Raw genomic sequence first — 72,089 nt, 5'->3', positions numbered from 1 at the left:
GCCCCGTGCAGCTTTTCACTGTCTGCATAGCAGACAGTGAAAAGCGCGACGGGTGCAACTGCACCGTCGCACGGCTGCAACACCGCCGGCTCCATTAGGAGCCGGCTCCTATGTTGCGGCCGCATCCCTGCTGGGCCGGCGGGCGTAAACTAGGTTTGCGCCCGCCGGCCCAGCGGGATGTTATAATGGGCACCGCGGGAGTGCAGCCGCCATGGCGGTTACAGCTTGGCGGGCAGCAGAAGCCGCCCGCCAATGTTGTAATGACCCCCTAGATGTCCATGGTTGGCACTTTGATATTTTTGACAGTACTATTAACTTAAAAAATGTGTAACTCTGGCTCTACTAACTGAATTGTTGCCATTTTGCTATCAAAGAATGTATTAAAATGTACTATATTTTTTAAGTTGATAGGATTTTTATTTTGTTGTGTTTTCACTTCATAACAGGTTGTGGACTGCATAAATTCTTTACACATTGCCTCTAAGTTAAGCCTGACAACTTTTGTGCCAAGCTATCAGGCAGTTACATTCAGGTTAATTTAGTAAATTTTGAGGTTGACCCTGACAGGGACTGTGGCTGTTGCATGTACATGGGTAACACCCCATTTAATCAGCAACCCAATTCCTCCCAATCTGTTATTAATTTTTTATGCTGTTTGCTTTTAGATGAATTTATGTGGTAAAAATAATCAAAGAAAAATGGCTCAGCCTCTGAATACATACATAACTGCAGACTACACAATTGACTACAATTATGTGGAGGCCATTTATATAGCCCACCCAAAAATAACACATGCATAGCTATCTTGAAATGCTATAAAACATATACAGTTGGTGCTTTGTTCTTTTTGGAGCTATATTTAATTCACACTTTAAAAATTCATACCTCTGGTGGGATTTTCTGTGTTTTATGTTTTGACTTTATTACTGTTTACGTAATGCATACATACTTTTCATGTCACCTCTAAGCTAAGCCTAACTGCTTTGTAATAAGCTACTAGAGAATTATGTGCAAGTACATTTATTGACTTTTGTGGTTCACCCTGGCAAGCATTGTGATTATTATTTGAAATGCTATAATGTTTTGCATTGCTCATAACCCTCCTCACAGTATTTGAAGAGAAGCCTGAGGTCTTATCCTCCAGGCATCTGGGTTTCTGTTGCAACAGAGGGGCAGAAACACATTTGATCATGCTTATAGAAGAATTACAAACTATAGTAATTGATGATCATTTGGCAGCTGTGATCCTGTTGCATCTCTTTAGGGCATTTCATATGGCGAACTGTTGTTTCCTAGAACATTACTTCCTGCTGTGGTTTCTTTCTTTTTCTGAGGCTGGCTATCAAACAGTTAATCTGGTACCATATAGATCTAAAAGCAAACTGATTCCCCTCTGGGTGATTAAAGTTATCATGACAATGAAATTGAGCATGCATGTGTGCCCACTGTCAGAGATCTTTTGCTCCTTTGCAAGTCAAACACATTCATTTGTGGATGATAACCAGCTTTCCATCCAGCTACGTAACCACTGTTCAAGTTCTCTGTCAAATCTTCATAATTGTGGATTGGCAGTCCAGCACTGCATGGGACACAGCTATTTTAAAGGTAGGGCAATCACCAGAAATAAAGAGCGACAGGATTGGTCCGTCCGGCCCACCAGTATGGGTGCATCATCAGCGCTTCTCCATGAGGTTAAATAACTGGCCATTATGGTGGAATGACCTTGTAAATTATTGCACTACATATAGCACCTGTGTCTAGGTTTAGCATGAGATGGACTCTACGTCGCCTAAGAACTATGTGTTCTGGTTGCAGTGCCTGTACTCTGTCTAGACTGGAAACTGCCAAGAATTTTTTTTTCTTATCAATTACTCAACATACATTCCTTTACAGACTTTTTAACAAGGTATAAATACTGTTTATAGATTGTGTAGTTATAGATAAATTGGACCGATTATGTTTTACTTATAGGCCAATTGGGAAGATACACTTTGGAATACCCCAGTAGAAAGGATAAAACTAAAAGTGATGAAACAACTGAATGTATATTGAGGAATTGAAAACAACAATTGATTTATGGGCGGCATGTAACACATCGAAATGGAATGGTCGTTTGGAATTACTAATGAGCTATGCCTCACTGTATACGTATTATCATAGAATACTTTATAATTATGAACTTTACCATTGATGGAATGAATAAAACTTAATATGACACTCTGCTGTTGGAAGTAGGATGTGTGCGTAAGCTACTGTCCTGGAGTACAATGACATTTGCCCTCTACTTTGAATTAATTACAATATTGGGGTTTTAGGATTGATGATTGGGAAAAGTAGAATTGTCACACTCATTATGTTAGTGGTCCATCAGTTATAACATTGTTTTTTAATGCTTTGCATGCAATGAACTATTATTGTTTTTAATTGTTTATATGAGCACTGCGAGGCCTTTGGGCAGCTATGCGCCATATAAATTCACGTAACATAACATAACATATATGACTTTGCACCCTTGAAAATGTTTTTGGGAGCGAAATGCGTTGGTTGGAAGGTTGACTTTTTATCAAGTGAACGGAGGATTGATAAAGGGCTTGAAGTCTAAAATGATGCAAGTGACGGATTTTCTTCTTTGGTGATTTAGGACAACAGTTATAAGAATTACAATTTTGAATTGGAATGTTTGTGTTATACTGAATAGTTAATATAAACATTAGAATGCTGTCCCAGCCATAGGAATTGATTTGAAGTGTTTTAGCATTGCAAGAAACAGGGGTTGTCGACACTTTAACTCCAGGGAAATAGCACCTAACTCTTGATACAGTGGTGGCATTAGTAAGGGTCGTGCGCTGAAATAATGCCTGTAAATACTTGTATTAGCACTTTGAGACACACACACACACAAGTCTGTCCATAAGCAAAATCAAATAAACATATTACAAAAAAAGTTGAACTTGAGAGTCATGGAAATTAACCCGCACACGGTCATCAGTGCATGGTACTTAGTATAAAGGACATGAGTGTACTGTGCAGACCAGTATAAAGATACATCACAAGAGCCAAGTTAGAGTCCCAATCCTGAAACATCTAATATCACATCGATGAGTCACCCACAAAGTAAACACAATACATAGTTACCATTTTAGGTACCCCCGATGTGTCCCAAAGCTTCCCTCCATGCATCTATCCATTTTTACCTTTTGTTGTGGAGGGATTTCCTGGTAACTCCGTAGCCCCATTCCTCCCCCTGTCGCTGAATATGAGGGAACATGCACTACTGTTTATGCTTTGTGTGTGGGGAGCGTCTGCTGAAAATACTCCACTAATTGTCTCTCTGAAAGAAGTTGAATGTTTTTTGTGTGTTCAGTGTGTGAGGGAAGCTTGCACCTCTAGCGCCTGAAGATTGCACCGCTGCCCCCATCTCTCTTGAAAATGTTCTTTCTGACCACTGCAGGCAAAACTCTGTTTTGAGCTGTGACAGACAGTTGATAAACAGGTTTTAGTATATAAAAATTAAAACGATTGCCAAGGTCAATGCTCATTTGTGCTAATATAGAAAAACAATGATATTTTTGAAGCCTGAAAACATCTGGCAAGAGTCAGCTGCTGTTCTCATACTCTTCTCAATTACCAACTTCAAATGTTACAAGTAAAATCCCCAGGCTCTATAATTCACTACTGTGCACTGCATCCGTATTCATACTGCTGTACTGTTAGTTGCTATAAACAGTTATAGTCATCTTGGAATCATCTGGTCATGCTGAAGAAAGATGTGTGACAAATCAATTGACCCAGAGCTTGCCGGTTTTGAGATACAGCAAAGACTGATGATCTCAGGGTTCAGTGGGGCTGTGATATGTGGGACGAAACAAAGCCGTTATTTACTTTCTTATAAGGCCGCCTGCCACATTCTCCATGGAGAATGTCTTGTCTAATCTGGTTCAAAATTTGAACACCAAGGGTCACTTAAGAGACAACAATCATAAATCCTCTAAATTGAAAAAATAGACTTAAAAAACTGAACTTTTGGCTAGAAAGAGGCATAGCCATGTTTGCTGTGATATTTCCTCATGTGATGTCATATGAATTATCCATTATGACACATCATTGTACTTTCGCTGACATGCTACAAGCAATTACATTTTTGCTGCTACCTTGTAAGAACTCTTGCTTGAATGCAGCTGAGAATGTAGTTCTTATAAAGGGCTCCTAATGCCGATGTGCGCCAAAACTCTTGTTTCCGCCCAAAGGCCCGCTTGCTCAAGCCTGGAGCTATTTGTCAGAACGAAAAGGCCTGGAAGTATTGGAATACAAATTAACGTCTGTGCAGTAGCTCTTCTATAGAACATTCCACGGGAGTTCTATATGAGATTACTTGCAATTCCCAGGTGATAGATGCAACATCTTAGTATCACAATACTCACATTATTGGTAATTCCAAGTGCAGCAGTAAAGGACTTCAGTTATCGCAGTGTCTGCGATGGAGGCAAGAGACATGTAAACAAAATTGTGTCCTTAAGCACCACCAAAGGATGATTATGATTTAGTGGATTACGTCTTGAAATTAGGCTCTGCATGATTCCAGGTGGCCTGGTATTTCCACACCCGGTTTTACAATGAGAGACCCTGACCCACATTTTCTGACCAGTAATTAAGTCCGGAAAAGTCACATGGGGGCTTGGCTGCGGCAGCCCAGCCCCATTAGAACACGGAGATCTCCGTTGAAGACAATGAAGTGACTTGTAGTTCATAATGGCTAGTGACTTGTGGCTTGTGGCTAATAACGGCTGGTATAAGCCTTCTGTTCCAGCATTCCAGTGTTTGTTTTTCTGTTTATCCCTTTGTAATTTAGAACATTCTACCCTCAGTGGTTGGACTATTTTAATAGCCTTAGAGCCCTTCGACTTCGGGCTATACCTGTTGTTAAAGGCCCCTCACCCTTATTATTGGCCGTGCCTCCTGCTTGGACTTATAACTCAGAGTTATGGAACTTTACATTGCCATCTGCAATAAACTATAAGGCTATATTACATGTTTTTTTTCTAACAGGGGAGCAAACAAAAAGGCCTCTTCTTCCCTCCCTCCCTTTCTCCGGTGCCGCACATGTTAAGCATGTAACAAACCCAACCACTTCGCAAGGGTTTGCAGAAATGGTGAACACAGACGATGAGGCTGAACACTTCCAACAAGGGCAATCCGTCACTTGGCTGTCAGTGAACATTCCCCACCAGCCAGCAGGAGCAGAGATAGGTGGAAGAAAGGTGAGGCAGGGGAAAAAGGCCCCGAAGAGGTAGAAGTATTCCTCATATCCTTCATGGCCCCAGGCAGCAAGGGTCATCGGTTCCAACCCCTCTGCAAAGTGATCATCACTGGCACGACTGTGCCAGCCCTAGTCAACACAGGGGCCTCAGTCAATGTGATGACTCATCAGCAATACCTACTGCTACACCATGCCCCCCCTCAGCCCATCGTGCCCCAGAATATATGCACACAGAGTCAAAGTGTAATTTGCCCTGATGGGCACCATGGAAGCAGGGAGACAGGGAAGTCAGGACATGATTCCTTGTGACAACAGAGGGGAAGGCATGCTGCTTATGTGCCACACGGCTGAAGATATGGGCTCATCTTCTTCACAGAGATGTCCATGGCCAACAGGTAGACAACATATTGGAACAGTTCCCAGAGTTATTCCAAGGGCTCAGGTGCAGAAAAGGGGCTCCAGATAAACTGCACATAGACTAGGTAATTCAAGCTACTCCACCGAGGCACTGGATGTTTCCATTCCACTAACACCAGCAGGTAGAAGCAGAACTGGAAAAACTAGAGAAAATTAACATAATAGAAAAAGTCTCTGGGGATACCCCATGGGTATCATCATTAGGGATCCCAGAAAAGCCTAAGAAGCCAGCAGCAATTTAACTCTGCATCAACATGAGATTGCCTAACCGAGCAATCGGGAGAGAACGTCATATCATCCCAACAATGGACAACATCATCAGTGACCTTAATGAGGCAAAGTGGTTCTCTAAACTAGACCTAAATGCAGGATACCACCATCTATTACTCCATTCAGACAGTTGATATATTGTCACCTTTTCAACACACTTAGGACTGTGATGATACAAGAGGCTAAACTTTGGGATATCTTCAGCCACAGAAGCATTCCAGAAGGCAATCAGAGAGACCCTGTCTGGACTCGAAGGGATCCTAAACATAAGTGATGACATTTTAACATACTCCACTACCCTGGCTGACCATCACAGGTGCCTCAAGGCCACTCTCCAGAGGTTGAAAGAGAGTAGTCTGACACTCCATCGGGGGTTTACAAGTCGACCTCAAGAAATCAGCAGCAACCCAGAAGCTCCAGCCCCATTGAATGAGACAGAAGTCTACAGCCTCCTGGGATTGGCAACCTATTGTGACAGGGTCCTTCAGTTTTGGCTAGCCTGTTGGAGCCACTCAGGACACTCACAAAAACTGCAGTAAGGTGGGTGTGAGCCCGATAGAACAGTGGGCACTCAACAAGATAAAGAACGCCTTCTTGGTGGTTACCACAATGGCACATTTAAACCCGGACAAGGCAACTGAGCAGGAGGTGAATGCGAGGCCTGTGGGTTTAGGGGGCACTCCTCACATAGGAACAAAAGCCAGGAGCATGGACTCCACTAGCATTCGCGAGTCGTGCACTAACAGCCATAGTGTGTCACTATTTTCATCTCCACATCTATGGGTGAGAATTCAAGATGATAACAGATCAAAAGCCTCTTTGTGGCCCCCCAGAATCATGCATTGTACTTTAGCGCTGCTACACACAGATTCAGCATGACATACCAACCCAGAGCTGGAAACCTGGGTGACTTCCTCTTGGAGCACCTGCCTGGACAGACTGAGGAGTCAAGTAGAGACAGTGAGGGGATGGAGGAGTTTGCATTCATGGTGACCATGACTGCATGTCCTAGAGCGATGACACTCAATGACATCAGTCAGGTGACATTGGAGGATGGCAGTTTCCAACGAGTGGAACAGGCCATCAGTGGAAATTCTCTGAGGCCCTTTCTAAAAGATGCGAACCAGTGTCACCCATAGGAGAAATCGAGAGATGATTTAGATTCCATGGCAGAATAAATAATAATGAGGGGTCACTACATTGTAGTCCCCAAGCCACTGGAGAGCAGAGTTACTGACTTGGCACATGAAGGTCACCAAGGCATGGATGAGAAGTAAAGTGTAGTTTCCAGGCATGAATGGGAAGGTGAAGGAAACTGTACGCCTCTGTCAGATATACCATATCATGGGGAGCCCTGCTGCACCTGCCCCAATGGCAATTCATGGAGATGCTGAATAAAGCTCTACACATGGTAGGTGACCAGAATAACAACAGTGAATGGAAACTACTGTTTTTTAAGACCATAACGTAACACCCCTCTCTGCACTACACAGACACCCCAATGTGCCTCGTGTACCAGAGGCCATTGAACTGCAGAATCTAACTAGGCCAAGTAGTCAGCCGGAACCCCTCGATGAGGTGGGTGTTTTTCAGAGATAGCAGAGGACAAATGAAAGAACCAATCAAGCCCAAAGAGCAGGATATAAGACGCCTGATGGTGGTGGACTGTGTCCTGTGAGAGATCGCCACCCAAGGTGGAAGTTCCGCACCCCGTTCGAGAGGGGCATGTGGGCAGTAACCTTGGTGAACAGAACTATAATCACAACTTGTAGAGGACAGGAGGTGACAACAAGAAACATTTGCCCACTATGGCAGTCAACAAAAGGGTGGAGGAGAATGATGACCAGTTGGGCACTCAGGACATAGTAATACCCGTAGGTGAGAATGGAGCAACAGCATCTGGTTGACTGGAGGCCCCAACATAGTGGAATCCAGGTGAGTCATCTACCCTCACCAGTGAAGTCAGCCCTGGGACTGGAGGAGTGGAGGAGTCCATGACTTCCTAGAGAGGGAGGAGCCATCAGTACAAGCTGAGCCCAAACCTATCACCCAGCTAGAGACTTTGGTCCTCATTACAACCCTGGCGGTCAAAGACCGGCAAGGCTGTTTTGGAGGTTGTACCGCCAACAGGCTGGCGGTACAAACTTGCATATTATGACCGCTGCGGAAGCGCCGCAGTCGCACCGTCGGTCCCGGCGATTTTCCACCACGGTGGTCCAGGCGGTATTAATCCTCCAGGGCAGCGCTGCTTGCAGCACTGCCAGGGGATTACGAGTCCCCTTCCCGCCAGCCTTTCCATGGCGGTTGAAACCGCCATGGAAAGGCTGGTGGAAAGGGGAGTCGCGGGGCCCCCTGGCACAGCCCCACACCGCTTTTCCAGACAGTGAAAAGCGCGATGGGTGCAACTGCACCCGTTGCACGGCCGCAACACCGCTGGCTCCATTTGGAGCTGGCTCGCATGTTGCGGCTCACATCTCCGCTGGCCCAGCGGGGATGTCAGAATGGGCACTGCGGGAGTGCGGCTGCATTGGTGGCCGCACGGCTGTTACAACTTGGCGGGTGGCAGTTGCCACCCGCCAATGTTGTAATGAGGCCCTTTGTGTTTTTGTGTGTGCCAAGGTGGGGTTAGCCACAGACATCTACCATTGTATAGAATGTAGTGAGCCACCCAGGCTCACAGCAAGATCAGTAGCACAGACACGCAACACCTCAGCCAGGCCAGGCCGAGCTGATATAATAAAGGGAGACATTCGTTAGAGGCTTAGTCCCAAAGTGGAATTAACTGTGTGGTGTCAATGTTTCCCGGGTGGCACAGGTGTGGTCCCGCTTGGCCCAGCGCTCAGCAACAGGGGCCACACATCATGAATAGGGCAGTTGTTTTGGATTACAAATGTCTAAGGAGTCCTGGGATATCTCAGGGATTCACCCCTGCAGATGCACAGTTGCACATGGAATCTTGCAAATGTGTAGCACCACATACCATATCAGCCTGTCTTGGTGGGCTGGCTGAAGAAACAGGACAGCAGCATGTCACTAGCCTGCCACCTCATAATCAGGAAGTAGCGCTACAACTGAGAGTGGCAGGGCAGTGGTGATGTTTAAAGAAACTGGTGCCTTGGCCTAAGTGTAACTTGGGCCCTCAGTGTTTCAACTGGTCATTAGTAACAGTCTCCTCCAGCACTTTCTCAGTGTGTTAACTGTTAAAAACAACAATGTTTTTCCATAATGAACAGTGCAAATATTTGGTAACATTTGTCCCCTTATTTGAGATTTAATAAGTAACTGATTATTAAGACTTTGTCTCTGACTTCTACATTTCTGGCTAATGAGGTAGCCACACATATATGAACTTCTGATCTCTTGAGGAGTGCAGTTGAGCTAATAGTTATACATTTGTTTAGGGAGCTGTTGGTTAGATTGCAGCTGAGATTAAATAAAGTGGTTTATGGGATAGATAGGCACATTCAGAGATGTAGGTCTCCCACCAGAATCTACTACGTATAAATGTTGTCTCTAGGAAAACAACTGGTGTAAGACTGGATAATTGCAGTGTTCTCCTAGGAGCACTTAGGACGCCAGTGAACAGACTGCAAAGAAAAGAGTAGAGAACCCCCTTTATCCAGATGAGCTTGGGAAAGATGGAATTGGGTGGCAGTCCTCAGATGAACATCATTGAGTGAAGAAAACAAGTGACCCTTTTCTGAAGTTACCACATTTTTTGGTTCTCATAAAAGTAATTACAGACTTGACTACTTTAGTGCCCAATAATCTGCAGTACCAGGCAGCTGTTCTGAAATACGACACATGATACATGACACATTGCATCTTCATGGTAAATACATTTTTGTGCACCCTCCTGCATTTAATACTGTGACCAAGCTTTTGCTTTACAAGCAGGACGTTAATAGGCCAAGTGACCCAGAGATTACTACTAACCATGCCATTATTCGTTGCAAGACATTTTGAGCAGTTTTTCATACAGTCAAGCGGAAATGTTTTGGAAATGACTTTCTTTTGAGCAAATTTGCCTTTCCAAGAAAATTATGTGTGGGTAAGCTTTAATAGAACGATCTAATCCCCTTCTGCAACATGGCATATTTCCAAATTATATGGTGTTGTTGGTTTAACTGGGTGCATCTTTCCAGAAGCAGTCTATGCAGCACAAAATCCTTCTTAATTTGGAGTTGTCTGTTTTGATCAGCACTTAACATAGGTAAAGTTCTGGTGAGCACAAATGTTGTGCCTTTTGTGGACCTCAGCACGTGGGATACTGGTGTGGCCCAGATGTACTTTTGGACTGACATTGAATTTGTGCTTCACTACACTTTTTGCATATGTGTCTGTTGATTATAGACAAAGATATTTTGTAAATGTTTGCTTGTAGGCTTTGTAAGGCATCATCGGTGAGTCTACCTTTTTGAGAAAAACGCAGGTTCCTGTTTTTTTAAATGTCTATCAAAACGTTGTTTCTAGGATTCCCTGAATACTGGGTTGTCCTAGCTAAATATGACAGATATGCCACATGGCTACATTTCTGTTAGTTGTAACATATCTTGAACAATACAAGAGGTGTAATGTTTTTTCTTAAAAGAGTACAAAATATGAATTAGGATCTAATGTTATGTTTCGTCATGTTTAGTAGGACCTTGAGTATGTAGTTTATTAGTCTGATTATCTGCAGACTTCTTTGGTCATTATAGCTATGTTTTGATCTTTTTAGAAAGTACAGGAGGTAGGATATATTCCTTCTCTTCGTATTGGAAATAAGATTGCACATTAACTGCAGCAGTTTTCTGTTTTATGCTGCTCCTCTCACAGAATGTTGACATGAACCATTGTTTGCAATACACTTTAGGTGTTTGTGCATATCTGGATAGAAAGCATGGAGCTTTGGATTATTATGCTGTTTTGCGTTACTCAGATTTTTAGGTTTTGCTTGGCTCTGTTACTGTCTGCTGCCTTCTGTGATCAAAGAACAGCTTTGATTACACTCGCCCACTAACAAACCCTGTTTTTTAGAATGCATTGTTTTTAGGCCTGGCATGAGTGTAGCTGTGTAAAAGGTTCTATCTGATCGGATAAGAGCTGTAATCAATGGTACCAGGAGATGGGCACGGGCTCCTTCATGTTCATCTTTGTCTTTACTAACATTGTTGACACAGACTGAACGAGAGTAGACAGGGGCTTTGCATGATCTAACTCCATAGCTAATACAGGCAGAAGGGGTTTCACATTATGAACTCTCTGACAAATATCAGAGGAAGGCATTTTACATTGAACTGCTTCTCAAAAGCTGTACGAAGTGGCTTTACATGGTAAAATATGAAAGGGATTTAGTAAATTATTCCCTTTTTATGTTTGTCCATTGTAAAAGTTTGGTCTCTGTAGAATGAGAGTTCATATTCACGTAAATGTATACAGTGGATGTGCCTAAATTATTTGATGTCTGTCTCTACACAGAGGAGAAAACTTTAACATGTTTTTGTTCAAGTTAAAAGAAGCAAGCTTACTTTAAGCATTGTTATGTGTTGAGCTGTAGGATGTAGGCCTCTCATTTTACATGGTGAATGACATAACAAGGCCATTAGGAATAAACGTAATGATCATTAAAGGCCTCATAATTTCCAACAGACTTGTACAAGACCATTGCTGGTTTTCACTATTATAGCATCTTGGTATGCAAATCACCTCATAGATAATATGAGCAAACTCCATTTATAGGGTTATTTGTCTTCTTAATCTACAAAACATCCTATGAGAGGAGTTCCAATTTGTAATGCAATATTAAGTTTCCTAACTATTGTGTAGTATTTAATTGTATTTGCATTAAAAAACTTTTCTGTTTTAATGTGAAATCATACATTGATTTATTGAGTGTTAATGATGTGTGTTTCGGTGTTCAGAGTTTCTAGCTGGAAGCACCGCCCTGAGTCAGCCTTGGACTGCTCTGACTAGTTACCCTGGAAGCAAGGGCTATAAAGGGTACTTGGTCCCCAGTATATGTCTCTGGGCAGGAGTTCCAAGGACACCAGAGGTGAAAGGCATTCATTGACACAGCTGGGACCATTAACCTTTGACTGCACTGGGGTTTCCTGGACCAGATCTACATTTTACCTTTTGAACTTCTTGCTAAACACCATATTTAGGGTTTTACCCTCTGAAAAATGCACTAAGGAGGGATTTTACACCATGAACTTTCTGGCAAAAACAGCTGCATTTGTTTTTACATTGTAAACTCTCTATCACATAAATTTGGGATTGGTTTTACATCGTGAATGCAGTAAAAGGTGCCATAGGAAGAAGCTTTACATTTTGAGTTATGTGCGAAATACAATAGGAGCAGGTTTTACATCGTAAGCTCTCTGAAAAATTCAGTAAGCAAAGGTTTAGTGCGTAGGTGCTTTCTATGTGTGGCCACAGTAAATGCTTAATGTTGCCAGTGGGGCAAATTTATGTTTATGTCAAGGTTTGCGTATGGTCTGACTAAAATGGTTGGTGGGTCTTCCCTAGGTAAAGATTACATGCTCACATTTATGTTTATGTTAAAGTCAATACATTTACCTTATTGATTTGTAAATGTGGGAACAAAGGCAGTACGCGTCCCTCTCATGTAATACTGTTAATGACCTGATAAACTCTGTAGGACTAATCCTGCTGGTATTCGTTGCAACAGAAGTATAAAGAGAAACAGCAGATTTTTAGAGTTAGAGTCAGTTTGTGTGCATGTTGCCACCTTGTAACACACAGATAAATGGAACAGACTAGATTTACTGGGTTAGTTGCCCCCTCTGATATGTCTTTAAGGTACATTACTTGCTCCCTGACATTCTCTGAAATTCTCTTGGAGGCATTCAATTTGCAATTCCACTTTAAATCTTGAAAATATTTGTATTTTCTGCATAATATGTAGCTGTGTGTTCATTACAACTTCTCCTTTTCTAATGAAGCATTCATTGGCCTTTTTTATTTTAATGCATTGCTGAGTTTTGATTTTGTAGCCCACATTATCTTGCTGAGTTAGCCTCTAAGTGCTTTGCTTCATTGCCTGAGTTTTAAGTATTAAAATGGGCACTTGGTCCCCAGTTTGAGGAACTTTGTCCTTAAGTCCAGAACACCAAAGGAGAAAGTCTCCCCACTGACAAACTTGGGCCCAGTATTGCTGACTGGCCTGGTACATCCAAATCAGATCTCTCAAATATAAAAGCAAGAGCTTTGCTTTGTGAACTCTCTTACACGTTTAATAGGAAGGAAGTTTACTTTTCGGGCTTCTTGTCAGACACCAGAGGGAGGAGTTGTAAATTGTGAACTATGCTGCAAAAAAATAGGAAGGAGTATTACAATTAGGATATTCTGACTATTGCATTAAGGATGGGGATGTCAGTTGTGACATATGCAATTGGAAGGAGTTTACAATGTGAAGTCTCCGACAACCTCAGTAAGAAGGGATTTTACATGGAATATAATAGAAGTGTTGACTACATTGTGAACTCTATCAAATGCAACAGAAAGTGATTCCATAAGGTTGAGTTTCTGATAACTAAAATAGCAAGGGTTTAGAATTATGAACTCTGGAACAAACAGCATTACATTTTTAAACACCTGTTAGATAAAATAGGAAGGATATACTCTCTAAAGAATGCAAAAAGTAGAGGTTCAATGAATAAGCCCATTTTTTAGTTTGTCACATGAAGATTTGATCATTTGAGAAAGCGAATTAAGGGTAATGTCAGTGTATACTTTGAATCTTCCGAAATGTGTCATGGGTTTTTTCAGTCAGAGAACACATGGCCATGTTTATTGGTTTTCACGTTAAGGTCAACAGGTTTGCTTAATTCATTCTTAAATCTGGTGAATAAGACTACATCCCTATTGTTTTACATCATGAATGTCTTGACAATGTCTGTAGGCTTTCCAAGAGACCTATGGAGGAGGATTGCTGCGTAGATCTGGTTCTACTTCACAGCTGTCTGCAAAATGTATTTCAACCAGGTATTTAAAATATACACTGAGTGGCCTTCTACTCCTCCCAGAGAAGCATTTTCCACTCATATAATATTTTTAGCTGTGTAGTGTATCATTTTGCTTTCTATGGAATGCTTCCATTGCAATCGATGAGGGATTATTTTGCATCTCCATAGTTCTCTACATCTTTACACATTAAAGTCTTTGGGACAGATTAAGACTTTGGCTGATGTGCTACTTTGTCAAAATGTGATGGATATCCCATCCGCCATATTACAAGTACATTATATCCTATGGCATTTTTATATTGGTGGAATATCAGTCACATCTGAGACGGAGTAAACAGCCCTCCGATGTCTAAATCAGACCCTTAATCTCTTAGATGCACTATATGCAGAAAGCTATTGCTTTTAGTTTTGTTAAGGTTGTTGGTCAGAGATTGGTCAATGTGAGACACCTCCCGCTCACCTGATGTTCCTGCTCCATGAGAAGATAAAGAGAAGACCAGCGGTGCACTGTGTAGAAGGGTGAATAAGTAAAAACAGAAATGAGACTACGGTACATGTTTGCACAGGTGGTTGGAAATGGAACCTGCATAGCCAAGACTAGCATCTTTAGCCATTTTACTGGTTCCTGGGAACTTGCAGTCTGAAATAACACTATGACGGAGACTGCTGGGCAACAGTGATGTTGTCTGAGAGGTCAAATGCCAAAACAGCAAGGTGATGGATGGAACGCTTGAATTGATCTCAGCCACTGGCAATTGCTCAGGCCACATCCCAATGCATCATTTTTGCCCACCATGCAACCTCAGTTTGCATCCAGCCAAATGCAAATCAATTTTGACCCTGATCCTCATGGAAACAGTCCAACCTGAAATGTTAACATAATACTCATTTAATTTGTCGAAAAGAGATTTGGGAGGGAGTTATTTCCTCAGTAGTTCCAGGGACATCGGTCAATGTACTCTTTATTTAATAGATCGTCCTCTCTGGATTTACAGAGGTAGGGAAAGTATTCTTGATAATTCATAATATCGACTGAGTTGCAATAAGCAATGGATAATCACAGCCACACACTACAGCAAGACCTTAATGTTTGCATTAATGCTTGACCAAACAGCACCCAGCTGTTCAGGAAAAGGTTTCTACAAGAGCAGTAGATATGGAAGATTATGAGATGGAGGGCATCTAGTTTGTTGTTAAAGGCTGGAGGCACAGTAGTCCTCAAATAGTTCCACAAAATTTAATGATTCATTATTTCATCATTAAAATACAGCCTACGAGTTTTGTTGCCAAGCAACTTTTTCATGGAGACCCAATGGTGTATCACATTTCATTTATTTAACCTACACCCATTGTTAGCCACATCTCCTTGCGGGTAAAGTGGTGCTACTTTACACACATGCCGATGTAGCTAAGAATGGATATTGTTACACTTGTGATGTTCTAACCATAAATATGGGGATTTACTTTCTGCAAATTTTTCATACCCCACTAGATGGAACCTTAATTTCTTACCATGTGGACGAATTAACTGAATCAATGAAATTATGATAAACTATTGGGTCGTCTTGAAGAAGTTATTTACAGAATGAAATGCATTGGCTGTTCCACAGAGATTAAATAATAAATAAATATGTTTTTTGGAAATATTTGAAGTCTACTGTGCCTGAGCCTTTAGTGACAAATTGGGTGCCCTTCAGCTCAGAATCTCCTGAGTTCCAATCATGGCTGAGGATGCGTTCTTAATTTGTTGTTCGTCTAAATTGATTCAAAGATGTTATCATAAGATGGATAGAATGATATGACCATAAACAGGGTTCAATTGAGAGATTATTTGTGCAGGGATCAGAGTAGGACCTTAACTCAGCAACTAACAGAGCTATGAAAGGGAAATACTATGCCATTAGGTGAATTATCATTAAACTCCCAGTTCAATTGATGTTGGGATCAGTCATAGAAAGGCAACGGACAAAAAATGTATAATATGAACTAATTCTCAAACACATACATCTTCTTTGAACTATATATTTTTTTTACCAAAGAACCACAGCAACAGTCAAATGATTTGTGATAGTAGAAGGAAGCCTCTTTATCCAGTTCTCACCACCATTATCAAGGTATCAGTTTAATTTGATTTCACTATATCTGAGACCGTATTTGTACAATCAATTAAAATTTGGAAAGATAGCATAGGTTACATTAATATTGGTATACTACTTGAAATTTCTGCTGGATGTAGTAAATCACAGAGAATACCACAAATGTTATGTTATCCCATTTCTACCAATCATTTGGGTGACATGAATAATCACCAGTATGAAGGCCCTGATCCAGAAAACACTGCATCAAAAAACTGAACTCCCAAGACCAATAATGATCCTGAATAAATAAACAATCAAAATCCTCACTGTTGTAATAAGTATCATAACATCTGGTTGGCATTCAGTGAAAGTTGGGGTTTAAAGTCTGGTTTATTTCATCCGAGCATTACAAGGTGTATTTGTGTGCCTTGTTGACAGCTTGGCAATAGGTATTCACAATGCCTTTCAATATTGGCCACTTATGATTCTTATCTCTATCATACCACTTAAACAATGAGGATCAAATATGTTCGCAGTACTGTTTCTCTGTTGCGTCTGTCTGTAATTTCATTTAAATGAATTCATATATTCCTCTTTGTGAAAAAAGTGATAAAATGATATATTTGCCTTAATTCACCTTAAAATGCTTCTGCACGATTGCAATTATTTGCCACTCTGGTCGGATAAATTTAGTGCAAATTTGACTCCCCTTGATGAATAGCATAAGACCAAAAAGTTATTAGATGAAGAATCTAGGGGTCAGTAGGTGCTGTGTTCAGGAGCACCAACCGACCCCTGCCCCCACCGGCTCTTCAACCATGGAACAGACAAGATCAGCCTCCAGCTCACCACCATCCTCAACACCTCGCTAATCACAGCCACCTTTTCCAAAGCATGGAAATACATGGAGGTCAGACCCCTACTCAAAAAATCCTTGGCAGACCCCAACGAGCTCCAGAACTACTGCCCTATATCCTTGCTCCTGTTCCCTGCCAAAGTCCTGGAGAAGGTCATCAACCTCCAAATCACTGATCACCTGGACAGAAACAACCTAGTAAAACCATCCCAATCAGGCTTCAGAGCCAACCACAGCACCAAGACAGCTCTGATTGCAGCAACAAATGACATCTGCACCCTACTGGGCAGAAAAGAATCAGCCACCCTGATCCCACTACACCTCCCTACAGATTTCAACACAGTTTCCCACTGCACACTCGTTGACAGGTTATTCCACCACCAAACTCATGCAAAGGTTCCAGCCACTGGACTGATCCTCAACCTGCCCAAGAGAAACCACATCACCCAGAACCTCGAGGACCTCCACTTGCTCCCAATCCAGAATAGTTGCCAGTTCAGACTCCTGACCCATGCCTATAAAGCCCTCCACAACCAAGGACCTGCGTACTTGAACCATTGCCTGCACTACCACCAACCTCCCAGGAACCTCAGCTCTGCATGCCATGCCCTCTCACAGATACCTCACAGATGTCGCTGCCGCTCCAGAGAATAATCCTTCTCCTATCTCGCTGCCAAAGCCTGGAACTCCCTCCCCCTCCGCCTCCGCACTGCACCCTCACTGACCCATTTCAGGAAAGGGCTCAAGACCTGGCTCTTCGACTAATATTTGCAGCAAACACTTGGATACCCTCTTGGGTGATAAGCTGCGCACTACAAGTGTCAACTGATTGATTGATTGAATGTTTTAGCTCTGTGAATAGTGATACAAGAGGTGGATCTTTAATTAATTTTACCAATGACCATCATTTTAAATATTTAAATGGTCAAAATAATAGACTGCGCTATACACCTTTGAATACGTTATAACACTCTAGTGCGCTACTAAACAATGCTTTTCATGATTTTCATAAAATATGTATTAAATATGTGTTTTTTAAAAAGCCCACTGCGAATCATGGGCATTAATACTAGAGCCGTTAATATCTCAAGAAACATCGACAAAATACATGGGTAAAAAGTTCACAAACTCCCTTCAAAGTGACAATCTTTTCAAATAAACTACAACATTAAAGGCTAAGGGGCCAAGGGTTTATTTATAACCATCTTAAACAAGTATTTGCAATGCACTTGGTCTCATGTTTGCTTGAGTTAAAGGTATTAGCATTGTAAACTCCAGACTTTTCTTGAAACAGAAACTGAAAACGAAAAATAGAACAGTTTCACATAACAGGACTTTTCTTGCCACATAAAGTGAAAATGAAAAGTAAAACAGTTTCACAGAAGCAAGCCGACGGTCGCCATGAGTGCAAATCAAACACACAAAAGGAAACAGAAGTTCGCTCGCAGTGAAACGTATCGGTAAAAGTGCAATTATCCATGTAACCGGCAAAAGTGCAATTATCCATGTAACTGGCAAAAGTGCAAATATCCCTGTAACAGGGCCAATGTCATGCAAAGCGCTCAACTACTGCCCAGCACGATTGTGCTGCCTACAAAATAAAGAGAAAAAGTAGTCCAGAAACCATACAGAAAACATAGAGCCTCGTATGTTTTCAATAGTTTGTCGGTGCACTCGAGGAGGGCTAAACACCAGAAAAGGCATGACGTATGCATGCCTTTCACTAATTAAATCAAGCAAATTTTATAAGTCATTCAAAGTGATGGGCGTGACATGGGCATGGTTAAAAGCCCACAGAGAGATTACACCAGGGACTGAGCACTTTGACAGAACTACTGTGCAGAGTGCAGGTCTAGACACAATTACTTAATTGCAGAACTAATTGCCATGCAGCACCTGATCAACGGATATTTGTGTTCTCTGTGGCAATATTTTGCTATGGTGACCTTCAAATACCTGTGAAGATGTTGCTGCTTTCTATACTCTATCCTACGTTTAAGCTCTTGACAAAAATATTTTAAATGAGCTAAAACACTGAACTGTTATTAATAATGCATTGTCCATCAATTCAAATGGGCTTTCAGATAGAATTGTGACAGGTGGAATGATTGTCCATCTTCTTGTGAAACAAACACTAACCCAAAGACCCTGACCACTCTACTGTACTTTCATTGATTTTCCAAAGGCTTTTGAGGGATAGACTGAGCGTTATTATGGAACAAGCTAGTTTTACTCTGTAGGAAAGTACCATCTTGCCTGGCATGTTACCCCCATTTTTCACTGTATATATGTTGTTTTAGTTGTATGTGTCACTGGGACCCTGGTAACCCAGGGCCCCAGTGCTCATAAGTGTGCCTGAATGTGTTTCCTGTGTAGTGACTAACTGTCTCACTGAGGCTCTGCTAATCAGAACCTCAGTGGTTATGCTCTCTCATTTCTTTCCAAATTGTCACTAACAGGCTAGTGACCATTTTTACCAATTTACATTGGCTTACTGGAACACCCTTATAATTCCCTAGTATATGGTACTGAGGTACCCAGGGTATTGGGGTTCCAGGAGATCCCTATGGGCTGCAGCATTTCTTTTGCCACCCATAGGGAGCTCTGACAATTCTTACACAGGCCTGCCACTGCAGCCTGAGTAAAATAACGTCCACGTTATTTCACAGCCAATTTTCACTGCACTTAAGTAACTTATAAGTCACCTATATGTCTAACCTTTACCTAGTAAAGGTTAGGTGCAAAGTTACTTAGTGTGAGGGTACCCTGGCACTAGCCAAGGTGCCCCCACATTGTTCAGGGCCAATTCCCCGGACTTTGGGAGTGCGGGGACACCATTACACGCGTGCACTACATATAGGTCACTACCTATATGTAGCTTCACAATGGTAACTCCGAATATGGCCATGTAACATGTCTATGATCATGGAATTGCCCCCTCTATGCCATCCTGGCATAGTTGGCACAACCCCATGATCCCAGTGGTCTGTAGCACAGACCCTAGTACTGCCAAACTGCCCTTCCTGGGGTTTCACTGCAGCTGCTGCTGCTGCCAACCCCTCAGACAGGCATCTGCCCTCCTGGGGTCCAGCCAGGCCTGGCCCAGGATGGCAGAACAAAGAACTTCCTCTAAGAGAGGGTGTGACACCCTCTCCCTTTGGAAAATGGTGTGAAGGCAGGGGAGGAGTAGCCTCCCCCAGCCTCTGGAAATGCTTTCTTGGGCACAGATGTGCCCAATTCTGCATAAGCCAGTCTACACCGGTTCAGGGGACCCCTTAGCCCTGCTCTGGCGCGAAACTGGACAAAGAAAAGGGGAGTGACCACTCCCCTGACCTACACCTCCCCTGGGAGGTGTCCAGAGCTCCTCCAGAGTGGCCAGCGCCACCAGGTGACGTCAGAGACTCCTTGTGATAGGCTCCTTCAGGTGTTGCTAGCCTATCCTCTCTCCTAAGTAGCCAAACCCTCTTTTCTGGGTATTTAGGGTCTCTGTCTCTGGGGAAACTTTAGATAACGAATGCAAGAGCTCATCCGAGTTCCTCTGCATCTCTCTCTTCACCTTCTGCCAAGGAATCGACTGCTGACCGCGCTGGAAGCCTGCAAAACTGCAACATAGTAGCAAAGACGACTACTGCAACTCTGTAACGCTGATCCTGCCGCCTTCTCGACTGTTTTCCTGGTGGTGCATGCTGTGGGGGTAGTCTGCCTCCTCTCTGCACTAGAAGCTCCGAAGAAATCTCCCGTGGGTCGACGGAATCTTCCCCCTGCAACCGCAGGCACCAAAAAGCTGCATTACCGGTCCCTTGGGTCTCCTCTCAGCATGACGAGCGAGGTCCCTCGAATCCAGCAACTCTGTCCAAGTGGCCCCCCCAGTCCAGTGACTCTTCAGTACAAGTTTGGTGGAGGTAAGTCCTTGCCTCACCTCACTAGACTGCATTGCTGGGAACCGCGACTTTTGCAGCTACTCCGGCCTCCGTGCACTTCCGGCAGAAATCCTTTGTGCACCGTCCAGCCTGGGTCCACGGCACTCTAACCTGCATTGCACGACCTCCTAAGTTGTTCTCCGGCGACGTGGGACTTCTTTGTGCGACTTCGGGTGAGCACCGTTTCACGCATCCTTGTAGTGCCTGTTTCTGGCACTTTTCCGGGTGCTACCTGCTGCTAAGAGGGCTCCTTGTTTTGCTCGACGTCCCTTCTACCTCCTGGTCCAATTTGCGACCTCCTGGTCCCTCCTGGGCCACAGCAGCATCCAAAAATGCTAATCGCACGATTTGCAACTAGCAAGGCTTGTTGGCGGTCTATCGGCGAGAAAACACTTTTGCACGACTCTACAAGGCGAGAGGGATCCGTCCTCCAAAGAGGAAGTCTCTATCTCTTTGCGTTCCTGCAGAAACTGCAGCTTCTTCTGTCCAGTAGAAGCTCCTTTGTACCCGCAGCTGGCATTTCCTGGGCATCTGCCCATCTCCGACTTGCTTGTGACTTTTGGACTTGGTCCCCTTGTTCCACAGGTACCCTAGATTGGAAATCCACAGTTGTTGCATTGTTGGTTTGTGTCTTTCCTACATTATTCCTCTAACACGACTTCTTTGTCCTTAGGGGAACTTTAGTGCACTTTGCACTCACTTTTCAGGGTCTTGGGGAGGGTTATTTTTCTAACTCTCACTATTTTCTAATAGTCCCAGCGACCCTCTACAAGGTCACATAGGTTTGGGGTCCATTCGTGGTTCGCATTCCACTTTTGGAGTATATGGTTTGTGTTGCCCCTATCGATATGTTTCCCCATTGCATCCTATGGTAACTATACATTGTTTGCACTGTTTTCTAAGACTATACTGCATATTTTTGCTATTGTGTATATATATCTTGTGTATATTTCCTATCCTCTCACTGAGGGTACACTCTAAGATACTTTGGCATATTGTCATAAAAATAAAGTACCTTTATTTTTAGTATAACTGTGTATTGTGTTTTCTTATGATATTGTGCAAGTGACACTTGTGGTACTGTAGTAGCTTCACACGTCTCCTAGTTCAGCCTAAGCTGCTCTGCTAAGCTACCATTATCTATCAGCCTAAGCTGCTAGACACCCTATACACTAATATACTGGGCCTGGTGCAAGGTGCATGTACCCCTTGGTACTCACTACAAGCCAGTCCAGCCTCCTACATGGGTTTGCAGCGGTGGGATAAGTGCTTTGAGACTACTTACCACTCTTGTCATTGTACTTTTCATAAGAGAAAAATATACAAAACAAGTTCAGTGTATATACACATAGCCAAAAAGTTTTGCATTTCCTCTTTTCACTCTTTTCTAAGTGCTGAAAAGTACTTCTAACTTTCTAAAAAGTTCTAAAAAGTTTAAAAAGTTTTTTTTCCAGTCTTTCTAAAAGCTCTGACAAACTTTTTTCTCTTTTTCTATCACTTTAACTCTCTCTAAAAATGTCTGGCACAGGCCAAAATGTTGATCTGTCCAAACTTGCATATGATCACCTTAGCTGGAAAGGAGCAAGGAGTCTCTGCATAGAGAGAGGTTTGAGTGTAGGGAAGAATCCTTCCTTGGAATTGTTACTTAACACGCTTAGAGAACAAGATAAGGCAAGAAGTGCCCCATCTGTTGAAAAAGTAGCTAATGGTTCCCAATCTGATCCAGGGACTCCCCCAGGAAAAGATTCAGGAAAGAAACTTCCTAGCCTGCCCATTACTAGACAGTCTAGCATAGTTGGTAATGATGAAGAGCCACACCATACAAATAGTGTTGTCTCACATCATAGCAAAAGCATTTATTCACACCACAGTGGTACTGATGTTTCTGTTAGCCAAGCTGTTAGGGTGCCCTCTGTAAGGGACAGGTCTCCTTCTGTCCATTCTCACCATACTTCTGTTTCAAGGCATGTCCCTCCCACCCACCCTGATGACAGATTGTTAGAAAGGGAGCTCAATAGATTGAGAGTGGAACAAACCAGACTGAAGCTCAAGAAGCAACAGCTGGATTTGGATAGACAGACTTTAGAAGTAGAGAAGGAGAGACAGAAACTGGGTTTAGAAACCCATGGTGGCAGCAGCAGTATTCCCCATAGTCATCCTGCAAAAGAGCATGATTCCAGGAATCTGCACAAGATAGTTCCCCCTTATAAGGAGGGGGATGACATTAACAAGTGGTTTGCTGCACTTGAGAGGGCCTGTGCTGTACAGGATGTCCCTCAAAGGCAGTGGGCTGCTATCCTATGGCTATCATTTAGTGGAAAAGGTAGGGATAGGCTCCTTACTGTTAAAGAAAATGAAGCTAATGATTACAAAGTTCTTAAGAATGCACTCCTGGATGGTTATGGCTTAACCACTGAACAATACAGGATAAAGTTCAGAGAGACCAAAAAGGAGTCTTCACAAGACTGGGTTGATTTCATTGACCATTCAGTGAAGGCCTTGGAGGGGTGGTTACATGGCAGTAAAGTTACTGATTATGACAGCCTGTATAACTTGATCCTGAGAGAGCATATCCTTAATAATTGTGTGTCTGATTTGTTGCACCAGTACTTGGTGGACTCTGATCTGACCTCTCCCCAAGAATTGGGAAAGAAGGCAGACAAATGGGTCAGAACAAGGGTGAACAGAAAAGTTCATACAGGGGGTGACAAAGATGGCAACAAAAAGAAGGATGGTAAGTCTTCTGACAAGGGTGGGGACAAATCTAAAAATGAGTCTTCATTAGGCCCACAAAAACACTCTGGTGGGGGTGGTGGGCCCAAATCCTCCTTTAATCAAAACAAAGAAAATAAACCATGGTGCTATTTATGTAAAGTAAAAGGCCATTGGACAACAGATCCCAGTTGTCCAAAGAAAAGCACCAAGCCTCCTACCACTACAACCCCTACTGCTACCCCTAGTGTCCCTACTAATAGCAGTGGTGGTGGGAGCAAACCTACTAATAGCCAATCCAAGGGAGTAGCTGGGCTCACTATTGGTAACTTAGTTGGGGTTGTCCTTGTTAGGGAGGCCACAGAGGCTGTGTTAGTCTCTGAGGGGGCTATTGATTTAGCCACCTTAGTTGCTTGTCCCCTTAATATGGATAAGTACAAGCAGCTACCCCTAATAAATGGTGTTGAGGTTCAGGCCTACAGGGACACTGGAGCCAGTGTGACTATGGTCATAGAGAAACTGGTCCACCCTGAACAACACCTACTTGGTCACCAGTACCAAGTAACCGATGCTCACAACAACACACTTAGCCACCTCATGGCTGTTGTTAATCTCAACTGGGGGGGGGTTACTGGTCCAAAGAAAGTTGTGGTAGCTTCAGATTTACCTGTAGACTGTCTATTAGGGAATGATTTGGAGACATCAGCTTGGTCAGATGTGGAGTTGGAGGCCCATGCAGCAATGCTGGGCATCCCAGGGCATATTTTTGCTTTGACAAGGGCTCAGGCCAAAAAGCAAAAAGGACAGGGAAGCTTGGATCCTGGAACAATGGACCAAGTGCTCCCTAAAGCTAGGGCTAGTAGAAGCAAACCAATTCCTACTATCCCTCCCTCTACAGTGGATTCAACTTCTGAGGAAGAAGAATTCCCTCCCTGTGCAGAACCTACACCAGAGGAGCTTCAAGCAGACACTGCTGAGCTTTTGGGTGAAGGGGGGCCTGCCAGGGAGGAGCTGAGTGTGGCACAGCAAACCTGTCCCACATTAGAGGGTCTCAGACAGCAAGCTGTCAAACAGGCTAATGGGGATGTCAGTGACTCTCACAGAGTTTACTGGGAGGACAACCTCTTGTACACTGAGCATAGGGATCCTAAACCTGGAGCTGCCAGGAGATTAGTGATTCCTCAGGAGTACAGAAAGTTCCTCCTAACTCTTGCCCACGACATTCCCCTAGCTGGGCACCTGGGTCAAATGAAAACTTGGGACAGACTGGTTCCATTGTTTCATTGGCCTAGGATGTCTGAGGACACAAAAGATTTTTGTAAGTCCTGTGAAACCTGTCAAGCCAGTGGCAAGACAGGTGGAACTCCAAAGGCACCCCTTATTCCACTGCCTGTGGTTGGGGTACCCTTTGAAAGGGTAGGGGTTGACATAGTTGGCCCCCTTGACCCTCCTACTGCTTCAGGCAATAGGTTTATCTTGGTGGTAGTGGACCATGCCACAAGATACCCTGAAGCAATTCCTTTAAGGACCACTACAGCACCTGCAGTGGCAAAGGCCCTCCTGGGAATATTTTCCAGAGTGGGCTTCCCAAAGGAAGTAGTATCAGACAGGGGAAGCAATTTCATGTCTGCATACTTAAAGGCCATGTGGAAGGAGTGTGGTGTAACTTACAAGTTCACAACACCCTATCATCCACAAACAAATGGACTGGTTGAGAGATTTAATAAAACTCTCAAAGGCATGATTATGGGTCTCCCTGAAAAACTCCGCAGGCGATGGGATATCCTTCTACCATGCCTCCTTTTTGCCTACAGGGAGGTACCCCAGAAAGGAGTGGGCTTCAGCCGCTTTGAACTTCTTTTTGGACACCCTGTTAGGGGTCCACTCACACTTGTAAAGGAGGGTTGGGAACAACCTTTAAAAGCTCCTAAGCAGGATATTGTGGATTATGTACTTGGCCTCAGATCAAGGATGGCTGAGTACATGAAAAAGGCCAGCAAAAACCTTCAGGCCAGCCAAGAGCTCCAGAAGCAATGGCATGATCAGAAGGCTGTTTTGGTTCAGTACCAACCAGGGCAGAAAGTGTGGCTCTTGGAGCCTGTGGCCCCAAGAGCACTCCAAGATAAATGGAGTGGACCCCACACAATTGTTGAAAAGAAGGGAGAAGTCACCTATTTAGTTGACTTAGGCACTGCCAGGAGTCCCCTTAGGGTGCTCCATGTCAACCGCCTGAAACCCTACTATGACAGGGCTGATCTCACCCTGCTCATGGCAACTGATGAGGGACAGGAAGAAGACAGTGATCCTCTACCTGATCTCTTCTCTTCCACAGAACAAGATGCTCTTGTGGAAGGTGTAGTTTTGGCTGATTGTCTTACTGCTGAGCAGAAAGACCATTGCATAAATCTCCTAGATCAATTCTCTGAACTCTTCTCTACTGTGCCAGGTACCACTTCTTGGTGTGAGCACACTATAGATACTGGAGACAGTTTACCTGTCAAAAGTAAGATCTATAGGCAGCCTGACCATGTCAGGGACTGCATAAAGCAAGAGGTGCAGAAAAAGTTAGAACTAGGAGTGGTTGAGCACTCTGAAAGTCCATGGGCTTCTCCTGTGGTACTTGTACCAAAACCCCATTCCAAAGATGGAAAGAAGGAAATGCGGTTTTGTGTAGACTATAGAGGTCTCAACTTGGTAACCAAAACTGATGCTCACCCTATACCCAGGGCAGATGAGCTCATAGATACACTGGCATCTGCCAAGTATCTAAGCACTTTTGATTTGACTGCAGGGTATTGGCAGATCAAATTGTCAGAAGATGCTAAACCTAAAACTGCATTTTCAACCATTGGAGGACATTACCAGTTTACTGTAATGCCTTTTGGTTTGAAAAATGCACCTGCCACTTTTCAAAGGTTGGTGAACACAGTCCTGCAAGGGCTGGAAGCTTTCAGTGCAGCATATTTGGACGATATAGCTGTCTTTAGCTCCAGCTGGGATGATCACCTGGTCCACCTATGGAAAGTTTTGGAGGCCCTGCAGAAGGCAGGCCTCACTATCAAGGCTTCAAAGTGCCAGATAGGGCAGGGGAAGGTAGTTTATCTGGGACACCTTGTTGGTGGGGAACAGATTGCACCACTTCAGGGGAAAATCCAAACAATTATTGATTGGGTTCCCCCTACCACTCAGACTCAGGTGAGAGCCTTCCTAGGCCTCACTGGGTATTACAGGAGGTTCATTAGGAACTATGGCTCCATTGCAGCCCCTCTTAATGACCTCACATCCAAAAAGATGCCTAAAAAGGTATTGTGGACAGCTAGCTGTCAGAAAGCTTTTGAGGAGCTGAAGCAGGCCATGTGCTCTGCACCTGTCCTGAAAAGCCCTTGTTACTCTAAAAAATTCTATGTCCAAACTGATGCATCTGAATTAGGAGTAGGGGCAGTCCTATCACAACTTAATTCTGAGGGCCAGGATCAACCTGTTGCTTTTATTAGTAGGAGGTTGACCCCTAGAGAAAAGCGTTGGTCTGCCATAGAGAGGGAGGCCTTTGCTGTGGTCTGGGCTCTGAAGAAGTTGAGGCCATACCTGTTTGGCACTCACTTCATTGTTCAGACAGACCACAAACCTCTACTTTGGCTAAAACAAATGAAAGGTGAAAATCCTAAATTATTGAGGTGGTCCATATCCCTACAGGGAATGGACTATACAGTGGAACATAGACCTGGGAGTAGCCACTCCAATGCAGATGGACTCTCCAGATATTTCCACTTAGACAATGAAGACTCATCAGGTCATGGCTAGTCTTATTGTCCTTCGTTTGGGGGGGGTTGTGTAGGAAAGTACCATCTTGCCTGGCATGTTACCCCCATTTTTCACTGTATATATGTTGTTTTAGTTGTATGTGTCACTGGGACCCTGGTAACCCAGGGCCCCAGTGCTCATAAGTGTGCCTGAATGTGTTACCTGTGTAGTGACTAACTGTCTCACTGAGGCTCTGCTAATCAGAACCTCAGTGGTTATGCTCTCTCATTTCTTTCCAAATTGTCACTAACAGGCTAGTGACCATTTTTACCAATTTACATTGGCTTACTGGAACACCCTTATAATTCCCTAGTATATGGTACTGAGGTACCCAAGGTATTGGGGTTCCAGGAGATCCCTATGGGCTGCAGCATTTCTTTTGCCACCCATAGGGAGCTCTGACAATTCTTACACAGGCCTGCCACTGCAGCCTGAGTAAAATAACGTCCACGTTATTTCACAGCCAATTTTCACTGCACTTAAGTAACTTATAAGTCACCTATATGTCTAACCTTTACCTAGTAAAGGTTAGGTGCAAAGTTACTTAGTGTGAGGGTACCCTGGCACTAGCCAAGGTGCCCCCACATTGTTCAGGGCCAATTCCCCAGACTTTGTGAGTGCGGGGACACCATTACACGCGTGCACTACATATAGGTCACTACCTATATGTAGCTTCACAATGGTAACTCCGAATATGGCCATGTAACATGTCTATGATCATGGAATTGCCCCCTCTATGCCATCCTGGCATAGTTGGCACAATCCCATGATCCCAGTGGTCTGTAGCACAGACCCTAGTACTGCCAAACTACCCTTCCTGGGGTTTCACTGCAGCTGCTGCTGCTGCCAACCCCTCAGACAGGCATCTGCCCTCCTGGGGTCCAGCCAGGCCTGGCCCAGGATGGCAGAACAAAGAACTTCCTCTGAGAGAGGGTGTGACACCCTCTCCCTTTGGAAAATGGTGTGGAGGCAGGGGAGGAGTAGCCTCCCCCAGCCTCTGGAAATGCTTTCTTGGGCACAGATGTGCCCAATTCTGCATAAGCCAGTCTACACCGGTTCAGGGGACCCCTTAGCTCTGCTCTGGCGCGAAACTTGACAAAGGAAAGGGGAGTGACCACTCCCCTGACCTGCACCTCCCCTGGGAGGTGTCCAGAGCTCCTCCAGTGTGCTCCAGACCTCTGCCATCTTGGAAACAGAGGTGCTGCTGGCACACGGGACTGCTCTGAGTGGCCAGTGCCACCAGGTGACGTCAGAGACTCATTGTGATAGGCTCCTTCAGGTGTTGCTAGCCTATCCTCTCTCCTAAGTAGCCAAACCCTCTTTTCTGGCTATTTAGGGTCTCTGTCTCTGGGGAAACTTTAGATAACGAATGCAAGAGCTCATCCAAGTTCCTCTGCATCTCTCTCTTCACCTTCTGCCAAGGAATCGACTGCTGACCGCGCTGGAAGCCTGCAAAACTGCAACATAGTAGCAAAGACGACTACTGCAACTCTGTAACGCTGATCCTGCCGCCTTCTCGACTGTTTTCCTGGTGGTGCATGCTGTGGGGGTAGTCTGCCTCCTCTCTGCACTAGAAGCTCCGAAGAAATCTCCCGTGGGTCGACGGAATCTTCCCCCTGCAACCGCAGGCACCAAAAAGCTGCATTACCGGTCCCTTGGGTCTCCTCTCAGCACAACGAGCGAGGTCCCTCGAATCCAGCAACTCTGTCCAAGTGGCCCCTCCAGTCCAGTGACTCTTCAGTCCAAGTTTGGTGGAGGTAAGTCCTTGCCTCACCTCGCTAGACTGCATTGCTGGGAACCGCGACTTTTGCAGCTACTCCGGCCTCCGTGCACTTCCGGCGGAAATCCTTTGTGCACCGTCCAGCCTGGGTCCACGGCACTCTAACCTGCATTGCACGACCTCCTAAGTTGTTCTCCGGCGACATGGGACTTCTTTGTGCGACTTCGGGTGAGAACCGTTTCACGCATCCTCGTAGTGCCTGTTTCTGCCATTTCTCCTGGTGCTACCTACTGCTAAGAGGGCTCCTTTTCTTGCTCGATGTCCCCTCTACCTCCTGGTCCAATTTGCGACCTCCTGGTCCCTCCTGGGCCACAGCAGCATCCAAAAACGCTAACCGCACGATTTGCAGCTAGCAAGGCTTGTTGGTGTTCTTTCAGCGGGAAAATACTTCTGCACGACTCTACAAGGCGAGCGGGATCCGTCCTCTAAAGGGGAAGTCTCTATCCCTTTGCGTTCCTGCAGAAACCGCAGCTTCTTCGGTCCTGTAGAAGCTCCTTTGCACCCGCAGCTGGCATTTCCTGGGCATCTGCCCATCTCCGACTTGCTTGTGACTTTTGGACTTGGTCCCCTTGTTCCACAGGTTCCCTAGATTGGAAATCCACAGTTGTTGCATTGTTGGTTTGTGTCTTTCCTGCATTATTCCTCTAACACGACTTCTTTGTCCTTAGGGGAACTTTAGTGCACTTTGCACTCACTTTTCAGGGTCTTGGGGAGGGTTATTTTTCTAACTCTCACTATTTTCTAATAGTCCCAGTGACCCTCTACAAGGTCACATAGGTTTGGGGTCCATTCTTCATTCGCATTCCACTTTTGGAGTATATGGTTTGTGTTGCCCCTATCCCTATGTTTCCCCATTGCATCCTATGGTAACTATACATTGTTTGCACTGTTTTCTAAGACTATACTGCATATTTTTGCTATTGTGTATATATATCTTGTGTATATTTCCTATCCTCTCACTGAGGGTACACTCTAAGATACTTTGGCATATTGTCATAAAAATAAATTACCTTTATTTTTAGTATAACTGTGTATTGTGTTTTCTTATGATATTGTGCAAGTGACACTTGTGGTACTGTAGTAGCTTCACACGTCTCCTAGTTCAGCCTAAGCTGCTCTGCTAAGCTACCATTATATATCAGCCTAAGCTGCTAGACACCCTATACACTAATAAGGGATAACTGGGCCTGGTGCAAGGTGCAAGTACCCCTTGGTACTCACTACAAGCCAGTCCAGCCTCCTACATACTCAGATTGCCAGTTGAATTAATTTAAATGTTAGCAAAGTTACATTTAAACATGGGCGGCTCCTCTGTTAGGGCGGAGGAGCATTGCCCCCCACCAGCAGCGGCAGCTGCAAAACCTTTACAAGAAACCGTTAATGAACTGAGATTATTATCGTTTTTTTATAAAGGGGCGGCGTTACACTTTTCATCTTTGGCGTGGTCTCCCTTAAATTTTTGCCTCTGTTTCCCAGGTTGTTGATGTGTGCTGGACTCTGATTTTGCTGTTTTTGTTCCTCTGGGCACTGTGCTTGCACCCCTGCCCTGGGGATTATGACCGGCAGGAGGAAGCCTGGCGGTATAGTGGAGTGGCCAGCGGTATGGCTATGGCTATTGCGCCACAGTCATAATAGCTGGCAGAACACTGCCAGCCTGTTGGTGGTGTTACCGCCAGCTTACCGCCTGTTGCCAGGGTCATAATGAGGCCCATAGTAATGTGTTTTATATGTCCAGACAATTAAATATTGCTATGTTCGTTTTTCACTGTTGCAAGGCTTGTCCCTCTCATAGGTTAACATGGGGGCTACCTTTGAATATGATTAAAGTGTAGATTCCCTTTGGGAGTGGATGGACATGTGGAGTTTGGGGTCTCTGAGCTCACAATTTGAAAAAACATCTTTTAGTAAAGTTGATTTCAAGATTGTGTGTTTGAAAATGCCACTTTTAGAAAGCGAGCATTGTCTTGCTTAAACCATTTTTGTGTATCTGCCTGTTTGTGGATTCCCTGTCTGGGTCAGTTTGACAGTTGGACTAGTTGCACCTCACACTACACAGTGACACAAAGGGAGCTGGGGTGTAGTCTGCATTTCCTGATGAGCCATCTGTGCTAGGAGGGAGGGAAGGAGTGGTCACTCACACCTGAAAGGGCTGTGCCTGCCCTCACACAATGCAGTCTCCAACCCCCTGGTGAGTGTCTGGGGCCTGGCCTGGGCAAGGCAGGATTTCACAATCAAGAGAGACTTTGCTTTGAAGTAGGCCTACTTCAAAGGAGAAAATGGGTATAAGAGGGGCACCCAAAACCACAGACTTTAGAACACTTCTGGAAACCAAGAGGAAACTCTGCCTAGAGAAGAGCTGAAGAAAAAGAGATGCCCAGCCTGTGACTGTGCTTTGTGGAGCTATCCTGCAGTTGCTGCTTCTGCCAAAGTAAGAGGGCAAAGACTGGAGAGACCTCTACTCTGCCAGTGGTGGCCATCCAGTTCCTGGGACTCTGAAAGAAGAAGCTGGCAGCCTAAGAGGAAGAAATCCATGCACAAAACGCTGTGTGGGGAAAAGAGCGACACAACTCTGATCTGTGGCTAAAAAATCGATGCGTCGCCGGATTCACAGCTGAAAATCGACGCTCGCCTACAACGCGACCCGAAGATCGATGCCCGGGGCTGGAGAAATGACACGCAGCATCGCTGACGGAGGCTGGTGAGATTGTAACCCGCGCTGTGTGGTTTTTGGATCATTGTGCAGCTGAATTTCCAAAGCAAACATCGCTGGGTGTGTAAAAACAACGCAAGGCCTGCCCGGACCCAAGAGTGCTCACCGGATCGACTCATCGCTCTCCAGTGGAGAGAAGAAACGACCCGCCCAAACCGACGAAAGGAGAAACAATGCAAGGTCTAGTTAGTGAGTGAAATCAACGCATCACAAGCCCTTTTTGATGCACACTCACCTGTGGGGGGTTATTTTTGAAGCACCCAAGGTACATTTTCATGCTAACAGTGTTAGTGTGTGTTTAAAACTACACGAAGACTCTTTTTGCTTTTTGATTGATAACTTGACTTGTGTATTGTGGATGTTTTCCGTTTTGGTCTAGTTTTGTTTAGATAAATATTTCCTGTTTTTCTAAACCTGTGTTGTGTCATTTTGTAGTGATTTCATTAAGTAACTGTGTGTGTTGGTACAAATACTTTACACCTAGCACTCTGAAGTTGAGCCTACTGCTCGTGCCAAGCTACCAAGGGGGTAAGCAGGGGTTAGCTGAGGGTCATTCTCTTTTACCCTGACTAGAGTGAGGGTCCTTGCTTGAACAGGGGTTAACCTGACTGTCAACCAAAGACCCCATTTCTAACAGGCAGAGTCACGGTGGTGATGAGCAGTGAGGGGGAGTGCACAGCACTCCCTCTCCCAGCACATGTGTATTTGGCCAGCGTCTCGGGCCGGCCAAACACACATGCTCAGTAGGCTCACTCCAGCCTAGCAAGACAGTTGCCGGGTTGGAGAGAGCTTGCACAGACTCCCAGTCTGTCTGGGAGTGCCCTGGCTGAGCAGCATCAGGATTGGCCACAGGGCAGGCTGAGAGTATGTGCCTGCAGCCTTCAATGGAGGAGCGCAGAGGCGAGTGAAGGTAAGTGAGTTTTTTTTATTTTTTACTAAATTAATGTTTATCCCCCTCGTGGACTGCCCTGCCCCTTCCGTACCCTGCGAGCCACACCTGCATTTAAACACTTGGAGGTAGCTACTGTAATTAGTGCCTGATATTAAATAGAAAATAATTTACAGCCCAGTTAGCATTAGATATAACTTTTTGGTGCCAACATTGTTTTTTATGTATCCCTCTGACCTTTACACAGCGCTCATCGGTCCTGTTTCATACAGTTAACATAAACGTTTTCATTTTTCTCCATACTATATTATGCAAACACCTCCGCTGAGTCTTCTGTTCTTATGTTAAAATATAGTAAAAATTGAAAAAATATATTTCACTTGAAAATAAATATGAAAATGTTTTTATGTTCAAAACATATTCCCACCCAGAGAAACAAATATTTTATTGCATTAATAATTATGAAAAGTGATGTACAGAATAATTACAATTAATGATAAAAAAAATGCATTGTTAGAGTAGTTAAATTCATAACATGTTAATCATAAATTTATACGCAGTCTGCGCTGAAATAGCCTCATTTTTTTACACTATTTCAACGCAAATTTAACTCCATATTTATTTCTCGACGCTAGACCAACCTAGCGTCAAAATATTAGAGTTAAAGTCATTTTTTGCCTGCGGAAAACTATCTTGCATCAAAGAGATGCAAAGTAGGCGTTCCTGGGCAAAAAATGACTCTAAGGCCAAGGCGCCTTATTTATCCTCCTGTGCAAAAATGGTACACAGGAAGGAGGTGGGCCTAAATAATGGCGCTAAGCTTGCTTATTACACCAGTTTATTAAGAAGTTAAAATATTTATTTCCCTATATTAACAGTGCTAAAGTCACAAATATTACCCTTAAGTTCAATTGATACATATAAAGAAACAAAAAAGGCTGATTGAGTTGGCAAATGAGGATTATTATTTCAATAGAGAATGTGCAAAACCATAGCAGTACAATCTGAGCAAGATAAATTGAATACATTGAATCAACAAATAAAAAGTCAATGACCATTCATGAGTACGAGAGTAACATCTTACTAACCACTAATTAGCATTAACATATTGGGCTTCGTGCAAAAGATTTAACAACACAAATTTAGAAAACATCTAGCTATGGCACTATCAAAATAGCAGCAGTATTAAAACAGTAGCAGTTGGTACATGGAAAACAAAACACAAATAACAATACACAGTTCATACATTTACCCAATTTCTAAAATAATCAGCAACAACTTCTACTTCATCAGGAGGACAACAGTGTCAGCATCAGAGAGGAAAAATGTAGGGGGACGGTTTAGAGTTTTGGACTATAAGATTACTAAACCATCAAATCATTAGTTCAGTATTGAACACACATAGTAAACTCAGAAAATAATAGACCAGAATGTCAGTAGACTGACTGGCAAAGCACGAAGTGTCAAAGTGACAGATCACACCAAGTGTACAAAGAGAAGTCTCTCGAACCCAGGAAAGTAAGAGCCCCAAAACATTGCTAGATAAACAGACATTGAAGGAGAGCAAATATAGAGTGTTGCTGGTGTTGCAGGGTGCTCCTTACTGGAGCTGCTCTCCACCTAAACTTGGGAACTACCCAGAGTTCTCTCTTCCTTTTTGCATAATTTATGAATCACTCTCACCCTGAAAGGGATTTGTTTTGACTTATACTGGGTGCTCCCTTGTGTCTGGACAAAGCTAAACCTCTCTGATGAGCTCTAATGAGAGTGACACACGTGTCAGGGGTTGATTGTATTTATTCCAGGTTGGCTTGGATGGTATTTTACCCGTCCAAAGCTGTAATACTGTGCCTGGAGTGATAAATGGCTTTTGTCATTTTACAGCTCGGTAAGGTTAACATTGTGTCAAACCTATGCTTAAAGATTTTGCTGTACAAATGGCAAAATACTTTGTCACTGTCTAGCTCGGTGTGGATAGTACTGTGCTGAGCCTATGCTGAAAAACTTTGCTAGATAAACAGACATTTGAGGTAAGCAAATCTAGTGTTGTTGGTGTTGCTGGGTGCTCCTTACTGGAGATACTCTCCTTCTAAACTTAGGAACTACGCAGAGTTGTCTCTTCCTTTTTGCATATATATATATTTATATATACATATTCAATCAAAAGCAGTCTGAGAATGATTGCTTGTTGTGTGCACTCCACTGCCGGTAATGATGACGAAGGAGACCACCCTCGGTTCACATCAATACTGAAAATACTCACCGCACTCCAAGAGGTTTGTTGAACACTCTATTTTATTATTCCAGCAACCACCAATGTGTTTCGACTTCCAACAAGTCTTGCTCACGGCTAGTGAGTCCTTTTTCTCTTTCTCTTAACTAGGATAGGTCTAAAATACCCATTATGTGGCATTCTGGACTATGTAGTTACTTTATACAAAAACTAAAAACAAACATTTAAAATAAAATGTAAGTAGCCAAGAATATTAACCAACGATTAGTCTAACTCAATATAGCTCTGTATATGTGAGGCCGAAGTGACTAATAGGTTTATAATAGCGCAGCAAGTGGAATAAGAACTTTGCCTGTGCTGAATTGCCTATTGAAGAGGTCAATGCATAACGGTACTCAGCTTAGCCTGATATATGTGTGTTGCTCATTGAAGGAATCTGCAGGAACAGAGTGGGTGGCATAGAAGACAGACCTGTCTTCATACCCACATCCGTGCAGAGTGTTAGGAATATATTAATTTAGGAGATTGCTGATTCGTTAATTATGGCTTCTTGGGAGGCTCGACGCAAGGAGAAATCGAACAAATTGTTTTTTTCCCAAATGGATGAGTTGCAACCTAATCAACCTGGTTCCAGTAATATGAGATCTGGGGTGAAACTACAAACGATGTATGACAAATTGGAGAAATTACTTAAAAAGGAACTATCTAAGTGGTGGGAGACAGAATCTTTGCACAGATACATTGAGGTAGAGAAAGTACCCAGAGGTTTAAGAATTTATACTATACCAACGTGTGAGGATCCTGACCTGGAAATGTTGGAGGAATGGGCAGAAAATTCTAAACAAAGTGCGTTGAATATGATGAAAATACTAATCAAATATGCTATTAAGGATAGAATTAAGATCTTGGATGAAATCGAGAAGATCAAAGTGGAACTGTTAATGATCATTACACGGGAGGTGTTGGATGCATTTGTGAGGAACTTGGAGAAAAAGCTCTCTAAGTTTGAGGAGGAAATTACCAATAAAAAACAAAGGAAAGTTATACGGGACTTCAAGAATTATCAGGCTGGAAGAATTTTAACCTTTCACCGTAAGTATGATCATATGTATAATGAAGAGACAACAGGGCAGGCATCAAGGGATACTGAAGTGAGAGGTGTGTCAATTAGGGAACAAGAGGAGAGTGATGTCTCGGATGGGAATCTATCTGATGTATCTGATTCTGTGTTAGCCAAGGGCTTGACATCAGATAAAGCAATTTCTGCTTTTAAATCAGGGATGGACAGATCAATACAAAGAATCTCATCCCCAGAAAGGCAGTGGGAGAGGAATAAGAGGAAAAGGAAGAGGAATAGACAAGCAAAGAAGAGAAGATGTAGGAGACAGTACAAAATCTTTGGGAGTGGTGACCAGGGCCCGCAAATAAATATAATGAATGTGGTCAACCTCCCTAACAGAGTATTATCTACTGAAGAACAGGGGTTATTATCCTTAGGCCTCTCTTTCTGCCCTACTGGGCACTTCGATTATACTGAAACAAAAATTGATATTTTAAAATTGATCAGGAAATTGAAGTTGAAGAAATGGCATCATACAAAGGTCAAATGTTGTGAGAAGCCATCAGTTAGACAAGACCACAATAAACTATGCATCTCTGATATTGAAGCTCTTCATACATTAACAGATTTACATGATGGCTTTGCAGCCCATGATGTCCAAATCATAAATTTAGAAGTTCTGGGCATGAGGCTGGATGATACTTGCGCAAGCAATTCTAAACCTAAATCTACCTTCTTACCGGCTATTCAATGTGACGTGATTGAAGTCTTTGAGCGGGAGGTAAATAAGCATCTGAAGAGAATGAGCTATAACCCCAGGAATGTGAGGAAAAACAACCTGTCTAGAGCACAGTGGAAAGCCCTACAAGATTTGAAAAGGGATCAACATATTGTCATAAGCCAATCTGACAAAGGGGCAACGTGGTTGTCCTAGATGTTGATAAATATTTGGCAGAGGGAGAAAAGCAATTGAACAATACCAACTGTTACATGAAAATTGGTTGGGAAGATGTTAGAAAGATGAATGATGAATATTATGGAATGCTTACTGATTGGAGAGAGAGGGGTTTAATGGAATGGGACGAATATCTGTTTTTAAAATGTGATTATCCGAGAGTTCCTATATTATACCTTTTACCCAAGATTCATAAGGACAGAGTAGATCCACCTGGGAGACCAATTGTTTCAGCTATGAACTCCCTTCTTGAGAACACATCAGAATATATTGACTATTTGTTACGTCCCTTTGTTCAAACAGTGCCCTTGTATGTGAAGGATACCACATTTTTAAAAAATCATTGAGGGAATTCAATGGGAAGAGGACTTTTTACTATTAACTTTAGATGTCACAAGCCTTTACGCCAGCATTGATCATGACTTGGGGTTAAGAGCGATTGGACATTATTTAAGAGCAAGGTCAATTTTGCTGTTATTCCATACGGATGTGTTATGTGATATGGTACATTTTTGCTTAAAAAACAACATGTTTATTTTTGATAATCAAGTATATAGACAGCTACAGGGGACTAAAATGGATACATGCTTTGCCCCGAGTTATGCTAATCTGTTCATGGGCTGGTGGGAGGAGAGTGTATCTGAAACAATGAAAGAGTTTGAGGAGAATGTGACTCTACGGTGTCGGTTTATTGACAACATATTTGTAATCTGGAAATGTGATGAGGGATTGGCTATGAAATGTGTCCAGAATTTAAACACCAATGTATTTAATTTAAGATATACCGAACAGCATAGTTTTATTAGTATTGAGTTCTTGGATGTTGTAGTGACAGTAAACGATAATACTTTGATTTCCAAGCTACATAGAAAGCAAGCAGCCGGCAATAGTTTACTCTATGCTCTTAGTGCACATCCTGTAAGCTTAATACAGAGTATTCCATATGGAGAACTGTTAAGAGCTCGAAGAATCTGCAGTAATTTGTCACATTACCATCGGGAATGTGAAGTTATGTGCAAAAGATTTAAAGAAAGAGGCTATGGCTTTAAAGCCATCAGACAGACCAAACAAAAGGTGGAGCAAATGAGCAGGGAGGACTTATTGTATAAGTTGAACAAGGACCAGGATGAAGGGAATTCAACAATCAGATTTGTGGCAACTTATAGTAACCAATCGTTCAATGTGCGTAGTATTTTGAATAAAAGTAGGCATATATTACAGATAGACTCAGGTTTGTGCAAATGCATAAATGACAGACCACAAGGGACGTTTAGGAGAAGTAGATCACTTAAGGATGACTTTTGCCACAATTATATAACACATAAGAAGAGCGTGAAGAGTGTGGCAGAACCTGGATTTTATTGCTGTATGAAGTGTAAAGATTGCAAAAACAGCAGCAATTGTGAGAAGTTGAAAGTACCAGGTAGACAGGAAGGGTTTACTATCAAAGGCAATTTTAATTGCAACACTATGTATTGTGTCTACTGCCTAATATACCCCTGTGACAAAATGTATATAGGGAGCACAATACATTGCGCTGAAAAGAGGGTGCTCGAACACAGATGAGCAGTAAGAAACCATGATAAGAGCTATCCAGTAACCAGACATTTTCAGGAAGTACACTTTGGTAATGAGAATTTACTACGGTTTGTAGTGTTGGACCAGGTGAAATTAAACAACCGAGGAGGAAACAGAGAACAAAATTTAAGAATTTTGGAATCAAAATATATAATTGATTTTGAGACATTAGATCGTATAGGGTTGAATTCAAGTGAGGAAATGAGGATACATTTGGGATAAGTAAGTAGATTGCCACAGTGTGAGCCGTATAGGGGAAGGATTTATGTACTTTTTTCATGTTTTTAGAGAGTTTGGGTGTTTTATTTGGGATTTGGGATATTACTTGTAATGATATTAGTGGTTAAACCATCTGAGCAACAATTTTACGGAGGTAGAACATGTAGATAGATGGTTGGACATTTGGTTGAAGACATAGAGAGTTTCTGCAGTGTGATATTTACATTATGCCTATGTTGTGGTGTTCAGTTTAAACATTGATTTGTGAATTATGCCCACTGGGGCTTATATAAGAGGTATTTAATTACTATTATAGAAGTGATGACTGATAATTTATTAATTTAATATGTATTATTTGTTGTAAAATGTATTGATATTTACGTAAATATTTTTGGATTACCAGAAAGAAAAATTGTAAATTGGATTTTGCACTTTGCAGAATGGTATCATTTGAAATCCAATGCCCAACCATTTTGATTAGAACAGTCTAGGATGGCCACCAGTATCGAGTTAATATTCTAGGCACATATGTGTTTGTCTGTTTTTTGTTTCACTGGTTATTTAAAATTGTATGTTACACACCCGCTCCATCCGTGACCAAGGCCACGGTCGAAACGCGTTGGGGTTTTTAAATTTCAGAATTAAATTATAATATATACACCACAGAGGTGTCCTGGTCATCCTTCGACTGAGATGATTGTTGTGGAAGATTACGGGCGTCTCTGAGCCCGACCAGGACCGCTGTGCCAAGGCTTCCGCATTCCGAGCATTGCTTGGTGTAATATATATATATCTCTATATATATCTACATATATGTATCTGTAGGAAGTTGGCTCTGTATGCACTATTTCAAAGTAAGGAATAGTATGCACAGAGTCCAAGGGTTCCCCTTAGAGGTAAGATAGTGGCAAAAAGAGATAATACTAATGCTCTATTTTGTGGTAGTGTGGTCGAGCAGTAGGCTTATCAAAGGAGTAGTGTTAAGCATTTGTTGTACATACACACAGGCAATAAATGAGGAACACACACTCAGAGACAAATCCAGCCAATAGGTTTTGTTATAGAAAAATATATTTTCTTAGTTTATTTTAAGAACCACAGGTTCAAATTCTACATGTAATATCTCATTTGAAAGGTATTGCAGGTAAGTACTTTAGGAACTTTGAATAATTACAGTAGCATATATACTTTTCACATAAAACACAAATAGCTGTTTTAAAAGTGGACACAGTGCAATTTTCACAGTTCCTGGGGGAGGTAAAGTATTGTTAGGTTTTGCAGGTAAGTACACCACCTACGGGGTCAAGATTGGGGTCCAAGGTAGCCCACCTTTGGGGGTTCAGAGCAACCCCAAAGTCACCACACCAGCCGCTCAGGGCCAGTCAGGTGCAGAGTTCAAAGTGGTGCCCAAAACGCATAGGCTTCAATGGAGAGAAGGAGGTGCCCCGGTTCCAGTCTGCCAGCAGGTAAGTACCCGCGTCTTCAGAGGGCAGACCAGGGGGGTTTTGTAGGGCACCGGGGGGGACACAAGCTCACACAAAAAGTACACCCTCAGCGGCACTGGGGCGGCCGGGTGCAGTGTGCAAACACGCGTCGGGTTTCCAATGTAAATCAATGGGAGACCAAGGGGTCTCTTCAGCGATGCAGGCAGGCAAGGGGGGGCTCCTCGGGGTAGCCACCACCTGGGCAAGGGAGAGGGCCTCCTGGGGGTCACTCCTGCACTGAAGTTCCGATCCTTCAGGTGCTGGGGGCTGCGGGTGCAGGGTCTTTTCCAGCCGTCGTGATTTTAGAGTCAGGCAGTCGCGGTCAGGGGGAGCCTGGGGATTCCCTCTGCAGGCGTCGCTGTGGGGGCTCAGGGGGGACAACTTTGGTTACTCACGGTCTTGGAGTCGCCGGAGGGTCCTCCCTGAGGTGTTGGTTCTCCACCAGTCGAGTCGGGGTCGCCGGGTGCAGTGTTGCAAATCTCACGCTTCTTGCAGGGATTTGCAGGGGTCTTTAAATCTGCTCCTCTGAGACAAAGTTGCAGTCTGTGTGGAACAGGTCCGCTGTCCTCTGGCGTTTCTTGTTCCTCTTGAAGCAGGGCAGTCCTCTGAGGATTCAGAGGTCGCTGGTCCTTGAGAAAGCGTCGCTGGAGCAGGTTTCTTTAGAAGGCAGGAGACAGGCCGGTAGGACTGGGGCCAAAGCAGTTGGTGTCTTCTTTCTTCTTCTGCAGGGGTTTTCAGCTCAGCAGTCTTCTTCTTCGGTTAGTTGCAGGAATCTAAATTCTTAGGTTCAGGGGAGCCCTTAAATACTAAATTTAAGGGCGTGTTTAGGTCTGGGGGGTTAGTAGCCAATGGCTACTAGCCCTGAGGGTGGGTACACCCTCTTTGTGCCTCCTCCCAAGGGGAGGGGGTCACAATCCTATCCCTATTGGGGGAATCCTCCATCTGCAAGATGGAGGATTTCTAAAAGTCAGAGTCACCTCAGCTAGGACACCTTAGGGGCTGTCCTGACTGGCCAGTAACTCCTGCTTGTTTTTCTCATTATCTCTCCTGGACTTGCCGCCAAAAGTGGGGGCTGTGTCCAGGGGGCGGGCATCTCCACTAGCTGGAGTGCCCTGGGGCATTGTAACACGAAGCTTGAGCCTTTGAGGCTCAATGCTAGGTGTTACAGTTCCTGCAGGGGGGAGGTGTGAAGCACCTCCACCCAGAGCAGGCTTTTGTTTCTGTCCCCAGAGAGCAGAAAGGCTCTCACCGCATGGGGTCAGAAACTCGTCTCTCAGCAGCAGGCTGGCACAGACCAGTCAGTCCTGCACTGAACAATTGGGTAAAATACAGGGGGTATCTCTAAGATGCCCTCTGTGTGCATTTTTTTATAAATCCAACACTGGCATCAGTGTGGGTTTATTATTCAGAGAAGTTTGATACTAAACTTCCCAGTATTCAGTGTAGCCATTATGGAGCTGTGGAGTTCGTTTTTGACAGACTCCCAGCCCATATACTCTTATGGCTACCCTGCACTTACAATGTCTAAGGTTTTGCTTAGACACTGTAGGGGCATAGTGCTCATGCACCTATGCCCTCACCTGTGGTATAGTGCACCCTGCCTTAGGGCTGTAAGGCCTGCTAGAGGGGTGACTTACCTATGCTACAGGCAGTGTGAGGTTGGCATGGCACCCTGAGGGGAGTGCCATGTCGACATAGTCATTTTCTCCCCACCAGCACACACAAGCTGGCAAGCAGTGTGTCTGTGCTGAGTGAGGGGTCCCTAGGGTGGCATAAGACATGCTGCAGCCCTTAGAGACCTTCCCTGGCATCAGGGCCCTTGGTACCAGGGGTACCAGTTACAAGGGACTTACCTGGGTGCCAGGGTTGTGCCAATTGTGGAGACAATGGTACATTTTAGGTGAAAGAACACTGGTGCTGGGGCCTGGTTAGCAGGGTCCCAGCACACTTCTCAGTCAAGTTAGCATCAGTATCAGGCAAAAAGTGGGGGGTAACTGCAACAGGGAGCCATTTCTTTACACAAGCCCCCCCCAGCCCACAGGCCAGGAGACTCAGCCAAAGCTGGGAGAGTCTTCCTAGTCTGTCAGGCGAGGAAGAGTAGAGGAAATAGGCTGGTTTGTTGCAGGGCCTACTCTGCCTTACATCCTCCTGTTCAGGTCATTCCCTCTGGGGAACTGACCCACTTCCACAGTGATAGGACCTAGTCTGAATTGCCTCTTGTCTGTGCTTTTAATGTCTCCACCCATTCTATTTTGGGGTTAGAGGTATCCACCTCTGCTAATCTTATCTTAGCCAGGGTCACCCCTAGCTTACCCAAAGAGGTTACCCAGAGCTGGAGTAACCCCACCATGACCAACAGGGTCAGGGGGCCTAACTTGCTATTTGGTATGGGGTCAGACCACCATGCCAAGGATAGTGCAGCCATAAAGGCTAACACCCAGCAGAGGCCACTGACAGCTGTCAGTGCCCAGAACCACACCTTTAGCTCTTCACCTACAAGGGAAGGGGCTAAGTTACAGGCTTCTTTGGGTTCAGGGTGCCTGTCTGCTGTATTAGAGTGGGGGGTTACCACATCTTGTAGTAAACACCCTTCTTCCACTCTTTCTTCTGTTAGCTGAGGAGCCACCCACTCAGGTTTAACAGTTGCCTGACTAGCCAGGACTTCTTGTGGGTTAGGTCGGACTTTACCAGTGCCACTTTTGGAGTTCTCCCCTACTGGAGCAGAATCTCCTTGGCTTGCTGGAACCTTGGCTAAAGGTTGTCCACCTTTCCTACACTGTTTTCTTTTCTTTTTCTTCTGGGGCCTACTTGCAGTTACTGCAGGGGCAGGACCTCCAGAATCCTTGGGAGAGGACTGGCACTGGACCAGTTCCTCTCTTGGGCTCTGACTAACCTCTGGGTAGTCATTTCCAAGGAGACAATCAAGGGGGAGGTCTGTACTGACTACCACCCTTCTCCAGCTAAAAGTCCCACCCACTTCTATGGGCACAAAAGCCACAGGCCTAACAGTGACCCTGTCTGGGCTAACTCTTACTCTGGCAGTCTCACCTGGGATGTACTGGTTTGAGAACACCAGCCTGTCATGCACAATAGTGTGACTGGCACAAGTGTCTCTCAGGGCAGTGGCTGGGATTCCATTCACCAGCAGGTGGTGGAAGTGTCTACTTCCCTCTGGAATCTCCAACTCAACTGTTGGGCCCTTTTTCCAGTTGAAGGCTATGAAGACCTCCTCATCTGAGGAGTCATCCCCAATGGCTACACTGGTCACCCCTGGGATTTTGCTAGGGGGTTTGTTTTTGGGACAAGAAGTGTCCTTGGTGTGGTGCCCTGTCTGTCTACAGTTATGGCACCATGCCTTAGTGGCATCCCAGTTCTTACCCTGGTACCCACCTTTGTTTTGGGTTGTGTCTCGGGGGCCACCCACCTGGTCTGGTTTTTGGGGGCCTACAGAGGACTCTTTTTCTTTATTTCTAGTGTCACCCACTTTCTCCTGGGGAGGCTTTGTAACCCCTTTCTTTTGGTCACCCCCAGTGGAAGTTTTTGTTACCCTAGTCTTGACCCAGTGGTCTGCCTTCTTTCCCAATTCTTGGGGAGAAATTGGACCTCGGTCTACCAGATACTGATGCAACTTTTCATTGAAGCAGTTACTTAAAATGTGTTCTTTCATAAACAAATTATAAAGCCCAACATAGTCATGCACTTCATTTCCAGTTACCCAACCATCCAGTGTTTTCACTGAGTAGTCTACAAAATCAACCCAGGTCTGGCTCGAGGATTTTTGAGCCCCCCTGAATCTAATTCTATACTCCTCAGTGGAGAATCCAAAGCCCTCAATCAGGGTACCCTTCATGAGGTCATAAGATTCTGCATCTTTTCCAGAGAGTGTGAGGAGTCTATCCCTACACTTTCCAGTGAACATTTCCCAAAGGAGAGCACCCCAGTGAGATCTGTTTACTTTTCTGGTTACACAAGCCCTCTCAAAAGCTGTGAACCATTTGGTGATGTCATCACCATCTTCATATTTAGTTACAATCCCTTTAGGGATTTTCAACATGTCAGGAGAATCTCTGACCCTAGTTATGTTGCTGCCACCATTGATGGGTCCTAGGCCCATCTCTTGTCTTTCCCTTTTTATGGCTAGGATCTGTCTTTCCAAAGCCAATCTTTTGGCCATCCTGGCTAGCTGGATGTCCTCTTCACTGGAGTTATCCTCAGTGATTTCAGAGAGGTTGGTCCCTCCTGTGAGGGAACCAGCATCTCTGACTATTATGTTTGGAGACAGGGCTTGAGAGGCCCTGTTCTCCCTAGTTAGGACTGGTAGGGGGGAATTTTCCTCCAAGTCACTATCTTCATCCTCTGTGTTGCCATCCTCAGAGGGGTTGGCCTTTTCAAACTCTGCCAAAAGCTCCTGGAGCTGTAGTTTGGAAGGTCTGGGGCCCATTGTTATTTTCTTTATTTTACAGAGTGACCTTAGCTCCCTCATCTTAAGATGGAGGTAAGGGGTGATGTCGAGTTCCATCACATTCACATCTGTACTAGACATTATGCTTCTAAAAGTTGGAATACTTTTTAAGAATCTAAAACTAGTTCTAGGTTCTAATTCAAACTTTCACAAAACTTTTAAACTCTAAAAGGAAATGCTAAACAGGGACTAACACAAGGCCCTAGCAGGACTTTTAAGAATTTAGAAAAATAGTTCAAATTGCAAAAATCAATTTCTAATGACAATTTTTGGAATTTGTCGTGTGATCACGTATTGGCTGAGTAGTCCAGCAAATGCAAAGTCTTGTACCCCACCGCTGATCCACCAATGTAGGAAGTTGGCTCTGTATGCACTATTTCAAAGTAAGGAATAGTATGCACAGAGTCCAAGGGTTCCCCTTAGAGGTAAGATAGTGGCAAAAAGAGATAATACTAATGCTCTATTTTGTGGTAGTGTGGTCAAGCAGTAGGCTTATCAAAGGAGTAGTGTTAAGCATTTGTTGTACATACACACAGGCAATAAATGAGGAACACACACTCAGAGACAAATCCAGCCAATAGGTTTTGTTATAGAAAAATATATTTTCTTAGTTTATTTTAAGAACCACAGGTTCAAATTCTACATGTAATATCTCATTTGAAAGGTATTGCAGGTAAGTACTTTAGGAACTTTGAATAATTACAGTAGCATATATACTTTTCACATAAAACACAAATAGCTGTTTTAAAAGTGGACACAGTGCAATTTTCACAGTTCCTGGGGGAGGTAAAGTATTGTTAGGTTTTGCAGGTAAGTACACCACCTACGGGGTCAAGATTGGGGTCCAAGGTAGCCCACCGTTGGGGGTTCAGAGCAACCCCAAAGTCACCTCACCAGCAGCTCAGGGCCGGTCAGGTGCAGAGTTCAAAGTGGTACCCAAAACACATAGGCTTCAAAGGAGAGAAGGGGGTGCCCCGGTTCCAGTCTGCCAGCAGGTAAGTACCCGCGTCTTCAGAGGGCAGACCAGGGGGGTTTTGTAGGGCACCGGGGGGGACACAAGCTCACACAAAAAGTACACCCTCAGCGGCACTGGGGCGGCCGGGTGCAGTGTGCAAACATGCGTCGGGTTTCCAATGTATATCAATGGGATACCAAGGGGTCTCTTCAGCGATGCAGGCAGGCAAGGGGGGGGCTCCTCGGGGTAGCCACCACCTGGGCAAGGGAGAGGGCCTCCTGGGGGTCACTCCTGCACTGAAGTTCCGATCCTTCAGGTGCTGGGGGCTGCGGGTGCAGGGTCTTTTCCAGCAGTCGGGATTTTAGAGTCAGGCAGTCGCGGTCAGGGGGAGCCTGGGGATTCCCTCTGCAGGCGTCGCTGTGGGGGCTCAGGGGGGACAACTTTGGTTACTCACGGTCTTGGAGTCGCCGGAGGGTCCTCCCTGAGGTGTTGGTTCTCCACCAGTCGAGTCGGGGTCGCCGGGTGCAGTGTTGCAAATATCACGCTTCTTGCGGGGATTTGCAGGGGTCTTTAAATCTGCTCCTCTGAGACAAAGTTGCAGTCTTTGTGGAACAGGTCCGCTGTCCTCGGGAGTTTCTTGTTCCTCTTGAAGCAAGGCAGTCCTCTGAGGATTCAGAGGTCGCTGGTCCTTGAGAAAGCGTCGCTGGAGCAGGTTTCTTTAGAAGGCAGGAGACAGGCCGGTAGGACTGGGGCCAAAGCAGTTGGTGTCTTCTTTCTTCTTCTGCAGGGGTTTTCAGCTCAGCAGTCTTCTTCTTCTGTAAGTTGCAGGAATCTAAATTCTTAGGTTCAGGGGAGCCCTTAAATACTAAATTTAAGGGCGTGTTTAGGTCTGGGGGGTTAGTAGCCAATGGCTACTAGCCCTGAGGGTGGGTACACCCTCTTTGTGCCTCCTCCCAAGGGGAGGGGGTCACAATCCTATCCCTATTGGGGGAATCCTCCATCTGCAAGATGGAGGATTTCTAAAAGTCAGAGTCACCTCAGCTCAGGACACCTTAGGGGCTGTCCTGACTGGCCAGTGACTCCTCCTTGTTTTTCTCATTATCTCTCCTGGACTTGCCGCCAAAAGTGGGGGCTGTGTCCAGGGGGCGGGCATCTCCACTAGCTGGAGTGCCCTGGGGCATTGTAACACGAAGCTTGAGCCTTTGAGGCTCAATGCTAGGTGTTACAGTTCCTGCAGGGGGGAGGTGTGAAGCACCTCCACCCAGAGCAGGCTTTTGTTTCTGTCCCCAGAGAGCACAAAGGCTCTCACCGCATGGGGTCAGAAACTTGTCTCTCAGCAGCAGGCTGGCACAGATCAGTCAGTCCTGCACTGAACAACTGGGTAAAATACAGGGGGTATCTCTAAGATGCCCTCTGTGTGCATTTTTTTATAAATCCAACACTGGCATCAGTGTGGGTTTATTATTCTGAGAAGTTTGATACTAAACTTCCCAGTATTCAGTGTAGCCATTATGGAGCTGTGGAGTTCGTTTTTGACAGACTCCCAGCCCATATACTCTTATGGCTACCCTGCACTTACAATGTCTAAGGTTTTGCTTAGACATTGTAGGGGCATAGTGCTCATGCACCTATGCCCTCACCTGTGGTATAGTGCACCCTGCCTTAGGGCTGTAAGGCCTGCTAGAGGGGTGACTTACCTATGCTACAGGCAGTGTGAGGTTGGCATGGCACCCTGAGGGGAGTGCCATGTCAACATAGTCATTTTCTCCCCACCAGCACACACAAGCTGGCAAGCAGTGTGTCTGTGCTGAGTGAGGGGTCCCTAGGGTGGCATAAGACATGCTGCAGCCCTTAGAGACCTTCCCTGGCATCAGGGCCCTTGGTACCAGGGGTACCAGTTACAAGGGACTTACCTGGGTGCCAGGGTTGTGCTAATTGTGGAGACAATGGTACATTTTAGGTGAAAGAACACTGCTGCTGGGGCCTGGTTAGCAGGGTCCCAGCACACTTCTCAGTCAAGTTAGCATCAGTATCAGGCAAAAAGTGGGGGGTAACTGCAACAGGGAGCCATTTCTTTACAGTATCTATATATATATATATAAATATATATATAGATAGATATATAGATATATATGTATTCCCACTATGTAGTTATAGTTAGGACCTAGTTTCTATTGAAAAGTGTTTTTTTTTACTTGCCTTTATCTTTGGCCCCGGTTGACGAATCTTCATGAAATTTTCCAAACAAATCTGGAAAGCAGTCAGAGGATCTGTCAAGTGGGGACTGACAAAAAGGGGGTCCCACAATGCTTTTTCAGCATTCAGTTTTTAACAGGGATTTTGAACAGCATTAGTGCCCAAACCACTGGACAAAATTACACCAAATTTGGCATTAGGGAGCTCTTGGTCCAGAAAGCAACCTTTTTGTTATTGTGTGTGTTAGAAATGGGGTCTTTGGTTGACAGTCAGGTTACCCCCTGTACAAGCAAGGACCCTCACTCTAGTCAGAGTAAAAGAGAATCACCCTCAGCTAACCCCTGCTTACCCCCTTGGTAGCTTGGCGGAGCAGTAGGCTTATCTTCAGAGTGCTAGGTATTTGCACCAACACACACAGTAATTTAATGAAAACACTACAAAATGATACACACCCAGTTTAGAAAAATATGAAATATTTATCTAAACAAAACAAGACCAAAATGACAAAAATCCACAATACACAAGTTCAGTTATCAGTTAAAAATCAGAAAGAGTTTTAAAGTAGTTTCAAACACACACTAACGCTGTTAGCGTGAAAAAGTTCCTTGAGCTTGTCAAAAATAACCCCGCACGGGTGAGTGTGCGTCAAAAAGGGCTTGCGATGCGTCAATTCCACTCACGAGCGGGACCTTGCTTCGCTTCTCCTTTCGTCGGGTCAGGGCGCGTCGTTCCTTCTCTCCACAGGAGAGCGAGGCGTCGATCTGGTCAGCACTCTCGGGTCTGGGCAGGCCTTGCGTTGTTTTTACACGCCCAGTGGTACTTGAGTCGGAAATCCAGCCGCACGATGCTCTGAAAACCACGCAGCGCGGGTTGCGCTCTCCCAGCCTCCGTCAGCGATGCTGCACGTTGTTTCTCCCACTCCATGCATCGATTCTTCGGCCGCGTTTCCGGCGAGCGTCGATTTTCAACCGTGGAGCTGGCGGCGCTTCGTTTCTTCAGCCGCAGTTCAGAGTCGCATCAATCTTTCCCCCGCACAGCGCTCTGTGCATGGATTTCCTTTTCTTTAGGCTGCCAGCTTCTCCTTTCAGGGTCCCAGTAACTGGATGGGCACCACAGAGCAGAGAAGGAGCCTCTCCAGAGACTCCAGGTGCTGGCAGAGAGAAGTCTTTGCTGTCCCTGAGACTTCAAACAACAGGAGGCAAGCTCTAAATCAAGCCCTTGGAGATTTCTTCTCAAGATGGAAGGCACACAAAGTCCAGTCTTTGCCCTCTTTCTCTGGCAGAATCAGCACCTGCAGGATAGATCCACACAGCACAGTCACAGGCAGGGCAGCTCTTCTTCCTCAGCTCTTCAGCTCTTCTCCAGGCAGAGGTTCCTCTTGGTTCCAGAAGTGTTCTAAAGTCTGTGGTTTTGGGTGCCCTTCTTATACCCAATTTCTCCTTTTAAGTAGGCCTACTTCAAAGTAAAGTCTCCTTTGAATGTGAAATCCTGCACTGCCCAGGCCAGGCCCCAAACACTCACCAGGAGGTTGGAGTCTGTATTGTGTGAGGGCAGGCACAGCCCTTTCAGGTGTAAGTGACCACTCCTCCCCTCCCTCCTAGCACAGATGGGTCATCAGGAAATGCAGACTACACCTCAGCTCCCTTTGTGTCACTCTCTAGTGTGAGGTGCAACCAGCCCAACTGTCAAAATGACCCAGACAGGGAATCCACAAACAGGCAGTCACAGAAATGGTATAAGCAAGAAAATGCTCACTTTCTAAAAGTGGCATTTTGAAACACACAATCTTAAAATCAACTTTACTAAAAGATGTATTTTTAAATTGTGAGCTCAGAGACCCCAAACTCCACATGTCCACCCGCTCCCAAAGGGAATCTACACTTTAATCATATTTAAAGGTAGCCCCCATGTTAACCTATGAGAGGGACAGGCCGTGCAACAGTGAAAAACAAATTTAGCAATATTTCACTGTCAGGACATTTAAAACACATTACTATATGTCCTACCTTAACCATACACTGCGCTGTGCCCTTGGGGCTACCTAGGGCCTACCTTAGGGGTATCTTACATGTAAGTAAAGGGAAGGTTTAGGCCTGGCAAGTGGGTTAAAACTGCACACAGACACTGCAGTGGCAGGTCTGAGACATGATTACAGAGCTACTTATGTGGGTGGCACAACCAGTGCTGCAGGCCCACTAGTAGCATTTGGTTTACAGGCCCTGGGCACCTCTACTGCACATTACTAGGCACTTACTTTTAAATCAAATATGCCAATCATGGATAAACCAATCAACCATACAATTTACACAGAGAGCATGTGCACTTTAGCACTGGTTAGCAGTGGTAAAGTGATCAGAGTTCAAAAGCCAACAGCAACAGGTCAGACAAAATAGGAGGCAGGAGGCAAAAAGATTGGGGATAACCCTGCATAAGCAAAAAAAAAGTCCAACAGGGTGTAAATCCATTCAGTCGTTTTTTAGTAATTAAAGAAAAAATAAATTTCTATATATAGGGACGCAAAGGCTTTGCAAATCCCTCCCGATCTCATACTGAGATCTTATTGGCTGCCAACACTTCAGCAAGGAAATGCTCGCAGCTATGGTGGAACTCAGCTGAAGCCGAATCCCAGAAAAAAAATAAGTTTAAAAAAAATAAGAAAAGGGGCCAGGGTAGAGTCACCCTGACCCGTTAGCTCTGGTGCTGGTGTCCCAGATGGAACTCCAGGGCTTGAAAAAAGCCCTGGAGGGTCGGCCAGATCATGGTGGCAGTTAAATTTTGCATGGGGGGCTTCCCCCCCACTTACCCTCAAACAGATGTCCTCCTCGTTCATGGGGACTGCAGCTGCTATTTCAGGGCTCTCTAACCATCTCCCCAAATCCGAAACACTTTGTACGCTTAGCAAGAGCTTCTTCGTGGTCTCCTGATTCCTTGCCTGCTTCCAGACACTCGTGCTGACACTGGGATGGAGGAGGGTGTGTCCCCGGATTCCTTCATGGAAACTGCACCCAGAAGCCTGGGACGCAGCTTTGTAGCTTAGACCAGATTGTTATAAACAGATTCTTTAGCCAGGGTTAGGACAGGTCGCATTATCACAGAGGGCTACAGAGTAGAATGAGGCACCAGACAGAGCTGCCCCCCTCAGCTTTGTTATTTGCTGTGGACATTGAGCCTGTGGATTGCTATGCTAGAACCAGAAATGCTAATCAGTCATTATCGTAGGCACCCAGAACCACCACATCACGCTGTATGCAGGCAACCCTTTGCTCTTTTTACAGGCACTGGAATGGATTTGGTGGGTGTCCGGGACCTCTTGGAGCGATACAGCTCCCTTCGGACCTTCGCTTCAACTGGCAGAAATCCTGCCTCTTCCCAATGCAGGCTTCCAAAGCTCCTTCGGAGGGCTGGGAGCGCTGCAGTGGGAATCCAGCTGTCTGTCGTCTCTTGGGTTTCAAGTCTACCAAAACTCTGCAGACGTACTAGAAGGCTATATATGTAAGGCTGTACGTGCCTTATGGACCAGTGCTGACTTCTGGGGGATACTTCTGTAGTAAGCTGGGTTCTGGTTGTAGCATCCCCCCCCATTTGTTTGGCTGATGTCAGTATGTTCTGGACTGCAGTGAACTTGGATCCTGCTAACCAGGGCCCCTCTCCTCTAAATTTGGTTGCTTGGTAACTTTTTACCCCAGTATTGGCATACTGGTGCACCTATGTAAGTCCCTAATATATGGAACATTGATACCCAGGGCATTGGCACACCAGGATTTCCCATGTGCTGCTGCAAGTATTGTGCCATCCATGGGAGCCCATGCAAACTGTGTCTCCAGGCCTGCCATTACAGGCTGCGTGAAATGGTGCATGCACCCTTTCACCACAAAAATAAAGCTTGCCTTATATCCTGGTCATTGAACTTAGACACTGTAAGTCACCCCACTGGCGGGCCCTTCATCCCAAGGGCTGGGTGCATGTCCCTAACTGAGAGGGTACCATTGCATGAGCATGGTACCCCTCTACTCCCCAGTCTCCATTCCCTGTGCTTGTAAGTGCAGGGAAACCATCTGAAGGTTTGTAGTGGACACTGGCCAACCTGAGTGGTTCAGCTACATAATGGCTTCTCTGAACCTAGGCATGTTTAATATCAAACATGTTGGAATCATGCAACTACACTGATCCCAGTGCTAGTTGCATGTTCCCCTGTACTCTGAGGGTTCCCTAGAGGACCCCCCAGTTCTTCTTGTGCAACCTTATGGGATATGGCTGCCAGTCCACACTGCTGCTGACACCAGACACTGTTCTGCCCTTCTGCTGGTAATGCTGCCTCAAGCAGAGGAAGGCAGAACAAAGGATATCCTGCAAGGGAGAGGTGTGACCACCTCCCCTCTGTATTAGGTGTCTAAGGGCTGGGGTGGAATGGACAATGAGCACCACCAGACTGCTTTGAAGGGCACATTTGGTGCCCTCTTTGCATAATCTGGTTTGCATCACTTCAAGAGCTTGCGGTTCCAGCTGTGGAACGAAACTGCACAAAGGACAGGGTGCACAGAGCTCTGCGTGGTGGCCACTTGATTTCCCCATCTTGAAAATACAATGTGCAGAGGCTCCTGGGAGCATCTGACTTGTTAGGCCAGGTAGATGATGACCCTGACCTCTCTGATTTGTGGGTCACTTCAGAGAGTGACGAATTCCCCTTTTAGGGTTACTTAAGTGCTCCCCCAAGGGTGGTTCCTCAGATTCATTGAGCGAGAATCTCCAAGGAACTCTCTGCAAGACATCTTCTGCTGCTGGCCTCTGGAACTGCTGCTGGTCTGCTGTGCACTTGAAACACATCTACTTCTTGTGGGAAGGCTCCCATTGCAACATTGTTTCTCCGGATCCTGCAAGAATTCTAAAACATCCAAGGCTATGCATCCTCTAGGGTCACATGGACTCTGTGCACGAAGGAATTTCCCTTGAAGTGAATGAGTCACTCCCCTACATCTGCATGCACCTCAAGACAGCATTGACCAGCTGGTGGGGTCTGCTGCTCCATGGACATCAAAAGGCTCTGCTTTGCAGGTAGTGAGTCTGTGGCTTCCTCTGGGACCTGCTTGTCTTCTAACCAATTTGGGAGACTATGGGCCCCTGCTCCTGCCACTGGACTGGAACCCATCGGCACCATAACTGTTGCACTTGCCAAGGCTTGTTGAAGCTTCCTCCAGGAGATCTTTAGGCACCAACTAGCCCTGGCCTCTAGCACTCTGCAACTCAAAGATTAGCCCCTGTCCTGCAACTTCTGCAACATGAGACTTCGGTTTTGTTATGATGCTGAGGCCTCCTTGTGACTCCCTGTGTTCATCGCCCGTGGGTCACTCGTGGGCGCTCCAATGACTTCTTCTGGCCTCCCTGCATGGTGAGGGCCAGCCCTGACTCCCCCTCAAGGGTAGAGTCTCCTGGACCTTGCTGGTGCCCAAAACTCTGCAAATACCTCTTCGGCTCCTGCTTGCATTTGCCAGTGCTTGTTGGTGACCGGGCTGGTCACTGACCCTCCTGCAATCCAACGACTGTCAAGGGACAGTTTGTAGGTGACTCCTGAAATATTCTGCAGCTCCTCGACACCACAGCTGGACTTCTTCCTCCTCCAACTTGCTGGAAATTCACTTATAGGATGGTGGGCATTACCATCTGCACCACTCGGGCACCTCCAAGGGTGCTGGACTCTGTCCCCTTCCTTTTCAGATCCTCCACATCTGGAATCCTTCCCTGGGTTCCCTCGGCATGTTCCACAGGTCATGACAGCAGCTGGACAATCTGAGGCTCCCACTGACTTCAGAGAGAGGCCCTTTAACCCTCTGCATCCGGGTCCCAGTCTTCTGGGAATCCTCAGTGGAAGCACTCTCCAACCTTCCTCTTGTCTGTTGGTTTCCTCGGGGTCCACTGGGAAGGGTCCTGAACCACACCAACTCCAATATACTCCTTGTGCTAGTCTATGGGACAACTGGGTGGGTAACTGCCCTGAACATGTTTGCTAGGAACACTTATTGTACTTACTTGTGGTGTTTTCATCTACCCCTAGTACCTGTGGTGTTTTCATCTACCCCCAGCCCCTAGGTAGCTACCACACTTACCTTGATTGGGTTCACTATTTTGCATTCCACTTACTTAGCATATGATTTGCTCCCCCCCAAGTCCTGTACATTGTATGCTATTTCTGCTGGTTATTTTGTACATATATTGTTTGTAGATATGGCCAAAAGGAGATATACCAGTGCTAGTCCTGTAGAAGTGCTGTAATGAAGAATCCTTTATTTTTGCAACGCTTGTGTGGTTCTTTCTTGTGAGTGAGTTACTGTCTGACTACTGTGGTATTGCAAGTGATTTACATTCCTACTGGATAAGCTTCAGCTGCTAACCTCTGCTACCCCTAGAGAGCTTTTGCTATCTGGACACCTATTCACTATCACTAAGGGTTGCCTGGGCTCAGTATAGGATGCCACACCATAGGTCTCATACAGCCAGCCTCCTAAGGCTTCTGCTGTCAGTAGCTGAATGAGCACCTTTGCTGACGATGGTTGCCCTCCCCCGCCTGCTATATTTCTTTGTGACACTCCCAATTTGGATCCTTGGGGGTTCTTTTGAGACATTTATAGGATTGTCATGGGCTTCCTTTGGGGTTCGGGCTGTAGGAGGGTGGGCTTGTCTACATTTCAGTGACCGGCACCAGGGGGCAGCTTGGCTGTGCCTGACTTTCTTTGAGTCCTACGATTTAGTGGCACAGATGCAATGGCTGACCCAATGGTTAGTGGGTAGACTCACAGTTGCTCCAGATTGGGATAAACTGGCCAGAGTGCTGCTCTGACTTCCAAGCCCTGGCGTGAAGGACACTGCTGAATTCCAAGTTCTGTGCCACTGCTGGACTAGGAGCCTGCAGAGGATGTGGATGCGGGTTCCATATTCCCCTGAGATCCCAATGAAATTTCCAATGATGCTTCCAAATGAGGAAGACTGGCTCAGAGTGGTGGAAGGACGATAACTAATTAAATGCGTTCCTCCCATTCTAAGAGTTTTGCTTGAGACATGACTTGCCCCTGGGTCATTTCCTCACAGACATTGTAGTGTAACATGCTGCCAATATGTTGTTACTTCCTCTGGGACCTTTAAGGCTGTTGCTTGTATTGGAGATTACGAGGAGACATCTCCCTACCCGTGACTGCACTGAGGTCCTGCTGAGAGGTGGATCTGGGTATTGCTATTCCTGAACTGGACTATGAAATTATTCTGGAACGGATCCCCAAGGCACCTAGGAATGCCAGGTTCAAACGTATTAATCTCTGTGTCTTGCATAGGGCATATCTCAAGCCTGGGAAGATCAATAGATATTACAACTTGACTAATGCGAAAAGCCCCCAATGTGGGGAAGTAGGAGCCGAGTTCTTTCATACGTTTTGTAGCTGCCCTGCATACTTCGGCGCATTGTCTATTGAGTTGATCCAGCACACTGCAAAGACTAGAGCCTCAAGCAAATTCCATCATCTGTCTTTTGTCCTTGCCAAAAAAGGAAATCATCAGAAACTGAGAACCTCCAAGGGACCCCGGGTGGCGATAAGGAAGAGAGAGCTACTTAAGTGCTCAGGACAATGTTCAGAAACAATAAGGTTTAACAAAAAACATGACGATCAAAACAAGAATTAACAAAGCCTAAAGGCTGGCGGCCAAAGTACACCCATTGGATTTGCCAAAGCTTGTTTATAGAAGAATTTATTATGCATTGCCACTTTTTTGTTGTTGGGGTATTTTCTGCTTTCACTTGTTATATTACTGTATTCGTTTCCTTATTTGTGGCAATTAAAGAGGCGTTCGGAAGTTTTGATGTTTTATTTGATATTATTTTCTTGCATTTTATATATTCGTTTGCAAATCCTTTTGGTCACATTTTCAGTTTGGCTTCTTTATATTTTGTTTGTTCACTTCAGGTTTATGTTTAGCACCATTTATTAGTTGTGTCTGTTCTCCTGTCTTTTCTAGCAAAAGTTAACTTGGGAAGTTTAAAGCAGAGTAGTTATTTGATACTTTCAGAATTTTATCCAAACTATATTTGTTATTGCCTCTGTCTTTATTTCTTCACCCTGTTTCTTTGACATAGTATTTGTCACTTCATGTTGTTAGGAGTACTGATCCATACCATCAATTGAAACCTAAACATCTTCAACTAGATCATTCGCAATAGGAGCTGAGACAATGCTATCTGGAGGATATCCAGCTCGTCAGTTATACTACATCATCCCATCAGCACTTTGTCAGAGCTGCACCCTAACTCCGAGTCATCACTTAAGTGCCCTCTGTGATCCCAAGGATGAGACGGGACATGTTGCACTTGTATCACACAAAGATGTGAAACACACAGCACTGAAATACTAAATGTAGCCAATGAACAGACTGGCACAACCTTTTAGCCCATTTAATATGTCTGTTGCATTAATTCCCTGTTCTGTGTAGTCTTCCAGCAGCACCTTCAGATACTATGGGTTACACAATATGTATGACACAAGTCTCTAAACAGCGCATGCTCAAAAAATCAAAATTGTGAAGTAGGCTTAGGAATAACACCTGAGTGCCTATAATGTTAAAATGTATTTATAGACCATACAACAAGAAACAAATACAAGTATTCACATTACTTTATATTCTTAAGACTACTTAACAGCTTAAAAGTATAAAAAGTAAGCACGTGTTATTAAAAAGGTAAAGTCTTGGAACTTGGAAAGAGAAATAGGTTTAAATCTTTTACTTTAAAGTGGCTCTGTCACTTAAATCGTGCATGCTCCTTTCCGCGGATAGCACTGCATGCCGTGTTTTCATTTCATTACCCTTTTCTCTCAAGGGAGTAGTGGCCAGTTCATTCGATTTTCACCCTTTAGGTCTGAGAATTATTTCCAATTAAATCCTCGCCTCACAGATGGTATTGACATTAGTCGGCCCATCCTGTCTATCAAAACAATGCTGAGATATTTCAGGAATTAGCCCATAAATCACAGGACCTTCGATGACCTTCAAGATTTCAAATAATAAGAAAAAACTAAGCAGCGGTTGAACTGATTAGGGTCTGTGGCATATGGGTGACTGTATCCGTTTCACGCTGCCTCTTGGCATCTTTATAGCACAGTAAGGGCGAATGTACTGTAGAATAACCAGCGATTGGTTTTTAATTTCCACTCGCTTTATTAATGAAAAGGCGACAGTGCGCGCAGTCTAACATGAAGGTAGCTCGCGGGTAAATGTAGATTCGAGCGACCATTTATGGGCAGAGGGTTGGGTGGGGGTCGGCGCCTTGCAAGCTCCTGTGAGCAGATAGCATGCAACGCGTGAATAATTTATCTAGAAACCCTACGATGAAGTTGTATCAGTTTTCACTGGAAGATCTAGCTGCAGAAGAGAAAATAAATCAACACATCTGACATGCCCCATGAAGAGACAGTAGCAAAGCCTTTGAGGCACCAGGGGCAAAGAAAAATACAATAAATTCACTCAGTGTCAATTTTGTGTCAGATGAATAATGACACCATATGCCTGGGCTACTGTGTCACCACTGGAGACCCTGAAGTAAACACCCACATTATCCACTGTACAGCCAGCTCAGAACACCGAATTCCCTAGTATATATTACCCACTTAATGCACTAAAACTCACTGGAAAACATTATTTGTGTAAATGTATATATGCTTGATCATGTTTAGTGGCGTCTCTTTGTAAAAAGCATTGCTCGTTTTTCATTGGAACATAAATGACTCATGGGCAATGTCATGCAGTTTTATCTTTTTTCCATAAACAATTTGCAACAATATCTTCAAGCACTAAATACAGTTAGTTAGAAATGGGGTCTTTGGTTGGCAGTCAGGTAACCCCCTGTACAAGCAAGGACCCTCACTCTAGTCAGGGTAAAAGAGAATCACCCTCAGCTAACCCCCACTCAAACCCTTGGTAGCTTGGCACAAGCAGCAGGCTTAACTTCAGAGTCCTAGGTGTAAAGTATTTGTATCAACACACTTAGGGGGTCATTCTGACCCCGGAGGTCCAGGGTTGGCGGGAGCACCGGCAACAGGCTGGCGGTGCCCCGCAGGGCATTCTGACCGCGGCGGTTTGGCCGCGGTCAGAAGAGGAAAACCGGCGGTCTCCCGCCGGTTTTCCGCTGCCCAAAAGAATCCTCCATGGCAGCGCAGCTCGCTGCGCCGCCATGGGGATTCTGACACCCCATACTGCCATCTTGTTCCTGGTGGCAGAGGATGGCGGTGTGGGGTGTTGTGGGGCCCCTGGGGGCCCCTGCAGTGCCCATGCCAATGGCAATGGCATGGGCACTGCAGGGGCCCCCGTAAGAGGGCCCCACTTTGAATTTCACTGTCTGCATTGCAGACAGTGAAATTCGCGACGGGTGCAACTGCACCCGTCGCACCTTCCCACTCCGCCGGCTCCATTCAGAGCCGGCGTCCTTGTGGGAAGGTTGTTTTCAACTGGGCTGGCGGGCGGCCTTTTGGCGGTCGCCCGCCAGCCCAATGGAAGACCCAGAATCACCGCAGCGGTCTTACGACCGCGGTGCGGTATTCTGGAGGGGGGAACTCTGGCGGGCGGCCTCCGCCGCCCGCCAGAGTTAGAATCACCCCCATAGTAACTTAATGAAAACACTACAAAATGACACAACACAGGTTTAGAGAAATAGAAAATATTTATCTAAACAAAACAAGACAAAAACGACAAAAATCCACAATACACAAGTCAAGTTATCAATTAAAAAACAAAAAGAGTCTTCATGTAGTTTTAAACACAACGCTAATGCTGTTAATGTGAAAATGTACCTGGGTGTGTCAAAAATAACCCCACACGAGCGAGGGTGCGTCAAAAAGTGCTTGCAATGCGTCAATATCACTCACGAGCGACACCTTGCGTCGTTTCTCCTTCAGTCGAGTCAGCAAGCGTTGTTTCTTATTTCTGTAGGAGAGCGATTTGTCCATTCGAACTGCACTCTAAGGTCCGGGCAGACCCTGCGTCGTTTCTGCACACCCAGAGATGTTTGCGTCAGAAATCCTGCTGCACGATGATCCGAAAACCACGCAGCAGGGGGTGCAATCTCACCAACCTTCATCAGCGATGCTGCACGTCATTTCTCCAGCCGTGGGCATCGATTTTCCGATCACGTTTCAGGCGAGCGTCAATTTTCAGCCGCGAAGTCGTCGTCGGTTCGATTTTTCAGCTGCAGATAAGAGTTGCGTCGATCTTTTCCCCGTACGGCGGTCGGTGCGTGGATTTCTTGCTCTTGGCCTGCCAGCTTCTCCTTTCAGGATCCCAGGAACTGGAGGAGCACCACTTGGCAGAGTAGGAGTCTCAACAGAGCTGGCAGAGAGAAGTCTTTGCTGTCCCTGAGCCTTCAAACAACAGGTGTCCAGCTCTAAATCAAGCCCTTGGAGAGTTCTTCACAAGAAAGAAGGCAACACAAAGTCCAGTCATTGTCCTCTAGCACAGGCAGAAGCAGCAACTGCAGGATAGCTCCACAAAGCACAGTCACAGGCAGGGCAGCTCTTCTGCCTCAGCTCTTCAGCTCTTCTACAGGCAGCGGTTCCTCTTGGTTTCCAGAAGTGTTCTAAAGTCTGTGATTTTGGGTGCCCTTCTTATACCCATTTTGCCCTTTGAAGTAGGTTTACTTCAAAGCAAAGTCTCTCTTGTTTGTGAAATCCTGCCTTTCCCAGGCCAGGCCCCAGAAACACACCATGGGGTCGGAGATTGCATTGTGTGAGGGCAGGCACAGCCCTTTCAGGTGTGTGTGACCACTTCTCCCCTCCCTCCTATCACAGATGGCTCATCAGGATATGCATGCTACACCCCAGCTCCCTTTGTGTCACTGTCTAGTGAGAGGTTCAACCAGCCCAACTGTCAACTTGACTAACCTGATAAACTCTAGAGAAAACTAAAGCTAAATATCATGAACCTACCCAGGTTTTTAGCAAACACACAAACTTAACAGATTCTCTTCATAATAGGTTCTCCTCCAGATAAAAGAGTTCCACTAACCTCATATGATCTAACACACTTGCTTTGTCCTTCTCAATGGACCTACGCCTTACCATACACAGCTCTTCTTTTCTCTCTTGTCTCTCTTGTTCCATCTAGGATGTAAACCTGATGATCTGAATTCTTCTGCTTCTTTCATCTCTTCCAAAGCAATTTTCTGCACCTTCACATTTTTCACCACTCTTTCTCTTCTTTCATCATATTATCTAATAACATCAAGCTCCTCATTACTCAAAATAAACAAAGACTCTTTAACCAGCTATTATCATATCTTTTTTTGTATGATCACTCTCAAATACTTATTGTACCTAATTTCTCTATTATTTTCATTAATAAACAGATTACCAAACAGATTTTCGAAAGACACATTGCAATCCATCAAGAAAGGAAAACGTCATTTTTCATTATTAAAAATTGCAATGTAAATGTTACCTGACAAAGCATAAAAAATTGCTTACTGAACATACTTCACCTCTCTTCCAAATGACGTGGAAAAATATGTGCACACGTAGCACTTATTGACTTTCATTATGTCAATAAACTCCCTAATTATTTTAGTATATACCTTAACCCTGAAATCACTAACTCAATGTTCTCCAATTTACTGCTATATCTTATTTAATTCATTATGATTAGTCAACACCTTAATATTATTATTAATTCGATTTGAACCATATCCCACAGGAATCAGTAAACACACCGACAGACCAACTAATAGTAAAAATGGAGTAATCAACAGCGTCCTCCATCCAATTTTTAAGCATCTGCTGAAAGGAAGCAAAAGTTATTATTGTAGTAGAATTAAAATTTCATAAAATCAACAGAAATACTCTTTAAAAAATCATAATTTTTCTTTTCTTTTACTTTTGTTAAAACAATAACTAAAACTAAAATTGAAGCAAACATCAACGTACATTTACTTATCTCTCTCATTAATGTTTATGAATTAAGTTCAAAATGATTTTTCTATAAAAAAGGTAAAGTTTGACTCTTTTCGTTTCAACTGCTAACCCTTTCTGGATTTTAGCTAAAGTCTTTTCATCATTTCTGGAATCACTTTCATTCAATGTCTCTTTTACTTTCAAAATAGTTTTTACTCAGTTTCCGTCTCAGTGTCTAATTCACTCACAAACCTCTTTTGCGACCTGTTCAGCAAAGGATAATCCTCATCAAATTCATCAGCTTCTTCTTATTATACTGTGGCTTGATATACACATTCAGGTGAGGCATATTTTTGATGTGGAATTGTTCTTCTAGTTGATCTTTTAGCAACTAGTGATTCACTTCCATTACTTTCTGACTCCAATTGTCTCTCAGGTTTTCTTTCTGGCTCACAATGCTTTCATTTGCAGGTTTTTTGGAGTATCTTCCATCTTTTCCTTTCAAACTACTGTCTTTGTTTCTTTATCTTCTAGGAAACTTTGACTTGAGCTCAGTCCCGAACTGTGACTTAAATTTGAACTTGCATTTTGATCTTTGTGTGTCTTGTTCACAGTGATCTTCTTACTTCCTTAAGGAATCTGTGTCACTTTAATTTTCCATAAGGGGTCTTTGTCACTTTAATTTTGAGCTGCAGCTCATTGGTGTCTTGATCAGAGTCTATTTCTTACTGCTGCCACTCATGTTTTCATGTTTTGCATCATAACAGCTCTTCATTCTGATTATTGTGAAACTGGACTTGTGGAGTTTCAGGCTCTTCATTAGAATCTTTGCTCACCTGAAACTTTAGTTTTTCTGCTTGTTTTTGCACTTTAACTTCAGCCTCAGATGAAAAAAAATCTTCAACCCCCTTTGGAATCACGCTGCAAAATCAAACTTGACTTTCAGCATGACTTTGAGCAGATGTCTGCTTTCATCATTTGTTTTATCCACTGCTTCAGCTACTCTCACTCTCTTTGTGAGAGTAATGTGGATCCACTGAGGTACTCCAGCACATTTGACAGCAGTGTTGGTCATTATAATTTCTTAAAAGGTCCTTTTCCAACTTTCATCAAGACAGTCCTTTCAAGTGTATTTGTTGATTACTATCCAGTCTGCCAGATTCAATCCATGCCATATTTCTTTGTAATCTTTGGTTGCCACAATAACCTGATGAGAGACAGATGTCTCCATATCAGCCTGACTTTTTCAATAATCCAGCAAAATAAAATCAGTTATTGAAACTAATGCACCTGAATGCACAAATGCAAGTCTTTTTGTCTAGCCCATTACTATCTTGTGAGGAGATAAACTAGTCTATATATATGGGATGTAACATAGACCAAGGCAGGATATACTTCGGGTTTGCATTGACATACAAATCTTAATAATTATTTTTATAGCCTACACTTTCCCATTTTCACTGTTCAGTTTCAGGAGCATTTTTCAGTAGGTGTTTTCACTCACTCAAAGATGTGTGCATTGAATCCATAAAAAATTATTCACATAGTTTAAATTGTGGACTGAATCATTTTCAAATGCATCTTTTCCATTTTCCTGTACCACTGACTACTCCTGCATGCTACAATACCTTGCCGTCTGATCTGTGTTTCTAGTTCCTAGAATAACCATCTCTTTGGCAGATTTATTTGCTGTGAACTTTAAACAGCTAACTGTTTTGCTTTCTGAATCATTCCCAACAAATCCTATATGTACATGCTATATTTAATAGTCGGTCCAGAGGATGTCATAAACCCTCTCTGTGACCATAGTAATGAACAACACCAAAACCATACTTGCCTTTTCCATATTTCTTGATATTTCTTCAAATCACTCCAATCTTGTGTTTTCTCAAATAAAAATGAACCCTTAAAGTAATCAAGTTATTTCTTTAATGTTATCATGTGCTAAGTCCATTTTATAATTTTGCTTCACATTTTTACTTTTGCTAATGTCAACTTCTAATTCATCAGCTAATTCTTCCAGTTTGTTGTGTGCTTCATTGTTACATCTGGCACCTTATTTTATTAAATATGTAATTGTTTCAGCATTCTAAGTCAAAAGTCTATTTAAATCTGCATTTCCTTGCAGCATTTCAACAAATTCAATTTTCAAAATACCAATTTTAACTTATTTAGTTGGCAGTGCAAATTTCTAGTTCAAGAGTAGGTGTGGTTGATATCTGTGTCTCTGGTAATACATTTCCACTTGTGCTAGACAGTGCTGCTGCCTCTGCAATGGCAATTGACACTTAGTACTATTCCTGTAAGAGTCTGAACTACATCACTATCTCCTTCTGTACCTGCACCAACCCCTGCCGAAGCCTGGGTTGTGGCTGGGGTCTGTCCATATTGATGGAGGAGGTCTAGAATTTAGAAGTTCACATAAGATTAGCATTAGCATCTGACTCCTCAACTGCCTTGTCTTTCTTCCTTGTTTTCTCTTTATCCTACTCTTCCTTCTCAGTATCTATAGCTGGAAATGCTTTTACACATTCAATCATCTCTTGCTTCCAACTTTTCTCTTGTTGATCTAATTTGCTCTGTCTAAATGAACTCTTTAGTTCTTAGGTGGTTTCCTTTCCCTCTCTCTCAGTAGTCATGTGATCCATTTATTAAGCACTTCACATTCTGTAGGTCTAGGTGTCAGTTACATTTCATATGTGGTTTGTCTCAAGAAATCAAACTTCCTAGCATTGGAAATACCCTCTAACAGAAACTGCAAAACGTCACCATCAGCAGTGTACGTATTCCATTTTGAAATCAAGGTATTTGTATAGTACCTGACTCCCCTCATCATTACATGTTTTGGGGCTGGCATTTTCTGACCCTCTCTAGGCAATTAAGTAACTGTAGCCTTTGTCGACAAACTTCCCATTGTTTATTTTCCTAACAAATCACTTCTAAATCACAACAATCAATTCATTAAACAACTACCAATTGCAGTGCTGCTCCATCAAAAGTCAACCTTTCACAGTGAGGCTTCATCAGTAACCAACCTATTAGAGCACTGTGTTGTGTTGATGTATCACCATTCCTGGTGCAGCTCCCTGTTTGAATAACCAATCACAGCACAACATATCTGCAAAACAGGAAATCACTAAACCTTTTCAAAATGAAATAAGTAAACAACCCTTTGACTGTTTACTGTAGAAAGGAAACAACAGTAAAATTCATCAAATCACTTACTTTCAAAGAATACCCAAATTAACAGATGAGAAAATTTCAATTCTATCACTATTCAGCAAGTATACTCATGTCCAGCAGTCGTCTACATCGCTCAGTGTAACTACTCCTGTATACCCAAGAACAGGAGGGACTAACCAAAATTAAACACACATGCTAGAAAATGTGTTGATACATAATTCCATATCAATGTGTAAGCAGTGCCTCACTCTACACACCAAAGTGACAGACAAATAATAAATATCTTGAGATCTTGGACTTATGACAAATCTGATAAACAACACAATTCAATTTGATACATAAACTTCAAATGTGATTACAAACATGAACAATACATCAACACAACAGTTATCAACCCACCAACTGAGCCCACGCTCATCATCCCATAAGCAAACAACTCAACACAGAAACCGAAATCCATCACCACAATCTCATACTTCCCTACCCATTCACAAATTCAGTTTCTTCCTATTAATATTTACACTCCAGTATCGTTCAAGGAGTACACAGCTGATAGAGGTAGTCACTTCTTGAGAAGATACGACAAAGGGAAGTTGGAAAAATTCCAAGAACTCCCTTCTCCCTCAGATATAACATTAAGGACTCCAAAACAATCGGAAACCTTTAGGACCCCTTTAAGGAGAAGGTGCTCTTACGGTAACCATCTTCTTCTTCCAAAACTTGTGAGAGCCGAATCCCAGTAATTTACTGAACCCCAATAATCATGACACCCCAGCTTTACCTCAAATGGTCTGACTTTGCTATTCCTCCATTGAACTAGTGGCAAGAGACACCCCACTCCGCATACATCAACAATTTAGTTTGCAGAGTATAAATGAAATAAGAACTGGGTCAATTCACTACCTAAGTTCTAGATCAGGGAAAAGTTTAAAATATTTATTACAGAGTTATTTATATAGATAATACAGAAAAATACAATACATTCCATGAAGGCTCAGGTACAGAGTACAAAATCGGAAAACAGAAAAAATAAGCCCTAGTTAGACAAATAATCTCTCTCAGTTCTAAGTGCGAAACTCATAAAAAGTATTCACAGCATTATTAGGGAGGAGAAAATGCCTGAAGAAAATCGGACAGAGTCTTGTAAAGAAAATGAAAATTCATTCCTAAACCTTCAAAATCATTTTATTCATAAACAATTAGCAAAACCAGAGGATTCAGCATAGCATGATCATGGTTAGCTCTCACTAGAAAAATCAGAAGTATATTTGTACTTCAACAAATCTGTCGTTCAACTAATAACTTTAGCACTAACCCATTTCTAAAGGTAAGAGAAGTCTTCTGTTTGATTCCTCAGCAAATGCACTACGGAGATGTATAATTCAATGTAAAACATTTTTGTGAACAAAGATTCTTTCAAAATGTTCTTTTATAGGCCTACATCAGAACTTCTAGTGGAAGTCCTTCAAAATGACACATAGAGGACACAGTGGAAGGCTTCATTCACATAAAATACACACTTTCTACATACGCTTTCTAACGATAATATCTCTTACATCCTTCCACTTTTTCCTCCGCAGAATCTGTGAGGCGATGCCAAGCAGCTAGTCACTGTTTGGGAGGGTGGATAAGCAGGAGGAGAATGAGCAGAACAGTAGAAACTGCATCCACTTCAACAAAATGGTGTCTTATATATAATTGTGTCAGCATTATAACAGATTATAAATTACATTTCTAGAGCATTTATTTATATATGTTCAAGGGCATCACCAATCATTCATCAGTTACAACCACATGCATCATAACATCATGACTTTGTGCAAATAATATGTCACCCAAAACTGCACATTTGAAAAAGCTACCACAACCCTTCATTGTGGTGGCAGAGGTCATAACCTCGACTCCCATGCCTGGACAGTGGGACACCCAACATTTTATTATATAAACATCTTACCTTATTCTCTATTTTTTTTATAAAGCCTGTTGTAAGGCTACAACTTCCCTCATTCTACTATACTTTGCATTTCAGATCTTGCTGAGATACTCAGCTCCCTCAAAGCAATTTGTTATGAAGATTATGTATTATCCTTGTCCTTCATCAAATCTTCCACTGGTGATGCTCTCTCAACCCTCCTCGCCATTTTAAATGCCTACTTCACTCAATGCATATTCCCAGAATCTCTCAAGACAAGCCACATCCTCCCACTCATAATAAGGAAATCTATATTATGCCTTAATGATCAACTACAGACCCATCCCTCATCTACTATTCTTCTGCAAGATCAGAGTCTGTGTTAATCTCCAAGTTCACATTATTTCTAAATATCTCCTGCAATACTACCTGCTTCTGACCATGTAACAGCATAGAGACTACTACCTCACACATAACAGACAATTCCTTTCTGACCACAGATGTAGATGTTCCATTCCTCCTGATATTGGTGGACCTATCAGCTCACTTCAACACAGATTCTCCGTCCCTGATAAACACCCTGGAGGCTTAAATAGAACTCACCAGAAATGCCCTTTGACTACCTTTCCAACCATCATCATTGTATTCACAGGGGCACTTCCAGGTCCCAAAAGATCCCTATCACCTGAAGAATCCCCCAAGTTCCATGCTGCCTCTCCCATCCTCAACCTGTACATTGAGTGCCCTACACACAGGTAACAGCATCAAGATTCACCATCATAAGGATAATACACAACTCTACTTGAAAGTATTGTCTGCTTCAGACATCCAGTGCATCAACCGCCGCCTGCACATCATCCAGACCTGGATTTCCAGGGCCTCCCTGACGTTCAACCCAGCCAGCACAAGAAACAATGCAAACATTGACATGACATGAACCTTGTGAGTTTCCAACCCCAATTTTCACTAAATGCCAACTCACTTGGATTCACCCTGGACATCAACCACAACCTCAAGGAATACATCCTGGTACCAGTTCTCTCTTCTAAAAAAAGTGAAACTGTTTCTTCCAGAAAGCATCTTCAGAACAGCTGTTTAAGTCCTCATACTGTTGCATCTGGATGGCGGTAACACCCTGGTCCACATTCTGTCAACTGCTGCTGGTGCCCCAACAAGGCATCCTACATGCTAAAGCATGTCTCATCCAGTGCCTGAAGAAATATTTTCATATCACACCCATCCTGATGGAACTATCCTCAAAACCAGCCATATGATCTACAAGGCCATCATGATCAGAACCACTGCTTATCTTGCAGACAAGCTCACCAACTCTGGTCATTCTTGACACACACCCACCCATTAACACCATCAGACTATGGACTAAGAAGGCTAAAAATAAAATAAAAAAAAACAAGACAGCAGACCTTATCCATCTTTGCACTCAGGATGTGGAACAATGTCCCTGTATTTATCAGGACCGCTCCTGCTGCAACAGTTTAGGAAAGAGTTGAAGACATACTTCTTGAAATAACACTATATCACAATGCATTAATGACCACCAAACTAGCCACCTCTCCAATCACTCATTGACCTTATGTTTGTCTTTGACCCTGTACAGTGCCTCTCTGCTTTTTGGTGAGGGTCACACTGTAGAATTACCACATACCTATATACATACATACATTAGTTTTCCATTCCCTGAAAATGGGTGGACTTTTTGTCTTTCCACATTTTAGTGACCACACCTAAGGGAACCAGGGCACCAAAAAGAAATAAATACACTTGCAACCCAATAATCCATCTGCACAGGAAATGACAACACTCCCCCCTCCCAGGACCTAAAAGATGATGGCCACAGATCAGACATGTAGGGGAAGTGCTCCTGATGCACTGAAAACAAGCCTGTCTTCGCCCTTCCATACCTGGACCATGCCTTGTCCTTTCACTGCTACCCTGCTGTGAGTCTCTGTACCCTCAGCACCAGCTGCCACTCCATATGCTGCTGCTTTGCCTCAGCACATAACCTTGAGGCAGTATTCTCTTGTGCTTCCTGCACGTTAGATGCACTTACCTACACCCAACTCTTATTTGACTGTTACACACAGCACCTAACAACCCACACTCTCTCACACAGTCTTGCAAACACCTAGGCAACACTATGCACTTGCATGCATGTTCCTCAACACCCACTCACCCACTAAACATGTCACAGAGATCTTGGACCTGCTGCAGGACAACACATGAGAGCTACTTTTTCTCCCAGAAACCTGGGTGAACCCTTCTTCAGCACCGGACATTGCCACAGCCATCCCCTTTGTTATAAGATTGAAAGGCAAGTCAAATTTCACCTGTTTGGAGGTGGAATCACTATCATCCATAAGAATGCAATCAGTTGCACCACATCCATGAATATGTAATGCTCCAATATGGAACACTTGTCATTCAAGCTTCACATCACAGCCAACTTCACAATAAGTGGCACTCATCCACAGACCATGCACAAAATTCACTAATACCATCACGGACTTTGTCGTACCACTCACCCTCGACCCTAGCAATTACATCAAACTCAGATAGCTGATCTCCCATCTGGAATACCTCTCCAACCCCAACTTAAAAGCACTCATTGAAGACCTTCGAAATCTGGGCTCATCCAATGATTGAAAGGACCTACTTACATCTCCAGACACTTCCTGGACCCTATTTTCACCACTTCAACAACATCTAAGTTGGCGAGTTGACACCAGTCTCTTGGATAGACCACCCTCATCAAGTTCAGCATTCCCATCCTGGTTCAACACAACTGCACCACTTCCAGACCAGCCCAATAATACTGAAAAAGCATCACTGACAAGGACTGGAAGACCGCTCTCAAGTGCCACCAATCCAAACACAGCAATGCAACAGCCTTCCCAGAGTCATCAAGAATTTCAGCAATTGGATCACCTCCTCAGCTGACTCACTAGCTCCCCTGAGGCACAGCAATACAACAAGATCTAGACCACAGACTTGTTGGTACACAGAGGAACTCAGGTTGACAAAACACCACTGGAAGCAAAAGGAGCACAAATGGAGAATGAGCCAGGACAACGCAGAAAGGAGCACATTCCAATCCGCCCTGAGATGCTACCATCAAATGATGCAGACCATCAAATGTGCCGCTGTGACAAGCACCAACAGAAGCAAAGAAATATTTGACATTTTGAAGAATTTACCTCACCAATTGCTGCTGCAACTTGATTATGGCCTTGCCTGAGCACTGAAACAACCTCTCAATTCTTCAGGAACAAAATCAAAGATATCGCAAAATGCATCCTGATCTTTTCCAAAGACACAATGCTAACCCCAGGGCCCATCATCACTCCAGAAGAAAGAGCTGCTACCATGAACTCCAAGGACTGCAATTCATTAACTACATGCTAACACACATCCTGAAGTCCCCCACCTCTTTGGCAGTCCTTCAAAATGCTTGAAAACAAGTAACTATACTCCCATTGCTGAAGTAACCTTCCATGGACTCCTCAACACTTGCCATATAAAAGCTGATCTACCTGCCACTATTCCTAGCCAAAGGCTTAGAGAAAATCATCAACAGAAGCCTGACCCTCTTCAGCACACACACGATCCTTAAAGCCAGCATCATCTGCTCTCACAACATCCTCTCTTACGACATGCAGCTCATTCTCTTCCTCACAGACAAGATGTCCAGTACCCAGATCAAGTTCTTTCCTTGCATGACTGAAATTGTCTACTGGATGAAGACCAACTGACTGAAGCTAGACACTGGCAAGACCAAAATTGTGATCTTTACAAAGAGTACTTCACAGAGAGACTCCAACAGAGATACAACTGACACCCAACCCCACCAGCCATGCGAAGGACCTCTGGAACATTATCAACAGCACAGTCAACATGATCACCCAAATCACAGCCTCATGCTTCAATAACTTGAAGATGCTGAAGAAGATTTTCATTGACTCCTAATCAGCAGCCAGCAAAGTGTCACTCATGCCCTTATCACAGGTAAGCTGGACTATGAAAATACAATCTATGCCGGTATCATAAAAAAACTCACCAGAAGCTGCTGATCATTCAGAACTCAGCGGCCAGAATCACTCTCAACCTCCCATGCTGCATTCACATCACACCACCTCTGAAGGGGCCCAACGGGCTCCTCATGCACAAACAAGCACATTCTCTTCACCCACACTTTCAAGGCACTATATGCAACTGAACTCAATAATCTCATCTGCTTTCACAAACCTTCCAGTCACTTTTGCTCATCTGGACTCCTAGTTGCACAAATCCCACGCATACAGGAAACCAGATTCAGAGATTGAGCATTATCCTACAGGAGTCTAAAGTGACAATGACCTGCCACTGCACATAAGAACCTCCACCTCACTTCTTGAATTACACAACAAGCTGAAAGTCTGGCTTTTTGAATAGTCCCACTAGGCCCTAGGTTTGGCTAGACTCACATCTGCTCACCACCACAATACTCTGTTGATAGTACTCTTGACAAATTAGTATAACATAACAACCCCCATGAGCGTATAGTGTCCTATAAGAGAATAAGCCTAATAACACTATTTTGACTTTAAATCCAATTTTGCATTGCATCTCTCTCTCTCTAGCGTGGCGGTAATTTCCCTCAGGCTGAATCAACTGTGTCCAATTACCAATAGCAGCACCAATTGCACAGGGAGTCTGCCCACAGAAAATCAGCATGGAATTTCAACTGGGGTTTAACCGAGTTGTAATGACGAAAAATATCGGGAGAGGTGCACATTTGATCCTCGTAACAATGAATAAGTCTTTATTCAAAGCTGCAGAAGCTTTGTTTCTTCTAAAGCTAGACATGCCAGCCCCACTTCTGTATGTCCTCCTTTACTATTTACTCCATCACTAAATCAAGCTATGGGACTCTTAATGCTAATCAGAGAGTACCTGATTTGTCGTTACTTGTAGAAACAACCCCAGCTAAGAATATTAAATGGTGATCTGCAAAAGTGCATATTTGTCTCCATCGGTTTTACCTATGTGAATGTCGTGCAGCTGCAGGGTTTGGATTCTGGAGATTCTTAATAAGGTAAAAAAAGTTCAGGCTTTCTTTTATTGGCTAAGCCATTTATATTTATTGACATTTTCAATACTCCCCCCCCCCATTCACCTATTTTTTGGTTCATTTGGTATAACAATAATCAAGTAACTATTGCACAATATTCTCTTAGGATCTACAGCGACAGCAATATTTTATGTAATACAGTGATTACTTTCTAAATCTCAAATACAGTGCATTTTTTCCTAATTTTCACATACTGTGCGAGTCTTTGATATTGAAGTTATTTACAGATTTAAAAACGTTGCTTGACAATTTGCAAACTGTACGTCCCAAAAGATTGCAAAAAATATAAAACAGGGCATGGTCTACAGAGACTGTTTATTAGTCACAAAAATACAAAATGTTAGGAGACAGGCAGCCTTTATGAGTATATAAAAATGGTGCCTAATGCTAATTTTAAATCTACATGGAAGGTTGTGTTCAAATAAATCTGGAACAAGAGTGAGCCTGGACATGTGATCTAACCGACGTTTTGGCTAGTTTATGTTTGTCTTTGCAGAAGGGCCTGTAAGCAAAAAAAAAAAAAAAATGAAATGAAATGAAGTTTGTGAGCCTTTAGGGACAATTACTCTATTGTCAAACAAGTATGGACGACTAATCGTGCAAATGTTTTGATATATTTCAAACAAAGATAAAGGTCAATGGCATCCAGACTTTGAAAAAATCACGAATACTATCCAGTGATATCTTTGTGGCGTTATTGCTACAAATTACGATCCACGGAATTAGACAAGAGAGAGTTGTAAAGTGCCCCCTACATAACTTAATCCAAACTCTTCGTGGCAGATAAGGTGAGACGAGCCCTGGGGAAGTTCTAACAAACTTTTGCAAAATCTATTTTCCTTCTTTTGGATGGCCTTAGCCCCTGCCGTGCGCCCCATAATCCAGCTCCACAGGTGGTAACAGAAATGTATTTTCTCTTCTAAATATTTAAGATACATTTCCAAGGCTTACTGGCTATTTTATTAGAAAAACTATAAACCGCACTCGGTCTTCTAATATGTTTAATCTTGCGCTCATGCAGTTTGGTGGTAGTGTCGAAACAAATACCTGAGTAAGAAAAGCGACCTTTTTTTAATAGCCTGCCCATGGAGTGAAAATACGACTTGGTGCATTTCAGAACTTGTTTGAGAGCAAAAGACTTGTTTAAGTTGGC

Source organism: Pleurodeles waltl, chromosome 2_2, assembly GCF_031143425.1.
Source record: "Pleurodeles waltl isolate 20211129_DDA chromosome 2_2, aPleWal1.hap1.20221129, whole genome shotgun sequence".
Taxonomy (NCBI): domain Eukaryota; kingdom Metazoa; phylum Chordata; class Amphibia; order Caudata; family Salamandridae; genus Pleurodeles; species Pleurodeles waltl.
Note: the sequence above shows the minus strand (reverse complement) of the source record.